Genomic DNA, 70,997 nt, shown 5'->3' with positions numbered 1-70,997 from the left:
CTGATTTCAGAGAGCTGCTGAGGCCAGATGGCATGCGTCAGGGACATCCCAGCATGGAGGCCCCGAGAGGCCATGATGTAAAGCCATGGAAGTGAAGCCTGGTTGCTATGGAACTCCCAAGATGTTGGAGATGCCAGAGCAATGATGTCTCTGCCAGGGAAAGCTGCACACAGAGGGGGGAGGATCAGAGCGAGAGATGTGTGTCTCAGGCAGTGAAGCTGGAAGCATAGAGTCATCTAAGCCTTTTGACATTGTACATGGAGCTGTTGAACTTGGAGTTGGTCCTGCTGGGTTTCAGTCTTGCTTTGGTCCAATATTTCCTCACTACTCCCCCATCCCTCCCCTTTTGAATGATGATGTATATTGTGTGCGTTGTGTGTTGGAAGTATGTAATTTGCTTTTGATTTTACATGGGTTTACAATTAAGACATTGCCTGGAGTCTGAGAAAAGACTTTGGACTTTTAAACCGTGTTGAGACTGTGAAAGACTATGTGGACTTTTGAATTTGACGTAATGCATTTTCCATTATGATATGGTCACAGTTCTAAATGGGGCACGGAGTGGAGTGTGGTAGTTTGAAAAAAGAATCCCTCCCCACGGGCTCAGATGTTTGAATACTTGGTCACCAGTTGATGGCAATGTTTTTGAAGGATTGGGAGGTGTGGCTTTGCTGGAGGAGGTGTTGTGTCTCAGAGGGTAGGTTTTAAGGTTTAAAAGCCACATGCCATTTCCAATTCTCCCTCTCCACTTCCTATTTGCCGCCCAAGGTATGAGCTCACAGCTTCTGTTCCCGCCACTTGTGGCCATGACGGACTCTTAACCTCCCTGGCACCATTAGCCCAAATAAACTCTTCCTTCTATAAGTTGCCTTGGTGATGGCATTTTGTCACAGCAACAGAAAAGTAACTGATACAGGCCCAAAGCTGGGTAATGGTCAGTTATTATAACATTAAAATCCTTATTTTCATTTTACAAGAAGCCTGAATTTTTCTTTTATGCTTAGTCATGAAAATTGTATCCTCGGTCCTGCCAACGAACAAGATGGCTATACCTGTGACCTGGAGTTGCTTCTTGGGACCCCAGGATCGGGGACAGATCTAGGAAAGTTGGTGTGGACAGAAAGCTCCACTGTTCCACTCTGTCCTCACACATTAGACACCTATGCTGAACAGACGTCCCAAAGGCAAGTCACGGCTGGTTCAGGGAAGGCTACAGCTAGATAGCTCTCTGGGTCATCAACACGGGGCAGTCTGGGGACAGAGGACGATGAGGGACGAGACTGCGGTTTAGAGATGCAAGAGGGAGGTAAGAAAGATTGCCTCCCAGGAGCTGCAGCCAGGAGAACCTCAAAATCACAATGGAACAAGAAAAGACCCCCACACCAATCTACCCTGTCCCCAAGTCCCTGGAACCATGGCATCATAGCAGCCTGCCTGACCTGAGGCAGTAGATCTAAGAGATGAGGCACTTGGGTTCAGGATCAGTGATCAGAATTCAAGTGGTACCTTGTGACTCAGTAGGTATGTGTGTGAGAGAGAGATTTTGCTTAATTTGGGGGGGGAGGGGTGTTTGGTTTCCTCATTCTCAAGATTAAAATATCACTCATGGTACAGAATGAAAATCAGAGATACTGGAAGTACAGTTCCTTCAGGGCCTGTCATGTGTGCAGGCAGGGTACCAGACACAGATCTCTGGGGAGCCTCCCTTAAGCCTCGGGCTTTATTCTGTGAGGCAGAGACTGAGGCTCAGAGAAAGGACCCTGTTCAAGGTTTCAGGACAGGAGAGAAGCGGGGCTGTGGTGATCCAAAACTCTGGGTGCCACTACCCAGGCCTGGCAAGCCGAATGGTGCTGTCCTGGGGTGGAGGGTTATTCACTCCACTGGAGGAATTTGTCAGTAAATGACATCAAGGTGGTTCTTTCAAGGACTATCATTTAAAGTCCTTTTGGGGGGATTCCATTTTCTGAAAGAAAAAGTATAATTAGAGACCACCGTGTCTCCCTGGAGTCGGCCCCTCATTCCCACCACCCACCACCCAGGGTGAGACAGAATAGAGTGGAGGCTGCCATCATGTCTGGAGTGAAGGATGCTGGGATGCCTGCCAGCAACCCAGTCTCTCCCGCAAACCCTTGAGCCTACTTTCTTCTAATGCTTTTGGCAGTATAATTAACACGCTGAAAGTGCCCAATTTGTTGCGCACGCAACTTGATAAACTTTTACAATCAAAGGTACCCTGTAGTGTGTTCTGTTCGAAGAAGGAGACAGTCCCAGAATTCCAGAAGTCTCTCTTGCTGCATTACCCCATAAAGGCCTAACTTCCAGCACCATTGATCAGTCTTACCTGTTTTAAAATTGTATATAAATAGAATCAAGTTGCATGAGCTTGTGTCTAGCTCTTTGTTTGCTTGTTCCTCGTTATATTACTGATAGAACCACCTAGACGTTCCCAGGTAAACAGCAGCCCTTCACTCGTTTCTGAATAGCATTCCTTTGTGTGAACCCACCACGGGTTACTAATCTGGGTCTGTACATAGTTTCCAATAACTGCCGGGTTTTTAATCCTTTGTGATTTTGAATAGCTAAAGAACAAGATCTCCAAAGGTCTCTTTGAACTGCAGATTACGATTCATCAGAAGCGGACATTTTCAACAAAGGCAAAGACTTCTTTTCTCTTAAGTTAAAGCACTATATTCAATCAATGTAATATCTTTGCCTCAAGTAGAAGTCCTAGAGAGATAGGATCTTAAAAAGTCACTTTGGAGGGGCAGGAGAGATGGCTCAGAGGTTAAGAGTCCTGGCTGCTCTTGCAGAGGACCCAGGTTTGATTCCAAGCACCTATTTGGTGGCTCAAAATCATCTGCTAAGTCCAGTTCCAGGGAATCTGGTACCCTCTTTTTTTTTTTTTTTTTTTTTTTTTTTTTTTTTTTTTGGTTTTTCGAGACAGGGTTTTTCCGTGTAGTTTTGGAGCCTGTCCTGGATCTCACTCTGTAGACCAGGCTGGCCTCAAACTCACACAAGTCTGCCTGGCTCTGCCTTCTAAATGCTGAGATTAAAGGTGTGCGCCACTACTGCCTGGCTGGTACCCTCTTCTAACCTCTGTGGGCACCAGGCATGCATGTGGTACACATGGATATACTTAGGCACGTACATGTACATAAAATAAAATACATTTTTTTTAGAAAGTCACTTTGGAGGTAGGGATATAACTCAGTTGAAAGAATGCTTGGCTGGCATGCATGAAGCCTTGGGTTCAATCTCCAGCACTATGTAAATCGGCATGGGGTTACATACCTAGAACTCAGTACAGGGGAAGATGAGGCAGGGAAATCAGATGTTAAACTTCATCATCTGCTACACAGGGAACTCGAGGCCAGTCTAAACCAAAAAAGAAAGAAAGAGAGATAGAAAGGCAAAAATATATAAAAGTTGTGTGTATGGTGTGTGTATTCAATATAAAAGAATAAATATATAATGTGATAATTGTGCCTGTTGGAAGAAGTCACTTTGAACAAATACATGGAGGAACTCTACAGCATCTTTCCTACTCTGTTTGAGCTACTGCAACAAAATGCCATAAACTTGGTAATTTACAAACATAAATTTAAGCTTCACAGTTCTGGATGCTAAGAAGTTCAAGATCCAAACATTGGCTGGGGCCAAACGAGATTAAAGGGGCACACACCTTTAATCTCAGCACTCTGGAAGGCACAGGCCGGTGGATCTCTGTGAGTTGGAGAACAGGGATCTACTTAGCCAATTTCAGGCCAGTCTGTCTATAATAATAATAAATTAATTTTTAAAAAACATTGTTGAAGCCGGGCGGTGATGGCGCACGCCTTTAATCCCCCCGCACTTGGGAGGCAGAGGCAGGCAGATCTCTGTGAGTTCGAGGCCATCCTGGGCTACCAAGTGAGTTCCAGGAAAGGCACAAAGATACATAGAGAAACCCTGTCTCGAAAAAACAAAAAAAAAAACAAAAAAAAAAAAAAAACGTTGTTGGGTTTGATGTGTGATATGAGCTCTTCTGGTTCATAAGAAATGCCTTTTTTCTACACTCTTCCACAATAACAGGGCACAGTGGCTCACTGAAGTCCTTTCTTATTGGGGTACTTACCCCTTCCTGGGGGTTCTACCTCTATAATGAATGAGTTTCCAAATGCCACCTTTTCACACTGGGAAAATGGGGGACACAGAGATTCAGATCCAGCAGGTCCCCCCCACCAATCTTCCTTGGAACCTGTCACAATTGCAAGCATAGGTCCTCCGTGTCCTGCTAACAAATCGTTATGAGAGGAAGGTGGGACGCAAGGGCACAGTACAGGAGAGGTCTCGTCAAACCTTCCTCGTCCTAAAGAGGGAGGAAAACAGTTTCTTCTAACAAAGGCTTGTCATTTGGAGACACAAACGTAAGTGACTTAAATGGTTGAAAAGCGTTTTCTTCTGTTTCGCAGTCTCAAGAGGAGGAGGGCGGGTGAATGACATGCATAACCATGGTAAATTAGTAATTTCCCTTACCCTGAATTTCTCAGTTACCATAATGAAAGCACTTATGTTACAGAAAATGCCTGAGGCCTCATTTGACCCCAAAGTATCACCGGAGCTGTAATTGCCGCCCATTCTTCCTCTTCCTTCTCTTCTTTTTTCAGGCTAACCCTTCCATGCTGGGGCTGACACCTTTCAATGGCTCTAAAGACTCATTGAGAACACTGAACACGATGCTCACAGATTTCACTGGGACCACATGTGGGAAAAGCTCTCCTTGTGGAATTCTTGCAAGGAGGAGGAAGACGGTGGGTATCACCAGCTACGTTATCTCTGCCCAGGCCACTTCTCTGAGCTGTTTCCTCATCATTAAAATGAGGACAATAATGACCATCTCCTGGGACTTTATATTAATTAAATGTGTTGATATGTGTGAAACGCTCTTTAGCTAGGGGACCAGTCCATAGCGGACACCCACTCTACAGTACTTTAGTGGATATGGACAGCAGTAGCAGAGCGGGGAGGGAGATTCTGTCGATATTCAGAATATAGTTAAAGTCAATCAAACGTCACCTTATGTCATTGTTCCTACCATCTACTGCGTTTTCAAGATCTCAGTTACAGAAAACCCAGGTTTGATTCCCAGCACCAGCGTGGTGGTTCACAATCACCCATAACTCCAGTTCCAGAGAATCCAATGCCCTCTTCTGACTTAAGTGGCCACTAAGCATACAAGTGGAGCTCAGACATACATACAGGCAAAACACTCAGACATATCTATAAATTAAATTTACTTTAAATTTTTAAAGTAAAATACAATTGGATGGTTGTAGAAAATAACTACGCCAATGCGTTTGTTGCTTAACTTTCTGACCATCTAAACATCACTCAACAGCATCTATGAAGCATCCCAAACAGTCCTTTACTTCAGGCTAGTTGTGCTGAAAGCCAATAAACAAGAAAAGAAGCAATAAAGACCATTGATCACAAGTATGACAAGTTACAACAGGTTCCATGAAGAAAAGTAATCAAGGTGCAACAACAAGGGACCATAATGCAAAGAACTTTTAGATAAAATTGCTGCCAGAGTCTCAGCACGTGGCGTTTTAAGATGAAACAGTAGGATTCTGCCAGGCTAAGAAGGAAGGGACGGTGTCCCCAAAGAAATAGACTAGGGCTGAGCATGGTGGTGTGTGCCTTTAATCCCAGCACTCGGGGGAAAGCCAGGCAGATCTCTGTGAGTTCTAGCCTGGTCTACAAAGCGAGATCCAGGACAACCAGGGCTACATAGAGAAACCCTGTCTCAAAAAACCACCAAGAAGGAAGGGAAAGAGGGAGGGAGGAGAGAGAGAGAGAGAGAGAGAGAGAGAGAGAGAGAGAGAGAAAGAAAGAAAGGAAAAAGAAAGAAAGGAAGGAAGGAAGGAAGGAAGGAAGAAAGAAAGAAGGAAGGAAGGAAAAAGAAAGGAAGAAAGAAGGAAAGAAAGAGGAACTAAGAAATAAAGGGGGCTCGCTTGGTGGCTGGAGCATGCAGAGAGAAGAGGGGCAGAGAGGGAGGAGGGGGAGGGAGAGGTAAAGAAAGGAGGAGGAAGGGGAGAGGAAGAGTAGAACTGAGGAAGAGGAAAAGAGGAGGAAGAACAGGAAGAGGAGAAGAGGGCGGGTCCCTGATCATGACTTGGGTTACACAAACTTTGTATGCCATGATAAGGAGCTTGGATATTCCTTTAACTGTGACTCTGAATAGATTTCTGCCTTTCTTTTCAAGAGGTCTCATGTGTAAAACTCACAAACGCATTTAAAAAGCCGTCCAATTAGGTAATCAAACAAAACTTCATCGGCCACTCGTTGCTCAAATGGCAACTTCCAGCATCGATTTAAAACACTCTTCTCACAAGCTTGCCACAAAAGGGCCTGGGTTGTTGTTGAATTTTCTCTAATCACTATTAATGACATCCAAGCTGATATCACCAGGTGGGGGACGGGGGCAGGGGAGGACAACCAGGTGAAGAGCACATGACCCTTGAATATTTTTTCTACAACCCCCTGTGACCTAGCACCTAGTTCCAGTTTTAAACATCTAGAGCTAACAGTGTTAAAACAGTAGACAGCCTTGTCCACTAGGACGATCTGATCCGCTACACCTTTTCTTTCAATACGATCTAGGCGATCCAATGGCACATTAAAAACTAGGAAACTGAGCGGGTAGAGAGATGGCCCAGTGGCTAAGAGCACCTGCTGCTCTTCCAGAGGACCTGAGTTCCCCAGCATCCACATGAGGTGGCTCACAACTGTCTCTAACTCTAGCTCCTTCCTCCATGCAGATAGACACACTTACACATAATTTAAATAATGAAAATAAATAAATAAAACCCAGGAACGTGGAAAACCAATCTTTCCCATATGTTTGTTATTGCGTAGGGCAATATAGAAATAGAGCTTCCACAACAGCCTCAAAATTATAGGCATTTGTAGGCAGTCAAGACATAGAATTTGCAAAGCATGTACTTTTCTCCCATGTGAAACCTTTCTTGGGGGGGTTGGGGCAGGAGGCTTCTGGAAAGTTTTCTCTACAAAAGGACTACATTGAAAGACCTAACCTTGCCCTATACTTTTGCACATTTTTAGGCTCTACTTACATCTGGGAGTCAAATTTATTCCCCCTACCACAGAATGTTTAAAACACAAGTATGGAGTTGTGTTCACGAACATATATTCAAGTAGCCTGAGTTTGCAACCAACAGAAAAGAAAACCTCAACATTAAAACCTTGCTTAAAAAAAAAAAAATAGTGTCCATATTTTGGTTAAATCCCTTCGATGATGGCTGCCTGTCATCCCATCCCTAGAAAGAGGCTTGCGTAGCCTGTAGATTAAGAGCTAAGAGCAACAGCTAGATAGAGTCTATTCCAGTGGGGGTCTCAACCTCCCTAAAGCTGAGACCCTTTAATACAGCTCTTCGTGTCCTGGTGACTCCCAACCATAATTTTCATTGCTACTTCATAGCTGTAATTTTGCTACTGTTATAACTCATAATGTAAATATCTGATATTCAACCCTATGAAAGGGTCATTCACCCCCAAAGGGGTTGAATCCACAGGTTGAGAATGACTGGTCTATTCCTTTCATGATGGATTGGATATCCTTTGTTTGAGACAAGGCCCTAAACTCACTATATGATCGAGGGTGACCTTGAACTTCTCTTCTCCAGCCTTCATATCCTGAGAGCTGAAATTATAGACCTGAGGCACCACACAGTTTATAATGGTGCTGGGCATCAAACCTAGGGCTTCATGTGCGCTAGTCAGGAGCTCTACCAACTGAACTAACTACCCTCCAGCTCTTGGTCATGCTTCTAACCCTCTTGGCAAGAGACATGGGCTGCAAAAATTCCTAGAAGCAGCTATGGAAGCAGGAGTCTCAACAAATGAAAGTGACATGGGATTGATCCCTCTCTCTCTCTCACTTACTTAAGTTCCCAAAGAAAACAACCCACCAGAATTCAAACGCAAGGACAGACTAGAATGGTAGCCTGGAAACCAGACAGTCTCTGTTCGATACTCAACTTTCTCAATTATCTGGGTGACCTCAGGCAAGTTAACTAACAACTCTATGACTCAGTTCTATCATCTGTGCAGTCTCTGCCATAAAGGAATCTGTATCATTGGTTATTGTGCTGATTAAATGAGAGAGCGCGCGTAAAGGACTTAGAATGTTCTCAGTTACTGCTAAAGTGCTTAAAAAGCGTTCTCTATGATTGAATTCTGCTTGGTAAGCAAAATCTAAACAAATAGCCCTTGAGAAGGAAGACAAGCCCCTCATCCCAGAGCAATGCACCCTTCCTGGCCATCAGGCTATTCCTGCCTTTCACAGCCTGCATCCCCCATCCCCGGGGCCAGGCTGGAGAAGTTTGCCATATAGCCATCTTGCTGCTCGGAACCATTTTCCCTACATGAATCACCTCTTCTTGGCCCGTCTTCCCACAGTGCCTGTAGACATCCCATCTCCCCGGCACCCCCACCCAGTTTGCTGGTGATTCAATTAGAACCACTCTCCAAGCTCAGCGAAGGCACCCAAGGTCAGAAGCAAGGGCACAAATTGAATTACCTTCCCTGTGAGTCACAGCCTATCATTTCATATTTGGGTCAGCAAGCTCCTTCCGGAAGAGCTCCGCACGCAGTCTGGTCGCAGAGATCCTGCCCTTCTGTCTCGTGCTTCTTTAGAGCACATGTAACTTTACTCTGACTTTGATGACTCCGTGTCTCACAACGGGGAACTACATGTCTGCATATGGTTGTTTTTTTTTTTTTCTCCTCTCTTGTCTACTTTGATGTTAGTCTCCTTGCTTAGCTGAAAACCAACTGTTTTCATTCTGACCGTGCTTTGGAAATCTCCTGGCCTGGGCGATGTGACTGATAGCTTCACATTTTCCCTTTCAATTTCCAGAAGTACTCTGTGTTCAATACGTCTAAAACCAAACTCATAATCTTATCCCCCAAACTTCCTCCATGCTAACCTTGTCTGAATGATGGCATCTCCATCGCCATGCATCTGGACAAGTCTGGGACCAAGGAGTTATGCTCAGTACCTCCTCTCCTTGCCTGCCATATGTCCTGTATCTCTAAGATTCGAGCTCCTGAGCATCCCCCGAATCCATCCATTTCTTTCTATCTTTGCTGTCGTGATCTTAGTCCAAGCTACCTTGGTTTCTGACGAGACCAGAACAATGGCCTCCAGGATGGGTCTCCCAGCCACCTTCATAGAATTCTCCCGTCTCTTATTGACTTATTAGGGAATGACACATGGTCTGTCTTCCAGATTTTCTAGTTATGGCTTCTAACCTTGTCACACATTGAACCAACAGGCATCTTTATAGAATTCAGAATCCGTGTGTAGAAGTCTTAATTCCCTGGGTTGAAGAGGCATCCCAGAGACTACTCATTAAGTATCCCCAAATGACCCTGGTGCAGCTAGTCTGTGAATTAGCATCTGAAAGTCATTGGTTGTCTCTCAGAAGCACCATCTTTGGCCCATTGTAGAGATTTACAGGCATGTTTCCAACATGAATAAAGCGCTGACCGAACCTCTGCTGTGTGCCAGGCCATTCAGGCACACAGGGGCTATCGTCATGCATAAAGCACACAAAAGTCCTGGTCTTCATGGAGCCGCTGACAGTCTCATGCTAAGAGACAAAGGAAACAAAAATGAGGATGAAATGATGATGGACAGCAATAAGTGCTCCGGAGAAAGGCCAGTTGAAAACTGTAAGCCAGAGCTGTGGACGAGGACAGCTTGACTAGGAAGAGGCAGGAAGACCCGGAAGTAGGAATTAACTGAAGACTCTAAAGGAAAGAGGAGATTGAGTCCTCACAGTGACTCAGAGGGCTTTCCATGGTGAGTTCTAGCAGCAGCAAACAAGCTGCTCTTCTAGAATTTTCCAAAAGAAAAATACGTAGTCTACCGATCCCATGTTCATGCTCTTAGTCCTCAGCTCAACACTAGAGAAGATCTCTCAAGTAAAAGGTGGCATTTCACCATGTTGTGAAATGTCCTTGCTCAAACCCTTCCTTCTGCCCAGGATCCTGCTCTGTGACCCCCTCAGCCTCCGACCCTTAACTCACTCAGCCCTGTTTCTAGCCCCCATAACTGAATGAACATCCACTCTAGGCATGTGAGATGGGGCATTGTGTTTCCTGGTGGCTGTTTTTGTCCCCATCCCTAAGACCAAGCTTCAAAATGTCTATATTAACCTCAGTGCTCAGCAAAGCAATGGCTGGGCCAGAGCAGATTATTTCTTTTAAGTAATTTTATTTATTTATTTAATTTTTTAATGTGTTGGTAGTTGGCCTGTATTTTATGTCTGTGTGAGGGAATCAGATCCACTGGAACTTGAGTTACAGTTGTGAGCTCCATGTGGGCACTGGGAATTGAACCCGGGTCCTTTGGAAGAACAGCCAGTGCTCTTAACCACTGAGCCAACCCTCCAGCCCTGCCAGAGTGGATTTTTTTTACAAGTGTAAATATGAAACCCCAGAGCTTCTGCTGGCCAGTTCTATGGGATGTGACACCCTCATCCCACAATTCTTTAGCAGCTCCTGTGAGATGGTCTGCAGGCCCAGGTAAGTGATCCTAAGCTATGGTAGTATTAATAATAATTTCTATAACAGGCTTTTCTTCTCGCTCCTCTGGGTTCTCCTTCCTCTTCCTCCTTATTTATGTTTTTATTTGCATTTCACAACAAGGGAATAGTGAGGTCCAGGCCTTCAGAGATCTCACATCTCCTCAGGAACCCAAAGGCTCTTCAACAAAGGTCTCCAGAGCAAAGGAAACCAGCTTAGAATCCTCCCAGGGAATTTGGAGGAGGGAGGTGGCTAAGCACGGAACTGAACTGAACAGGGATCCAAAAACCAAGAGGTTTCTAAGAGAGATATGTCTCCTGGGTTGGCCTCAAATGGACTTGGGACCATTTGGTCCTCTGATCTCACAGTCTTTCAAGTCTGCCCTTGGACAGCCACACTGTCCCTTAGCTCCAGGCACACGCCTGTGCTACCAGCTGGAGCTTCATTGAATTGGGTCTCAAGCACCAAAAGGAACCGGGTTTGGTCCCTGTGTGCACAGAATTCCTTCTTACCCATTGTAAGGAGCCCTTCCTTACTTCCCAACCCACCACCTCATCTTCTTCCCATCTGTCCTTCACCCCCAAGAGAACATTCCTTCCTCTGGATTCCCCTACCACCTGAAGATCAAATTTTCAACACAGGGAGGGGCGATTTCTATATATCGCCTTGTGTAGTGGGTGGGGAAGGGTGGACTGGAGAGAAATAAAGGGTCCAGTGAGAGCCCAATCTTTTGACTCTGGGAGCTCTACAGAAACTTGACACCAAGGCCAGGTTCTGCCAGGGCGGGGGGAGTGAGTAAACCATCTTCCCGGAGCAGGAAGTGAGAGAGAGCCAGAGAGAGGGAGCGGAGAAGCGCTCTGTTTTCTTTGGCCTCCTTCAGCCCTGGAGGGAACTGGGAGAGAGGGGAGAGACTGCAACGAGGAGAGATCCGGCATTTGTGTCCTACCCTCCCCCAGGAGACAAGACTGGAGGAGAAAACTGGAGGGGAGGGGGGACAGGGAGATGAGAGGGCCACCCAGGCCAGGCCGGGATTTCCTCCCTCTTGCTCCTTGAGACATGACAGGAGCTGGGAACACAAAGTCCTAAACTCAGAGGCCAGACCAGAGAGAGCACAGAGTGTGACAGAGATGGGATCAGCTGGAGGTGGGAGGCATGGCAGGCTAGGTGTGGGAGGACTGGAATTACCCGAAAATTCAAGCACTCTGGGCGGTGAGTTCCTGATAGTCCCTCGAATCTTGATCTAATGCAAGGGAGGTCTTAATATTGCTCACCAAATAGGTAGGAGGGTCAGCCTGGGAAAGGTGCCAGGCTTAGGCAGGCAAGGGCATCCCTTTGGGAAGCTGGACCGCCCACATGTCCTGAGTCTGTGCTGAGATGTAGTCGGATGTTGCTATTCTTCCTCAAAACCAACTCTCCTGTTGCCTTCCATCCCAAATGTCACCCTTTACAGTCTCAAAACCCCCAAAATGATCTTAACTCACACCCTCCAACAGTTGATTGAATTCTACCCCACACCTTCTTCGGCATTCAAATCCTAAACCTGACTGTGGACTCTCCCTGAGCATCGGCAGTAGCAATTCTATAGAGTGACAGAAGTCAGAGCTTTGGCAAGAAGGGTCAGTTTATGAAAACTACCCCCCCTCCTGGGTAATCCCCAGTTTAAAAAAAAAAAAAAAAAAAAAAAAAAAAAAACCGCTAAAAACCTCATCTCTGGGCCTCTGACCCTGCCTCTTCCAGGACGTTGATCGCTGAGTCTTAACTGGGTGCAGCGGGTATTCTGATCCATAGCAAGGAACAAGCTAGGAAAAAAGGCCTTCTAAACCCTCAAGGTGCCAGAACCTTCCAGAACAGGAACAAAAACCTAAACAGTGGTTTCTCTCATTATACATATCACAGAGGGGGCTTGTTCACCCACCACAAGATCCCAGTCAGGACCATGCCAGTTTCTTCTTCCTGCTCCAGACCTGATGATTTCCCTAGTGTGGTGAGGAAAGCTAACAGAAGGTCTGTATCCCCCATCCCAGAAGGCCTCCATTAAAGGGACCCTGGCTTGTAAAGTTCCACAGGAAGCCACAGGTCTAGGACAGACCGGAAGAAAGGTGTTCCCTTCCTAGAGCCCCTCTGTTTCTCATGGGCCAGGTTCTGTGTTGGGGACTTCATAGCCAGAGTGTCTGTCCAAGCATGAAGGACCACATCAAGAAATGCTCAGCACATCCCACACCTTGGCCATACAACCCTTGGTCCTCCAGATACACGTTGCCATTACCTATAACCTTTCTTTCTTTCTTTCTTTCTTTCTTTCTTTCTTTTTTTTTTTTTTTTTTGTTGTTGTTGTTTTTGAGACAGGGTTTCTCTGTGTAGCTTTGCGCCTTTCCTGGAACTCACTTGGTAGTCCAGGCTGGCCTCGAACTCACAGAGATCCACCTGGCCCTGCCTCCCGAGTGCTGGGATTAAAGGCGTGCGCCACCGCCGCCCGGCTAGCCTTTCTTTCTTAAACCAGCCTAGGAATTCACTCCTAAAACAGCCTGGAGAGACCGCCCTTAACTGCTTGTATCCAATCCCATATTGTCCCTCCTTCCACCTCCCATATCCTTCCCCTCCCCTATCTTGGGTATTCTTCCACCGCTGTCTGCACGTGTCTTATGGAGCCCTATGCTCCGTGTCAGGGACAACAAGCCGTGTACCCAGCTCCTGGGACAGAAAGGCTTGAGTGTCACAGACAGAGTAGCACCAGGGAGGTGTGAGACCCGGCACAACCAGTCCTCAGCTATCTCTGACATGAAACTTTAGAGCCAAGAACCCATGAGAGCAGAGGTGACAGCTTGGTGACATAGAGCCTCCCCGCCCCTGACCCTCCCCTAGAAACTGACAGCTCTGGAGATTAGGGACCCACCATCTACAGATCCCCTCTAGACTCCACAGATGACGATAAAAGTGAGAACGGAATAACCAGCCCTGAGAGGGGGTAGAACAGATGTGGCCATCAGAGCCCCAGATGTGGCTCAGCCACGGCTGCTGCCGGGGATGCTGTGGCTCTAGACAGGAATGTAGACCCAGATGTGGACAGGGATGGAGATGGGGGCCGGAAGAGGGGACAGAACTGCTTCTGGGCTCCAGAAGGGGCGCGGCTCTGAGGAAGAAAGGGGTTGAGTGTTTGGCGACTCAAAAAGCGTTCAGCCTGTTCCTTGGGGGTGGGGGGGGAAAGGTTTGTATAAATAAACACGCCACCCTCCTGCACCTCAAGCCTCATCACTCCATCCCAACACTTCTGCAAATCCTGGTGCTCGGTCTGACCTCTGTCCATCGGTCCTCTTGTTCTTGGGTACCTCCTGCCACTCAGGGGAGGGAGCAGCGGCAGCTGCCTCTGTCTCTGGAACAGGGAGAGAGATGTCACTTTTAACCCAGCAGGTCAGCATCTTTCCTTCACCGCTACCCAGCATTCCAGGCACCGTCGAGATGAAGAAGGGGCCCACGGCCCCGTTCAGGCCACCCTCCACCCCGCCCCCCAGCGCACATAAACACCCCAATGACAAAGCTTCCTGCGCCATTGCTCACAAGGTCCATTTACTTCCCACTTTGTTTTGAATTTTCATCTTGGGAGAAATTTGCAAATGGCTATAACAGCAGAAACTTTCCAGAAGCGGCGGAATGTGTTCAGCGTATTCTCAGCCTTGCAACTTTTAGACATCTCCTTCCCAGAGAGTGTCATCTAAAGAGGCAGAGGAAACAGGAGTGTAAAGGTGGCTGGCACTATCTAGGGTGGAAGAAGTCACCTAGGGCTGTCTGCCCAGCCTCCCCCTCCACCCCCATCCTGTCTGTGAAAATATAGACCGCGGCCCACACTCTACTGTTCCAGGAGGACTGGCTACCTCCACAGAATGTCTCTCCTGGGCAGGAAGTTCTTTAAATATAGCCTGAGGCCCTCCCGTCACCAAATCGGCCATTTCCTCTGGTCAGGCCGCAGGAAGGGGGTACAGAGAAAGACAGCTGTCACTTTTACTGAGAGCCGGAGAGGCAGTTCTGGAGCTATGGAGCCTCAACCTGTACTTGTCTCTTGCCTGCCTCCTGCATACCTACCTCTGTTCTGTGACCCACCCAGCTCTGGGTTGCGAGTCGTCAGAAGTAGTTTTCAGTGTCATCCTGTCCCTTCCACAGGGTCTCTAGGGATCCTGACAGAGTTGACCCTCTACCTCCAGTCTCCTACAAAGAGTCACATATAAACATTCGCAACAGCACCTGTTGGGTGTGCCACATGGCCTTCAGCAAATCTAATTCCACCTTGACACGTACAAAGATGCCACCAGAGTATTCAGCAAGAGGAAACAACCTCTAAGAGGTTTCAAACCTCGCCTTGGGCTGCATGGCTAACGGGCTCCATGGCTAACGGGCTCCATGGCTAACGGGCTCCGTAGCTAACCGGCTCCATGGCTAACGCTGTGTCGGGACCGAGCAGAAGCCTAAGTCCTCCACCTGTGCTTTCTGCTCACGTGACGATGAGGAGGCAGGACAGCTCAACCTAACGTCCCCTGGGTGACAGAGGAGCGCGCACAGCACTCCTCTCTGAGGTGACTTCCCGGCTGACAAACAGGTAGCCTGCACTCACAGCTTTGCACAGCTCCGGCCCAGAGATCTCAGCAGCCAAGAACATTCTCCTCCTCCAGAGGGATAGCTTTTAGAGTCCCATCTGGAATTATAGATTTATACGGATTCTTCATATCAGCTGGGCTGGGAAATCAAGAAAGACTAAGCCTGACGGCGGTGGTGGTGCAGGTCTTTAATCCCAGCACTCGGGAGGCAGAGGCAGGCAGATCTCTGTCTGAGTTTGAGGCCAGCCTGGTCTACAGAGCAAGTTCCAGGACAGCTAGGATGTTACACAGAGAAACCCTGTCTCGAAAAAAAAAAAAAAAAAAATCAAGCAAGATGCTCAGGAAGAGAGGTGACCATGGCCAGTTTGACATGAATGTGGAACTCTGGCAACAGGAGAGAGAAGAACAGAACCAAGGCTTATAGAAGTGGGCTGACCACCACGTCATGCAGAGGAGATGGGGAACCCAGAATGGACACACACACTATGTGGGGTTCGGCTGGCTGGCTGCTGCTCTCCCATCTCAGAGTCCAGAATCTGGATCCCTGAGGGGCCTGCACAGCCCTCTTCCTGCGGTCTGCTCCACATTCCTCACATTCTTTACGCTCAATTAAGGAGAAATTATCACCGGAGCGAGCAAGGCCACCTCAGCACAGCCATGCCCCACACCGCCAGGATCACGTGGAGAAACAGCCTCCCTCGGTAGAACCAGGCAAGACCTTAGACCGGAAGGTTCAGCCGGGAGAAGAAAAGCAAACAGCGAGGGCAGAGTGTCTCTCTGCCCTCCACAAGACCAAGGGCAGAAAAGAAGAAGAGGGTGAGGGAGAGAATGGGATCTGAAGAGACAAGGGTCAGAACTAAGGGAGGGCGGAAGACTTCTAACCATGCCATCATCGCTTCGCTACAGTCACCGCCCACCATCACACGTCCCCCGAGACCTCCTAACATGCTGACAGTGTTACTCACCAAGGGACATGGAATGATGTCTGTGGTCTCCAAATCATACTGCCAGACTGGAGTCTGCAAAGGGATGCTCTTTGTGGCTTAAGGAGAACATGCACGTTCTTTCTTCTTCCTTGGCCTGGTCTGCCAAGCAAATGCCTCTGAAGTCCAAGATGGCCTTCCCCTTCCAGATGCCTTCCCTGACAGCCCACGGGCCTAGGGGTCTCTTTCTCTGATCTCCTTCATCTGCCACATAAAATTAGTACAGTTCTTAGCATGCGATTTTGTTCTTCTGCAGCTCTTCAGACTGAATGGGAACTAAATGATCGTTCTTACTCATTGAGACTCTTCTATGTTCCAGGCACCTTGCTAGCATCATAACAAGAACTCCTTTTAATCCAGAGACCACTGGAATTCTTATCCCCAGTTTACCCATGAGCAAGTTGAGACTCAGAAAGATTAAGCAACTGGGTCCACAATGACCCTGCTAATAAATCAATGAATCAATGGGGTCTTTTTTTTTTTTTCCAGGGGAAGTTGGTTTTTTGAGACAGGGTTTCCCTGTGTAGCTTTGTGAAATTCAATCTGTAGACCAGGCTGGTCTCAAACTCACAGAGATCCACCTGGCTCTGCCTCCCCAGTGCTGGGATTAAAGGTGTGCGCCACCACCGCCGGGCTTGAAGTGGAGTCTTAACACATGATGTTCAGCTATCAAAAGTTGTGCTGTTAACCTGACACTAAGATGCTTAATGATGGAGTTTGCCTATATTTAACTGTGCTTCCCACTACATGACAAATTAAATAAATAAATAAATAAATAGATAGATAGATAGATAGATAAATAAATAAATAAATAAAGGTGCTCAGTGTAAGATGGGTAGATAGATGGACAGACAGACAGACAGATGGACAAATGGAAGTTTGATATAGGCTTCATAGATTCAATCACAGAAGTGAGAAAAAAAACAAACCTGTTTTCCCATCTCCATTGTAATCAATAGGTTAAACTTGTAAGATGATTTGTTAGCCCAAGGACCCAATTCTGTGACTTTGTTGGGTCTCAGATCATGACTACACTTAGGATAGTGTGTGGCTTTTGGAGCTTCAAGCTGTGTTCATACGAGGGCTTCGGCTTGGGGCCACTGATGTGGTTTGGGTATGCAATGCCACCCCTCACACACAGGCACAAAGGTTCCTGCGTTAAGGGCTGGTTGCCAGGTGATATAGGCTTTTAGAAGGTTGGGTCGTGAAGGCTCGAATCTCATCAATGGGCTAAGCCATTGATGGAGTCATTGTTAGAACTCTGCCCTCACTCTAGCCGCGTGACCGCACACGCGCGGTTCAGGAGTTAAGCAAAGGGTCTTGCATCTTATGCCATCAGTGTGCGCTGGCGATCACGTACTCACGGTGTGGTCACACAATCTGCGCATGCGTGGCGTGGCTCCATAAGCCCATCTGCGCCTTAAAGAGCCGTGACGCAGACCCCACCCTCTCTCTCTCTCTGTTCTGCTCTGTCTCCCACCATCTTTCCCTCTCACTGCACGTGCTCCTTCCCCAGGCCTGGTTCTTCTCCCCCGCCCCTCTTCCTCCTAATAAAGCTCTAAAACTAATACTGGGTTCTGCCGTGACCATGACCTTTCCACAGGGTAACCAGCGCCACTTACCATTCATTTCAGTCATAATTTGATGGCAAACTATTGGGAAGTGGAGCCTAGTTAGAGGAAGTAGGGTTACTGGGGATATGTCCTATAAATTCTCTCTCTCTCTCTCTCTCTCTCTCTCTCTCTCTCTCTCTTTCTCTCTGTGTGTGTGTGTGTGTGTGTGTGTGTGTGTGTGTGTCTGTCTGTCTGTCTGTCTGTCTGTCTTCCTCTTCCTTTTCTGCCTCCCTCCCCTCTTCTCTCTGTTCCTAGCCACTCTGAGGTGAGCAGCCTCCCCTAGGCGCATTTCTGTCACCATGACAGCTCAGGGTGCCGTGCCTCAGGTCCAAAGCCATGGAGTCACCTGACCATGGCCTGAAAGCTCACACAATGATGAGCCGAAACGGGCCTTCCTGGCTGTAAGTCGCTTTGTTCAGGTGTTCCGTCCCAACAGACAGTGATGATTATTAGCACACCCGCTTGGAGACTGCAGTTTGCGGCCAGAAGCGTGAGCCAGTTGGTTAGCGGTGTGGCCTGCGTTGGTGTGATCAGCCTGCAGCCAGGAGGAAGAGAACACATGCCTGGCAAGCTGACTTCTGGTTTCCAACTACAGTCCTTCAGTCCTAGGCCTTTAGGGGTGAGGGGTGGTGGGTAACAGCAACTGGGGGAGTTGGGGCCCGAGTGCCTGGGAGTGGGAGCGAGGCTTGGAACACACTAAGTGTGTATGTACCGCGTGTGCTGTGTGACCCCCACATCCACGAGAGAGCAGGCTATGGCACATGTGTGTGCTGTGTGTGCTGGGGCCACAGGGGCAGGGTAGGGTGTGGGAGAGACAAGCACACACCTGTAATAACATTGGCCTCAGACGCTCAGAGAGAAGAAATCCCCCAACTGTTTTATCAGAGCCCGAGTTACCAAATTACGTTGTTGTTTTAAATTTGAGCTCCTCTGCCTGCAGATGGGGGATCTCAGGTTCACGAGTTTAATGCTTGGCTGGGCCTGGAGCCCTGCTTCTCAGCCCAACTGGGTTCCCAGACTCCGGGCCTGAGGAACAAAAATCTTCTCTCCCAGGGCTTTGAAGTGGAAACACTAACTGCTCCCTTTAATTAGAAAGAAACCCCCTATTGTTCCTACTTTATTACTGATGGATGGGGACATAGCAGGGGGGAGATTCTCAAGAGCACAATTTGGTAGGGGGAGGGTAGAGAGGGACCAAGAAATCTTGAATACAGACTCTCCTAGGCCGGTTCCACGTTCGTTCCCAAACCAGAACTCCTGATCCTCCTTCTCAATGATTCTGCTGGCCCTCGGGCCTCTGATGAGGCATGGACAGGGAGGTGGGAGGTGAGAGCTGATACTAAATCAGTCCTGTTGACACAAGCAATAAGAATATGAACAGATCATCCCATGAGACAAAGTCCTAAGACAGGTCTGAGGGTGGGAACCGGGGACGAGCTGGGTCGTACAGTCTGGAGAGTTGGCAGACACACACAAGAAGGTGCTCCCAGGCCCTGTGGGTAAGTGACCCACGCAGATGTCAGAATGGGCCGAGCTTTCCTGAGCACACTTAAGACCCAAATCCGGCTGTAGAGGGAAATCTAGGCAGTGGACCTGTAAGAAAGGCAGAAGGAAAGAACGGAGGACCAGAGAGGCTCTGGGACGCTTCCAGCACGCAGAGAATGTGGCCCTGATGAAATCGGTAAGGGGAGAGCAGTTTAGGAAGCGTCAGTTCTACCCCTACCCCCACCCCGGGAGCTAGCAGCCCCGTGCAGGAGAGCACAGAGGGAGGGAAGGGTGAAACCAGAGAGAAACGCTGGGATGCTCATACAGAAGCCCGGATAATGATGGTTTAGATGGAGGTGGTGGTGGTGACGGTGAGACCAGGAAGCGAAGGTGAGTCCGGGCTAGACTTCAAAGGAAGAAACAAGCCATGCTGACAGCACAGATACCAGGGGATAAAAGAATGACAAGCGGCAGACACCTCCAGGATCTCCAGTCCGGGAGACGAGAGGGTGGGTGAGCGCACGCGCGTGGGGGTGGGGGAGGGCAGAGGCTGCCTTGGGGGGGCGCGTGTAAAGGAATTATATGAAACCCTCCCAAATCCTCCTTCTCCTTTCCAACGACCGAAGATGTTCTGGACTGAGTCCTGGGGGAAGGAAGGTGGTTCCTGAGGTGTGCACCCGGCAATGAAAGGCAGCCTCTGCCCTCTTTCATGCACTTCAAAGTGGCTCGCACCTGTGCTTCATTTGATCCTCAAAAGAACCGCAGCAGGTGTCTGTACCCCCATTTTGTAGATGAAAAAACTGAGACTCGGAAAGGCCAAATCATTTGCCCCAAGTCACAGGAGCACTTTAGGGCACAGCTGGGAACAGACACCTTCTGAGTTCCTGCTCAGACGTCTCCCCACTGACTGTGGGCAGCTCGGGTGAGGGGAAGGGAGGGGCCGGGGCCACACATGTCCTGAGTCATGGGGGGGGCGGGGGCCGGCGGGCGGGGGTGTCCAAGAAGTCCAGGGCTCAGGGGAAAGACCCACTGGGATTTGAACCATACTCTCAGCCTTCCCCTCACATTCACACGGGCCGTCTACGGCAGGAGCTCAGGGTTGGAATCTAAGTCTACTCAGACATCACAGATGGTTTGCACCAGTGTGCTACCTTGATGGGGTAATGGGGGACCCTGAAGACAGTCCCACGCCAGCTCCATCCATCCAGGCAGGGAGCTGCATCTTCCAAGAGAACTTCCCGGTCTGGGGTCTCACACCCCTCCTTCCCCTCCCCCCAAGCCCAGCAGACCCATAAGGAAATCCTGTCCCAGAGAACACCTGTTCCTTCCCCCACCAGAAGAACTACCCACAGGTTGCCAGAAACCTCTGGTCTCAGGTTCTGGTTTGACGAACTCTGACCATGACCTTTACTGAGGTCAAACACAGTTCCTAGAGAAATGGGATAACCATGGGTGATGAGCTAGAATGAGATCTGTGGACAGACAGCTAAGTGAGGCAGATGGACCTAAATACAAACAAATGAAGACCAGGAAAGGGAACGTCTCACCTATTTCCTGGCAGAATGGGTGGGTGCCTTGTGGGGTGTGGTTATTTTTGCTGTTTGGTTTGGGTTTTGGTTTTGAGACAGTCTCACACAGTAGCCCAGGCTGGCCTAAAACAACTCACCAAAATCCTCCCACTTCAGCCTCTAGGGTAGTAAGATTGCAGACACCATAAGCCACCACACCCAGCTTGTCCCAGCGTTCACGATTTCACCCCTTCAATGTGACAACCATCACTGTGGCATTTCTTCTCATGAGACACATAACCTAGGCTGAAAAAAAAAAAAAAAAAACATGAAGGCCTAAATTAATCAATGTATAAAGTGACATGGTCCCAAAGATAAAACCAGATCTGTTGCTTAAAGATCCTATAAGAGACAGGCCCCCGGAACAAAGTACCCCTTCCACAGGGAAAGTGAGTAATTGTGTCTCCAACCCTCCAAGCATTCAACGTTTGGTCAGGGATCTGTTTCATGAAAATTTGGCCCTTAACCCACTCACCCACCCCAAGCCCCGCCCCCCCAAGCTTGTTTTAGAGCTTAAAAGTACAATGAAGTTAATTTTTAAAAACCTTTCATTGAGTTCCATGAGGCCCCTATTAATTTTATTGTTTCAATAAAGCATTTATTTAATTGTCTCCAGAAGGGCCCTGTTAAATGCACAGATGTTACCTGAGTCAGAAGGGAGGAAGCTAGGAGCCTTTTTTTCCCCCACCCTTTCCCATTAGCACGTTAGCAGGATTCTGTTATTGGATTAACTGATTGTCACCTTAAAGTCACAGAGTGGAGCATTGAGGGAACGGGACACCGCTCAGTTGACGTCAGAACAACCACAAGTCACAGTTTCAGGGAGCAAGGCTCAGTCAGTAAGGAGGCTGGTTTGGGCTAAGACAAAAGAAGTTTTTGTGGTTGCTTTCCCATTGGTAAGGATATATTTGTTGTTTAGCCTGTAATGTATGACTGACGTCGCTTTCAGAAGACAAGCGCCGTTACTAGATGTAGGCTGCCCAAACCATGGGAGGAGAAGCGTTCAAATTTACTAGCAAAAGATCTCTACCATCACTGCTTGGAGCTTGAAACAGACACCAGAGAACAAGATACAGACCCCAAACCTCATGGTGCTTGCATTCCTGTGAGGGGAGGCTAGAGGCAGACAAGGAAAACTGACGGAGGTAGCCATTTCAGAAAACAGTGTCTTGAGGACATAAAAGCAACACGACATGATAGACAGTGGCCAGAGGAGACCTGTCTGATGAAATGACATTGGAAGCTGGATACAGGAAAGGAGCCCACCCTGCTACCCTGGGAAGGGCTGGGGCCTCAGCAGGGCTCTGTAGGCAAAGGGAAGGAGAGCCAAGCATCCAGAGGCCCTGTTTCCAAGAGGACTGTTTCCAACTGCTAAGAAATAAGAAGGTCTTCTTTCCATCAAGAATCTTTGGGGCTGGAGAGATGCCTCTTGGAGAAAATCTTCATGAGAAACTGCGTTTGAATCCCCAGGACCCACATCGTTTTACCAAGTAGCACTTCTGTTCTACTGCCAGAGGTCCTAACGGGAGATGGAAGGCTGGGCCAGGAGAATCCCTGGAAACTCATCCACTGGCCAGCTAGCTTGAAGTACCCACAGACCCTGTCTCAAACAAGATGGGCGGGGACTGACACCCAACGTTGTCCTCTGACCTTTACACATGCTCCGTGGTACATGCACCTCCACATTCACCTATACAAACACACACACCACCACCACCACACATGAAAAGATTTTTTTTTTTTTAAATGTCAAGACTGGCTGAGTGTGGCAGTACACACTTGTGCTCCCATCACTGGGAGGCAGAGTAAAGCGGATGGCTAATTTTTGGCTATATATCAAGTTCCAGGCGAGTCTGGGCTACCAAGCAAAACCTAATCAGAAGAAAACAAAACAAAAAGAGAATATGTCAGCTAGGCGGTGGTGGTGTATGCCTTTAGTCCCAGCACTCAGGAGGCAGAGGCAGCTAGATCTCTGTGAGTTCAAGGCCAGCCTGGTCTATAGAGCGAGTTCCGGGACAGTCAAGGCTACACAGAGAAACCCTGTTTCAAAAAAACCAAAAGAGGAGAGAGAGCGACTCTGTTAAGAAATGCCACAGGACAGAGACTCCATTATTGAAAGCAGATGATCAAGATGCAGGGCTGAGCAGGGGCAGGTGAACACAGGCGGAACGTCAAGTCCTTAACTTGTTCTTAACTTCCACAGGGAGTCAAAGCCGAAAGAGAAAACGAAGTTTAGTTCCAGCCCTGGGTCATTTGTGGCAGCGTATGGGGAAGAATGAGTTATCGGAGAGTCGAAGAAGAACTCCTAAGATTGGGGAAGCCACCAGCTGGGCTGCCACTCGGAGTCAGGAAGTGCTTGTGCGTACTAGAATCCAAGAGGTAGGTTGCGCCTGACTGTAAGTGCCAGCTAAATTACTCTCCAAATGATGGGGAATCATCAAAGATGTTTTCCAGCAGGAAAATGACGTGTTCGAAGCAGTGTTCCTGGCAGATGAATCCGGTGCCCATGCATGCTTTGAGGTGGGAAGAGCCCCAATCCTGGGAGCATTATGTGAGAGAAGGAAGGGCCCAGCTCTGGAGAATAGCGATAAAGAAAAAAAAAGGGGGGGGAGACAAATCCAATGACAGGTTTTTGTTTTGAGTTTTTCTGGGTGTTGTTGTTGTTGCTGCTGCTGCTGCTGTAACAGCCCAGGACTGGGATTTGAGCTTGGAAACATCAAGAGTCCTGAGGTATCTAACCTCAAGCCTGACTGCAAAACTCAAGGAAAGCCGGTGGGGGAGGGGCTGATGGGTACACAGGGCATCTGCGGGAGCCTTTACCATCCCGGGGTGGGGGGTGGGGGGGGGGGGGGTCACAGTGGTCACCTCTGCAGATGGGGCTGGAGGAGCAGGCAGGACGTCTCTCACATCTTCCTATAGGTAATCTCCTTTAATGGAGGGATTTTGTGTAATTTTTACTTCCTTGTGTGTGTGTGTGTGTGTGTGTGTGTGTGTGTGTGTGTGTGTGCTTTTTCTGAATTTTTCAAATAATTATTTTAATTCCACACAGACTCCCAGAGCCAAGTTAACCCTTTGTCAACTATCCTTTCTGATCAGTTCGTTCCCCCTCATCCTCAGAAAAGGGGAGGGAGGAAAGACGACAAAACCCTCTGGGGTTTCTGAGGGACTCGGCATACAAGTTCAGTCAGCCTGGTTCTCGACCGACCGCAGAACCTCCTCAAGGCGCCCCCGTGCCCTTCATTTTGTCCCCATAGCTACTCACTCCAGAAGGACTCGACTCACCTCTCTCCTCTAAATGCTCCCACAGCATCACAGAGCACCACACACTTACCTTCTGACCAAGATGGCAGCTCCAGGCTTGGACAGGCTGTCCCTGGGATCTTTGTTGCGGAAATCAGCTCAGCCCAGGCAGGCGGTGAGCTACAACACAGGCCCAAAGAGGGAATCCTCAGCAGACTCTCCATAGTGACAGGCCTCCCCACCCAAGCTCGGGCTCTGACTGCTGTCTCAGGCATCTCACCTCGCCTTCTCACCTCAATTCTCTCATCAGGAAAATTGGAGATAATGATAGCGTTTATCTCCTACAGTTGTTAAGTAGATTATATGATAATGGAACGCATTTAATAAGTGTGCTCTATCATTAGTATTAATAAGAACAATAAAATAATAAATCTTTATGGCCAAACCTTGTTACCTGGAGGCAAAAGTGACTTTAATGAACTTCTGCCTAGGCTTCCATGGATGCCTTCCTCTCTGCCTCTCCCTTTGACTAGATTTTTTTCCCCCTAAAAACAAATGAAAAGTTGAGGCAAGTCTCAGAATCTGGGCCAGGGTCCACTGCTGCTTACGAAGGCTGGATAGTTTGACAGATCCCCAAAACCCTCAAGCCTCGTCATCTACAAAATGAACACCCATTCTGACCTCATGGTATGTGTCAGGGAGACGGGGCCTTTCCTGGTTCAGAGCAGGCCCTCCCGACATGCCAGCTCTCCATCAGGATTGCATGCTCTTGCCCATCTTTCTGTCCTTTGCCCTCGACTTCCCACATTCTTCTTTACTCAGGCCCTAATGGTTTGGCATGGATCTTCCCAAGTACACTGTAAACTCCTGAGAGGGGCCACAGAGCCAAGACTCTCTTGACTAGGAGTAGTGCCTTCCTCCTGTGTGCCCCAGGACAAAGAAGGGATCAGATGGGAGAGAACTGTTCATCCTCTGTAAGTTTAGAGCCAGATGCATACTCAGTGCCCACCCCCACGTCCCCCCTACACTCCCCGAGCTGCAGCAAAGAGAATGGATTCATAGAGCTGGGGGGCTGGAGGTGGCAGATGCCTTTAATCCTAGCATTTGAGAGAGAGGGGCAAGCAGATCTCTGTGAGTTCGAGGCTAGTCTGGTCTACAGAGCTAGATGTAGGACAGCCAGGGACTACACAGAGAAACCCTATCTTGAAAAAGAGAGAGAGAGAGAGAGAGAGAGAGAGAGAGAGAGAGAGAGAGAGAGAGGATTCCTTCTCCTTGATCATGGTCTAGAAGAAACATTTCTCTATCTACTCAAGGAGCATTGGTTGGTCAGAGACGATGTGATGTGCTATCTCTAGCCACTACCTGCACACATGCCTCCATACCTGGCTGTTGTAAGCCACAGTCTGTTCATCGCCACTTATGGATGGCCAACTCCCTTGCTCTCTGCTCGCCATTCCATCTGCCCGGGATAGATAAAAGTCCTGCGGCTTGGCTCTTGTTCTTCCTCTTCCCACCCACCCCCCCCCCAATCACCCCCCCCAACCCCCACTACGCCATTCGGTTCAAGGTCCCAGGCCCAACGTCAACCCCTCACAATTTCTCTCAGGTAACGTGTACCTGAGAGAGTCCGGTCACAGCGGGCACAGTCTTGGAAAGCCAGAAGGTGGAGGGAAGGAGAGATCACCACAAAGGCATCCTGAGCAGTGGGTGCAGCTGAGTAGGAAGCGGGCAGCTACCAAGAACAGGCCTAGTCAAGAGCTGGAGGGGAAGCCACCAGCATGGGCCCTGGTGCTGAGGAGACAAATGTTAAGCCGGCCAAGCTGTGGGAGCATCAGGAGCCCTTGGCACATTTTTGGTTCCTGGGTTGAGAGAGGGCCTTGCCCCCTGGCACAGCTGTAAGGCTGAAGGGGCTCAAGTTTCCAGGCAGAGCCCCAGCCAAGGGAGCTAAGCTTTTCTCCAGAAAGCTGCTGTCTCTCCCGAGCACAGCTCTCTCCATCTTTGTCTTGACTACCCCTCTCGAGATTCCTTCGGGCTTTTATCGGCCTGTGTTTCCGAATCTTTCCCTATCTCCAGTCAGTCTTTCTCATTTCTCCCACCCCTAGCTCCCATAATTTCTTGGGGATTCTGACTTGGCCTTCCCTTAGGTCCTGTATGTCAGAAACCCGACCTCCATCATCTGTTTTTGTTTTTGTTTTTTGTTTTTTGAAAGGTCAGCTTCACTTCCTACCTGAGGGAGGTGGAGGAATGGGCTGGCTAGCTGTGTCCACCCCCACTCACGCACACCCCCATCCTTTTGAAAGCAGCTCCCCCCTTCCTGAGTGCCTGGCTCCAAGGAGGACAGAGCTGAGGCTGAAGCCTGCTCTTGGTCACTGTGGCATCAGAAGGCTGGATCCAGGCCTTCTGTGAACTCGTCATGTGTGGAGAAGGGCCTTTCTGATGAGCTGCTTGCCAGTCTGCTGGTTCTGGGAAAAGTGAATGCTCCAAAGTCGAAGGGAGCCTGGGCGGCTAAGCAATTTCTCTGGTGGAAACCAGGGGGCAAAGGCGTCAAAATCAGCTCTGCCTTGAAGAATCACAGCCAACCACGTTGTCTAACACCTCAAAATATGTTCATTCGCTATCATTAATACTAGATTGCACACACTGGGGAATCTCAACCGTGGTTGGATCTCTGACATCAAATCTAGAGTTCTTTACACACTTTTCCTAGACCTGAGCAAAGGACTCTGGACATTTTCTTAAAGGAAATAAAGCCACGGGAGTCCAAGAATACACCCTCTAGAGCCCATGCAGCCTGGTGACAGAAGTGTCTCCAGCTCACTACTTTCTGGAAAAGCATGAAGAAACAGCTGGGGAAGAGAAGGGGCTCATGGGTAGAGGCAGAGGGTGGCCAAGAGGCAGCACCTGCTTCAGGCTGGGGGATGTGGCTTTCTCCGAGGGGATGGAAAGGTAGGGAGCCGGGCTGTATGGAGAGCTGGTAGAAGCTCACGGAAGCCTGAACTACCAGTTCAGTTCAGTTCCTTGTTTCAGCATCAGGAAAAGCAACACTCCATCAGAGGGGTCAGGGACCTGGGCTGGAAGGAAAAGGGTAGTACCATACAGGCACCCCACGAGGGTCTGATGGTAGGAAGAAAGGAAGGAGCTAGGAGACACTTCCCGGAAAGGAGCCTTGTAGAGTCTAGGCCAGCTGCCTCCTTCCCAAGCACTGGTATCCTGGTTAGTCCATTGAATTGGAGTGGGAAGAAGGGAAGAGGGGGGAAAAAAAAAACATAGTGAGTCTAAAGCACGGAGCCTTGTTAAGCTATTTGCTGGTCCAAAAGCTCCTGGTAGGGGAAAAACCCGTAGAGGCTGCTGTCTGAAGCTGTGTTGAGAAACATTATCGTCTCCGAGCTGGACACTGGCCTGTGAGGCCCAGGCTGTGGTGTGGGCCCTGACTGGCCTTTCTTTGCATGGCTGGGCAAACACAGATGAGGGAACAGGGGCTTCCCATAGTGTTCCTGCTTTCCAGTTCTTTGAAATAACTCCTCTCCCTGGGTGGCACATTCTCTCTCTCTCTCTCTCTCTCTCTCTCTCTCTCTCTCTCTCTCTCTCTCTCTCTCTCTCAAAAGCAAACAATCAAAATTTGGTTAAGAACTGTCAGTTCCAAAGGTTCGATCTCTTTCTTTTAGGAGCCAAATCCTATTTCCATCTGTGATCGTGTGTGTCTGTGTGTCCCAGTAAGGGCTGAGGGAAGCCATAAATGTAAGGCCACACAGTTGAAGGGTCTTTGTTTCAGTATGCGAGGCTCCTGTTTTCGTGGCTTCTGGGTGTGCACCATATGTACATTTGTGCCTATTTCTCTGGTCCTTGTTGTGCACTGAACTTTCAAACCATAACAGAAACACCAAAGCTTGGCAGAGATATCACAGGAATAATTATCTAATTTTGGAACATGTTATTATAATACCTACATGATGTGTAATGAAGTTAACAATGTTCACGTTATATTCACTAACTCTGAGCCCTACACTCAAAATGCCAATCCCTTCCCCGTCCAGGCTTCTCCAAGACATGAACATGCAGAGGATCCAAAGAAAGTTTTGCAAGGAATATGACACACACACACACACACACACACACACACACACACACACACCATGACTTTCTCAAAGATGGCCATGTTTGGCTAGGTAGCCAGGTTGTGAAATTGCTGGAAGGCAGACAGACCTATCTTGGGATGGTAGCTGGTCCTCACACTTCTTGAGGAGACACTTGTGGGACTGGTAAGGGAATGTCAGTTGGGGTCACCCAGGAAGATAGGGGAATTCTGATCCACCTGGCTCCCAGTCTTCCCTGGGGTGGGGGGCTGGTCGCGATTGAGGCTGAGTGTAAGGGGACTGTTTACTGTTTGCTACCGTTCCGTGTTGACTTTAGCCAGTAGCTCTGTTTACAAACCCAGGTTGGTTTTCTCAGCACAGTTAATTAGACCAAAGACATCTGGTGTGAGGGCTGGGGAGGGCATCTGCTCAGAGCCCCCCCCCCCCAACACACACACACACACACTCCCGGCTGCTATGGGCCAGAGCGGGGCGGAGCAGCTTAAACAGGAACAGACCGATAGACCGGACTCCATCAGACCCAAATCTCTCAGGGGGAATCATGGCTTCCTTCAACCTGCCTTTCCCATGACGAGTACGTCAGCGTGGCCCCCACTTTCTGAGTCTTGGGGGCCACAAAGTCGAAGCCAGAAGGCCTACCTCAATAGAATCACAGGCTAAGCATAAGAAATTTCCCCCTCTCCCTTTCCACGCTCAAAAGAACCAGTCAAAAATTTCTATTCCCTTTCTTAATCGCAGAGATCCTCCCTGCCTGCCTTCAATAGGAATGTGAGACCTCTTAAGGGAAAAACCTCCTCTCCCTAGAAAGCTCCTCTGAAAGATGGTTCTAGATTCCTCCCCCACCCCTAAGCTTTACCCCCACCCCGGAGTCCTCCGCCTATCCATGACACTGCCGGAAGAGAGAGATTTTCCTGTCCAGAGGCAAGCTGGAGGAAGCCCGAGGAGGTGAGAGGACCTCGGTGGACAGTTTCAGGGCCCTGGGGAAGTGGAGAGCTGCGAGGGGGAGGGGGCAGCGGCTTATCTCGCAGGAGGGGGGAGCTCACTCCAAACAGCTAATGCACTGGCGTGTGAAAGCCCCTCAATTAGCACTAATGATGCAATCAGGGAGAGAGGAGGAGGGGCCAGAAGTTCTGATGGAGTCAGCACCAACTTAGACACAGGGCGCACACACTCCCTTCCTGGGGCACAGCAGCCCCTTCCAGACACGCGGGTACATGCACACACGCCACAGACAGACGCGCGTGGACACCGAGGCCCTCGCTGTATACGGTTCCAAATTCCCTACTGGCGGGTCAGAGATCGGGGGGGATCTCCGGGATGGGGGTGGAGCTCGTCTGTCTAGAGGTGGGGGATTCGGGGACAAGGCACATCAGCAAGTCCCCGTAGAAGGCAGCTGAACAGAACATCTCTGAAACCTCACGATTAACTCTGAGACCACAGTCCCCACCCCTCGCGCTCTCGCAGGTGCCGGGCCGCCTCCCCAGACCGCCGCCCTTCGCCACACCCAGAACCCGGGCTGTCCCAGAGCAGCCTCACCCGCAGAAGGCGGGACCCCTGCGCCCAACCCCGCGCCCAGCCCCAAAGCCCCGATCCCCCCCCATCCCCAGGAGGCAGCCGTGCACCCCGATGACCCCCCGCACCCAGGCTAGGTTGGCTCGTCCCTCGGAGCCCGTTACCCGCCGGCCTCGCCCCTCCAACTCCCCCGCACCCTGCCCGGCCAGCTCAGCTCGAGGCCTCCCGGTCCCGTTATCCCGCCTCGCCTCGGGCTTGGAACCCCTGCGCGCCGCTCGCCGCCCCCGCTCCCCGCCCCCTCTCCCCTGCTCCCCCGCTCCCCCGGGTCGGAGCTCGGGACGGGGGGGCCGCGCGCTGGGCAGGGCCGGAGCCGCCTCCGCGCCGCTTCCCAGGCCCGGCTGGCCGCGGGAGGAGGTCCCGCTGTCAGTCAGCGGGGAAGGCCGGCCCGGGCGGCCAGAGGGGGCGGCGCCGAGGACGGGCTCGGCCGGGCGCTGGGAGGCGCTGGCGGAGGGGCGGGCGCGCGCGGTGGGGTGGGGTGGTGGTGGGGGGGTGGCTCCGGGCCTTATAAGCGGCGGGGGCAGGGCGGGAGGGAGGCAAGTGTCAGGCCGATGTGCCGCCCGCCGGGGGCCGGGGTCGGGGCTGCCCGGGCCATGCGCGCGGGCTGGGCAGGGGGCCGGCGCGGCGCGAAGCGGAGTCGCCTCGGAGCCTGAGCCGCCCGGGGCCGGGGCCGGGGCCGGGGAACGGCGCGCGGCCGGCCGAGGGGGAGGGGAGCGATGCGGCGCCGGCGGGCGGCCGTGGCCGCGGGTTTCTGCGCCTCCTTCCTGCTGGGCTCCGTTCTCAACGTGCTCTTCGCACCGGGCTCGGAGCCTCCGCGGCCAGGCCAGTCCCCGGGAACCTCGGCAGCCCCGGGCCCGGGCCGTCGCGGGGGCCGTGGAGAGCTGGCCCGGCAGATCCGGGCGCGCTACGAGGAGGTGCAGCGCTATTCCCGCGGGGGTCCCGGGCCGGGAGCCGGCCGGCCGGAGCGGAGGCGCCTGATGGACCTGGCTCCGGGAGGGCCGGGCCTGCAGCGTCCCCGGCCCCCGCGGGCCCGGTCCCCGCCCGACGGCGCTCCGGGCTGGCCCCCTGCTCCCGGCCCGGGTTCCCCCGGCCCGGGCCCGCGCCTGGGCTGCGCCGCGCTCCGCAACGTGTCTGGCGCGCAGTACGTGGGCTCAGGCTACACTAAGGCTGTGTACCGGGTCCGCCTGCCCGGCGGCGCCGCGGTGGCGCTCAAAGCAGTGGACTTCAGCGGCCACGATCTGGGCAGCTGCGTGCGCGAGTTCGGGGCGCGAAGGGGTTGCTATCGCCTGGCGGCCCACAAGCTGCTCAAGGAGATGGTGCTGCTGGAGCGGCTGAGGCACCCCAACGTGCTGCAGGTACGAGAGCGGGGTTCTGGGATGAGGGGGGATGGCTTGTCACTCTGGAAGTCTCCTTGGTCTCATAGAGTAAGTCAAGAGGCGTCAAAAAACTGTGTCCCGGTTGCAGCTAGGTGCAGAACCCAGATCAGAGCATTACTGAGCAACAAACATCTTGCCTGCCTCTCACCCTTTGGGTAAAACACTCTACCAAACTTAACACACATCCCTTAAAGACAGAGACAGGGGCAAGAAGGGTCCCCAACTGGTGGTAGGGCACTTATAACCACATCAGACCCTGCTGCTGGCTAAAACTGGCGGTTGAACACCAGAGTATTATCTCCAGTCATAGTGACCTCAAGTCCAACTTGCACCATTCAGCTTCAGTCAGCTCCCAGCTGCAGTAATAGGATCCCCCATATTGGTAGAGCCTGAACCCCACTTCTTTCAAAGTCCAGTGAGGTGTCTGGCTTCGGAGATGGTGTTAAACCATGCTCGATGGGGTTGGGAAGGGCTGAAAAGAGACCATGTGTCTGACTTGATTCTCAGAGAGTCAGTCACTTGCTCATCCCTCAGTCTGCTCACAGGTCATTGGAAGGGATAAAGGAGGCCAGAAAATAACACAGCCTTGCCCAGAAATGACCATGGGCTTCTCTGGGACTTCAGCTGGATCCAGCTGAAGCTCAGGGGAAGCCTCGGGGTCTTAGGCCAGAAGACTCAAAGTCTGCCAGTCTGAATGCCACAGTCCTAAATGTGCTTAGCCAAGTGACTAGAAGATTCAAAAGACCAGATGCATACCTTCCTAGTAAGAGACTCTGCATCCCTGTTCACTGGGAACACAGTCAGGAAGGATGAGTCCCCCCTACCTCCCAACCACCCCGGTCCCTCCAAGACTTAGAACCATCCTTCACAGTGCCAGTACCATCCAAACACATCCCATTTCCCCTCTCTGAGGGCTCTGCCTTGACTCTACCTGGGATAAGACAGACTACGCCCTCTGCGTATGTCTGGGCTGCCTGAAAAAAGACCCCTGGCTACTCTTGGCCAAGGGACATAGGTGTGTGCAGACTCCCAGGCTGTGAATCCTGCCCACACCACCCACCCCACACCCCCTCCGATTCACCTTTCTGCACTCAAAGAACTGACCAGAAACCCAGCAGTCCATCCTTTCTTTCCTCAGTCGTGCAAAGAAGGGGGCCCCAGGCCTGGAGAGATCTGTGGGCCACATAGAATAGAAGAGGCCAGAGCGCTACTTGTATTCCTGGTGGCTCCAAGTCTCCCTAGGACATGTCCCCCTGCCAATCCTGACCAGATACCTGTGACACGCTCTATCAAGGTTCTAGGCCCTGCCCTGGTCCCAGGCAGCTACCCGGGGTGTGTGTTTATGTCTGGCTGTAAGGCTGACTCTGACTGGCGCTTGAGGGAGAGAGCAGCTGGTTACGTGGCCATTTCTAACTGGGAGGATCTTGTTTTCTTTTCCTCTTCTGGGTTCTTGGGAACTTTCTGGAAACCCTGTGGTGCCAGCCAGATTCTGAAGAGATGGAGAGGCCTCGAGGAACTTAGCAGGACCTTCAGTGTTCATTAATTGTTCAAGGCCCTTTCTGGGGGGGGGTAGATTTGGCATTCAGGGGGCTTTCCTATGCCTTAGGGATTCCTACCTCACTGGCCTCACCAAGCATTTCAGCAAGTCTCCAGCTAGATGCCCACCCGACCCACAAACAGGCCCTTCTCTGTCATGTCCCCTCCAGGAATGAGGGCACCAGAGAAAGAAAGACAAGACATTACAAAGGAACACATTTCACCCACACCCTCAACAGCATGGCATCTCTTGGAATTGGTTGTGATTTCCCCCAATCTGAGGTTGGAGCTAGAACCTCTAGAACAGAAGTAATGGGGATCCTAGGGGAAAGCGGAAGTCCCTATGGTGTCTTAGGGACTGCTTTGGGGGTGAGCTCCCCCCTTACTCTCTGACCCCCAGGCATGTCCTTCTGGCTTCTTCTTCACTTACGCCGCGTCTGTAGCCAACACAGCCTGTCGTGGGTCTTCCTGCTCAAGAGGCCCCCAGAGCTACGTGCCAGGAACTAAAAATCACGTCGTGTTAATACCTCCTAATCATTTAAAATTTCAAAACCGTTTGACTGTTTGCTGAGCTAGGGAGGAGCTGTTGGTCTTTCTAAAGTATGCCAGGCTCCTGACACCCCTCGCTCCTCTCCGGACAGCCTGAAGTTAGGCTGGGGCCTCTACTAGTGAACGCAGGACAGCATCAGAGGTCCACTGTGCTCTTCCCAGCACAGACTCTGGTCACCAGGGGACTGCCTGGGGATCTTTCAGTCTTTTGGACCCTCTTTATCCTCCACATACACGCTCCTCTTAGGACAGATGCCTCTGTAGCCCAGGGTCAAAGGGCACAAGAGTCCTCCCTCTCTCTATCCCATCATCCTGGGACCTCAGGCCTTAGATGGGCCCCCTGGGCCTGCCTGGACCACAGATTCTGACCATACTAGAGTGTATTTCTCTTCCCAAAAGAACAAAAGATGTAACTGTAGTGCTCAGCCTCACGCTTCCTAGTGTGTGTGTGTGTGGGGGGGGCTAATGGTGTCTTTTTATTTTTTCCTGAGGAGTGTTGATTAATACCTCGTTAACGGTGCATTTAACGACCTCTGGGTGTTTAATAACCTTCAGAAGTTTCCCACAAAGGCTCAGACTGGAGCAAGAAAATGAGAACCAGGTCCCAGGGTTGCTCTCTTTACCTTCCCCAAAGCCCATCCTGAGTCCGGGGCCTCCCTGGGCTGATTAGGGGTATGGAAGGAGAGAGGGAAAGGGGGTACCTAGGAGAGCCAGGCCCCTCACTCACAAGCCAGGTAACCTGGTAGACCAACACCGAGTCTCGCCTCTCCGGTGGGACAGGATTGGGACTCCTGTGACAAGAGTGGGTGTTTAGGGCCAGCAGGGCAGCTGGGGAGGGCGAGGGTGCTGACGTGAGCAGCTGCTGCCTCCTGGCATGTTTAGACCACGGGCTCCCTGTCCTCCATCTCAACCCTCCACCACAGAGATCTTCGCTTTCCCTTGTCTGGCGTGGACAACTCCGCCTTTGTGCTCATGCTCCGTCGGGTGCTACTGGCCGTTCGGAGCCCGGTGTAAGCCAGACTCGGCAGTGTGTTGGGAGAAACATGGAGAAGCAGGGGTCTCCCTACAAGAATGCTGGTGTGGATGTTAATGGGAAGGATTTTCCCCTGTGCTTTTCCCTGGCCAGCTGGGGGGCAGGGGTGGTGGGCAGTAACCAGGAGCCGTCCCCTGGGTGAGAGGAGAAGTATGCAGCAACTTAGGATCATACACTCGCAAGCAGACCTTCCCTGTGTGTCTCCCGTTTATGTCACTTACCCAGATGTGCCTCTGTGCTTTGGAAAGTTGAGATGGTAGAGAAAGCTACACAGATTGGCATCGGGGAGGGCATCAGATCATCATTTGCTGGCCCGTGGACTAGCAGAGGAACCAGATTGTGGAACTGGGGTGACATCCGGTGGAATCCTGGCTTCTGCGTTTATTAGCCTTATGGCCCATTTAAGCAACGTGACCACCCTCTCTTGAGTCAATTTCCCCACCCAAGATCAGACATCATGATAGTAGCCACGCGCCACTAGGGTGATTGTGAGACTTGAAAGGCTGGTGAGATGGATCAGTAAAAGCGGGTGCCACCAAGCCTGGGGGCCTAAGCTCACTCCCTAGAACCCGCGGTGGAAGAGGAGAATTGACTCCTGAAACTTACCCTCTGACCTAGACACACACACCATACATGCCCATGATAATAGTAAGTTAAGTTTTAAAAATAAGAACCAGATTATGCACATAGTATGTTTAGCACACTGCCTGGTAACATGGTGGCCAAGCCTGCCCATCTCCCTGAGTAACAAGAGGTGAGGGACTGATGAGCGGCCAAACCAGAAGAAACTGTGGCCTTGGGAACAGAGGCCAGACTTCCCAGGAAACACCATTCTCCACTGGCTTGAGCTAAAGCAAAGACAGAGGGATGGCCTCAAGGGCGGAGGGTGGGGCATCTGATGGTTCGATCTTTCTCTGTCCCTCCCTGCCTCTACCCTGTGACCTAATGACCTGCCCTGGGTTTCCCCCAGCTCTATGGCTATTGCTACCAGGACAGTGAGGACATCCCGGACACACTGACCACCATCACAGAGCTGGGCGCCCCTGTGGAAATGATCCAGCTGTTGCAGACGTCCTGGGAGGACCGATTCCGAGTAAGTCTGGGCCCTTTGTGGGAATGATTCTTCGAAGGCAGCCTTCCAGAGCGGCCTAGACTTCTCAGCCAGGGAGGGAGGAAGGAGCACACGCTGACTGGCTTTCTCAGCCATGGGCCAAAGGGTAAGGGGGAGGGGGAGACCGGGACAGAGAATCCTGCTGTTCACAGTTCTTGCTCCATGCCATGTGCGTGGCTAGTCCAGCCAAGGGTCAGTTGAAGATCAGCGACCTTTCCAAGTCCCTGGCCTCAGCCTTTCTGCCGCCCTGGGACCTGACGATGAGAGAGGCCCATCTCCAAGCTCAATCCAGAGCCCGCGAGTCCAGGAGGCCTGACCCCACCACCAACCTGTGTGTCTGTCTGTCTGTCCTCAGATCTGCCTCAGCCTCGGCCGCCTCCTCCACCACCTAGCCCACTCCCCTCTGGGCTCAGTGACTCTCCTTGACTTCCGCCCCCGGCAGTTCGTGCTCGTGGATGGGGAGCTGAAGGTGACGGACCTGGATGATGCTCGCGTGGAGGAGACACCGTGCACTGGTGTTGCCGACTGCACCCTCGAGTTTCCAGCCAGGAACTTCACCCTGCCCTGCTCGGCCCAGGGCTGGTGTGAGAGTATGAATGAGAAACGGAACCTCTACAATGCCTACAGGTGATGACCCTACGCTTTGGGAGCCCAGCCAAGGAGGGGGCTGACAGGGCAAGAGCCCCAATGGGGGCCAGAAGGCCAACCAGGGAGAATAACCTTGACCAGTGGAAACCACCACGGGGGCGGGGGGCCCAGTCCAGAGAGAGTGTGGCTCTAACGCTAAAAATAGAGAGCTCTAAGGAGAGCTGGGTCAGAGGGGCAGCTGGAAGCTTCTTAAAATAGTGTCACATTCAGGGCCTTGGGCTGCCAGAACTGGCATGTCCCTTCTCCACCCTAGCTCTTGACCTTTACAAAGCTTCCCGTGGCTGAGAAGCCCCAGCTATGGGGTTCCTCCACTGCTGGGGGTCAAACAGAGGACAGTGTGGGCTGGAAGACGAAGGGCGGAGAAAGGGACCTCTGGTCCCAGTTTGGTCCGAAGTTAGCTGCAGTCACAGCTGGGTCCAATCCCGTGTTTCCAGGCTGAGTGGAGTCCCTGGGATAATGTGGACGTGCCTGGTCCCCGTGTGAGGATTCAGGCTCTCGGGCCACATTGACGTCTATACCTAGCGGAAGTGCAAGGGAAGGGCGCATCTCCAAAGGCTGGGCTCCTGAGCCCCTGTCCCCTCTCTGCCACAGATTCTTCTTCACATACCTCCTGCCCCACAGCGCCCCTCCGGCCCTCCGGCCTCTGCTGGATACCATCGTCAACGCCACAGGTAAGCCTCAGGACCCATCTGCCTCCCTTCACCGGTCACCGCCCTGTCAGAAGCAGGGACAAGAATGACCCTGGGCAGTGCCACGTCTAGGACCCATTATTTTCTAAGACAACATTCTGGGGTAAGGGCCCTCCCGAGCCACCGGGCTTTGGGCCCAAGCCCTGGCTGGCTGTGGGAAGGAACAGGGGCCCCGGTGTATCATGATAACTATACTGTACTTCTGCAGGAGAGCTCACCTGGGGGGTGGATGAGACCCTGGCCCAGCTGGAGATGGTGCTGCATCTGTACCGGAGTGGCCAGTACCTGCCAAACTCCACAAGTAGCGGCGCAGGTGAGTGACCGCCTTGGGGACCCGGGGGTGAGTGACATCCATCCACTGGCTACGGCTTACCCCTCCGGAGACTCTTGTCTCCAAAGGCCACTCTCGGGGCTCACTTGGGGGTCACATAGACAGTGGGGCTTTCACTTGGAAGTCCCATCTCTGCCTGAGCTAGAACAGCTAGCATTTTGCCTTTTCTATGGATGCCTTCAAACCCCTCCATGAGCCAGATGCGTGACTCACCCCTGGCACCTCATTTTTCCTCATCCATGAACTGGGTTCAAAATAATTCACCTAACAAAACTCTGATGGGGATTAAAGAGCCTGCGAGGTGTGTAAAAGCAATTAGCGCAGTTCCTATTACGCAGCTGCAACACAGTACACATTTGATTCTCTTTCCTTCCTCTGCTCCTCCTGGGGCTCAGAGGGCAGCCGGAGGAGGGGGCAGCCGACTCCGAAACCAGCCGTAGAAGCCACTTCTCCCAGGGATGGGGAGAATTACAGCTACTGTTACAGGCAGTGGGTCCCCCTACGGAAGCCTTAGGGTTTAGCGGTGGTTGGCAGGGGGGCAAGGGGTGGGCAGCCTCTGTTTTCAAGGAGGCCTGGCCAGCCTTAGGGGTGGGGGAGCCCTTGTTAGCCCTGTAAATAAAGTTTAACGAGGTGAACAATGGCTGGCTCTGTCCCTGAGGACTCCGTTTATGGGGCCATAAATCACAGGCAACCCTGCCTGGACTTTGGTCTAGTCCCTGGCAGGAGAAGGAGGCAGGAGGGTGGGGTGGCCAGAGGCCCAGGGCTTCTGCCTTATCAGTCAGCAACTGGGGTTCCCGGGGCAGTGGGAAGGCCCAGGGAGCCAGAGGCTTACCTCTCAGGCCCTGGCAGAGCCTCCAAGCTAGCTGGCCCCCTGGGGCTCTGTGCCGCAGGGGGACCTCGACCCTTCTTAAACACCTGAACCCTGAAGTGTGGTATTTTGTGTTATTCCACATGCCTCTTCACCTTAAAACTCCTTTAGTGGGGTCCCGGGCCTGTCTTGGAAGCTTAGCTGGCTTCTCCCCGCAGTCAGGACCAAGTAATGTCTGAGGGGCTCTGACCCCCTTGCAACACACGGGTAAGATTGGAATCTAGTCAAGAATCCTTAGGCCCCACCCCAGGCCTTCCCCAAATCAGAATCTGCGTTTTAATAATACTGCATGGGAATATTATGCACCATGATATTTGAGAAGCCCGGTTCTGAATGTCTCAAATGTCCCCTGCCTCAGAACCCAGCATAGACAGCTGGTATCTCTGAGTGTGTGCCTGGCCCACACATGCCCCCCGTTTATCCACGTCCTGAAATCCAAGTCTGTGCCTGGCTGTCGGGCGAGCTGGAGCCGCTCTGGCTACTACCTTCATTGTCAGGCTGGGTGAGCTGGCCTAGACATCAGCTTTCATCCGGCAAACGGGTCTCCCCATCCCTTTCCCACAGAGTGGGCCTCAGCCCTTACCCTAGGCACCCCGTTCTCACTTTCTTCCCCCCCCCTTCCTCCTTTAGAGTACCAACGCATTCCAGACAGTACCATCCCGCAGGAGGACTATCGTTGCTGGCCATCCTACCACCATGGCGGCTGCCTCCTGTCCGTGTTCAACCTGGCTGAGGCCGTCGATGTCTGCGAGAGCCACGCTCAGTGCCGTGCCTTTGTGGTCACCAACCAGACCACCTGGACAGGTGAGCCAGAGGGAAGGGGGTATCTCAGAGGAGCGGCCAGACGTCTCCAAAGGATGCGAAAGGTAGACACACACACACACACACACACACACACACACACACACACACCACCTCAGAAAAGCCAGAGGGGAGGCAGAGATGGTGAGAGAGATGTGCATGTGAGTCCTTCAAGGCAGCGGCTTTATAGAGATCGGAGAAAACTACCCAGACCTGTAACCTCTCATCTCTGCCCCCTAGGTCGGAAGCTGGTCTTTTTTAAGACTGGATGGAGCCAAGTGGTCCCTGATGCCAGCAAGACCACCTATGTGAAGGCCCCTGGTTGACTGGTTGTGGGCTCAGCTGACCAGCTGGTGTCTTTACCCAGCTGGGCTTGCCTGCTTCGGGAGTGACTTGCACTTGAGACGTTGCATATCCCCCTGGGAACCCCTGCAGATATGAAGCAGACCGACTAACGTGACCAGGACAAACGTGCAATATGCAAATATGTTTTTTTAAAAAAAAAATGTGAGTTTGCCAGCTTAGGTCTGAGGCTGTTGCTCCCAGCCTGAGCATCACTGGTTGAGAGCCGACTGCCTCTCTGGAGCTCTGGGCAGCGAGCGGGGCTCAGGCTAGTCTTAACTGGGACAGTTCCATGGGCAGCCCCATCACTGCATTCATGGTTTAGGAATGTAGCCAGGACGCTGCTGCTGCTGCTGCTGCTGCTGCTGCTGCTGCTGCTGCTGCATAAGCCACAGCGGGCAGGAGCCGCATGGGGACAATCAGTCAGAGTGTTCTCTCAGCTCAGCTCCGCATGAGGAGCTGCTGCGGGATGCTCCAAGCTGTTGAGTGAACCAGTACCTGGGGAGGCTGTCTCTGGCCTCTCCCTAGAGGTTGCTCCTAGGCCAGCCCAGGGGTCCTGGGCAGTGGTGCACACGCGTCCATATGAGCCGAGAGACGAGGGTGGAGGAGCAGATTGCATTTGAGCCAGGACCTGGGGTGGGGGTAGAATGGAAGCCTTTCTGCCTCATTTGCTTTCAGTGAAAGCCACCAAGCAGCCAAAACCAGGCCCCTCTCCCTCCTGGAGTTTGCATATCCGGAAGCTTTTGTACTTCTTGTTCATTAAATTGTTTATTTTTGTAAAAAAAAAAAAAAATTAATCGATTAATAAAAACGATGTTTCGGGACAAAGACTCCTCTCAGCCACAAGTTCTCTAGTGGTGTGGGTCTCATGGGGGTTGACACCCTTTGAGGAGCGGAATCTCCGTGGCAAACACGGAAGATGCCGCCGTGGTGTGTTTTCAGGCTCTTCTTCCATGGTCCTATTTCCTGCTTGAACCTCCATGTCAAATCCTGAGCAAAGACACGAGGACGGAGCCCTTTCCCCCCAGGAGGGTCTCATTTGAACACGTTTTTGGCTGTCTGTGCACAAAGCCTTAACCCAAGAGTGTCGTCCTTGTAGTGGGATGCTGGGTATCTTTAATTAACTGCTGGAGAAATAGTCGAGAAAGGAAGAAGGAACCAAATGGCCTACAGGCAGACTAGACTGCTTTGCCTGGTGCACCCTAGATGGACGTCATCACCACCGTGCACCACAAGTTCACCGGCACAAGTTGTCTTTTTTTAGAGCCTTTCTTTAAGCAAGAAATATGTGGAGAGTGGAGAGAAGGAAGGGTCTATTGAACAGCCAGCTTCATTTTTTTTTTTTTTTTTTTATGGATTTAGTAAGAACAGTCTGGCGGGGGTGTATGGATACCCAAAGCAAAAATGATAAACTGGGGTGAGGGGAAATCCAGGTGAGAGTTAGGGAACACATCCTTTTTCTGAGTGTACAGCAAGCTAAGGCATAAAATCTTTGCAGAAAGATTCATCCTGAAGGGACAGTAGACAGTTTCTCCATCAAACTAGTGAGCCTTGCCTCAGAACCCCTTTCTGGGGGCAGAAATGGCCATGCTTAGTCCTGCAAAATTGAGGGGGAAACATTTGCAGCCTGGAGTGAAAAGGCATTGGCGCACCCAGAAAGAGCTGGTCCTGCCCTAAAGCAGCCCCTTTCTTCCCTCCCGAGGGCCACACATACGTAGCCACCTCTCTCTGAGTTCGTGGCTGCACTCTGTTCTTCCCCCAAAAAAAAAACACCAGAACCAGCTCACAACACCTGCTCTCTTCAGAACCTAGACTTGTTCTACTCCATGGAGTAACCATGCTATCCAGGAGCAGTGGGCGGAGAAAACACATTCACCTACTGAAGCCTCTGGTGATGGCAGAGAAGGGAACCCTAAGGGGATGGGGAGTCCAGATCTGTTTCAAAGTCGAGGGCAGAAGCAACGTGAGGGAACGATGTAGCTTGGTGGGTCTCCACGAGGCTCCAGAGCCCCGCCAAGATGGCGCCAGCAACCCTGAGAAATGCCACCTTTGTTCATTGTGTGTATCTGGCGAAAATAATTTCCCTGAGTTTATTGGTCTGCAAAGTTTAGGTTGATAATAGCAGAAGAACTGGAGTGAATGATATTCGGTCCATACACGTCCTAGCCAGTGTCAGCCGTTAGCGTCTTAGTCGTAGTAGCAACCACTTGTCATTATGTCGCAGTCAGCTGAGCACTCAACGTTTGCCCTTGTAGATTTGGTCACAAAGAACACCCAGGGCTGCTACAGGGAGCAAGGCATGGCAGACTGTTCGCACCCCCTGCCTGGGATGCCCCCAACTCCCAAGTAAGACGGCCTTTGACTAGGGGAGGTGAGGCCCGCTCCCGGGCCAGTGCCCTGGGAGTTGAGTGTGTGGCAGACAGCAAAAGCTTAGAAGAGGATTAACGTGAAAGTAGAAAATGGGATTAGGAGGCTTCGGGATAATGTGCCCACCCGCCCCCTGTCCGACAATGGCTTCTGGCTTTCATTCCGTGGCCAGAACATGTAAAACATGGTTGCCCCCTGCTCCCGGATCAAGAGGCAGAGAGCTGACTGGGAGGAGACTCACATTGTTCTCGGCTGCCCTCACATGTACTTTTCATCTAATCCTCACGGCGACCCCGGGATGGGTGTTTGTCCTGAGAGCTGAAGAGCCAGGATCTTGCCTGTTTTCTGCACCCAGAAATCTGTGACCTCCTTTTCTTGGCATAGCAGTCTTGGAAGGCGGGGGTCACCCACAGGATTGGTGATCCACTCACACATGCCGCTCCACAGATCAAGGACCCCAGACTGCACCCACCATACCTGTGAGGGGATGCTCCATAGATGGAGAGCCAGGACTAATCACTGACATCAGCACACACCAAGAATGAGGATCTCCCCAAAGGGTCTGTCCCTGTCCCAGACCATTTGGGGTCTGCTGCACAGAAACCTCAACTCCTAGTCACCTCTCTGTGGCTAATGTTCCTCTCACATGGACAAACTGCCTATCAGTCTAACTATATGAGGAAGACAGACCAAGATCCTTCCACAAAATCCCTCCCAAGCACTCTAGATCCACCTGCCTGCCCTCCCCTGGCCTCACTCCATTTCGTTATATCTTTCTCAAAGTGTGGCGGCAAGACATCCAGGCGCCCAACAGGAAATAGCACAGGGAATGTAAGATACAGAGGGTGACAAGGGTCTGGCATAGGGGAATTTCAAGAGCAGGGCGGCAACCTGGGCTGTCTTGAATCATGGGAAGGGAATGGGAGCCATCCACCAGAACCTGGAAAACCCCCAAAGGAGTCATGTGCAAAGGCACCACAGGAAAGGAAGTGACCAATGGGAACAGTTGCACAAGGTGACGTCACACCGAGCAGCGCTCTCATAATATAGTCCCTTCCTTCCTTCGCCCAAGTCTCCTGTCAAGAGGACAAAACTGAGTCACAGCCAGAGGGCCGAGGAAGTTGGTGTGGGTGCATTGTTGCTAAAGGGGGATTGCTAGGCAGACTAGGAGCCCCCCCCACCCCCACCCTTCACCCTGGAGGACCGGCTTCCCTTGAGGAGGTTTGAAAGAAAAATTCCCTCTCTGGTTCCATCTGTATTGAGATCCTTCCAGCTAAAAGAGCTCTTAGTCTCTGATGAAACTAGGCCCTTGGAAGAAAATTCTTAGATAATACAATGGATTGTGGACTTCCAGTCGTAACCAGATATACAGGCAATCAATGCTATTAAAATTCAGGCTGTCCTGGAACTCTTTCTATAGACCAGGCTAGCCTCAAACTCACAGAGATCCACCTACCTCTGCCTCTGAGTGCTGGGATTAAGGGCATGCGCCACCACCGCCCGGCAATGCTATTAAAATTCTATGGGAGGCTGGGTAGTGGTGGCGCACACCTTTAATTGCAGTACTCAGGAGGCTGAGGCAGGCAGATCTCTGTGAATTCGAGGCCAGCCTGGCCTATTGAGTGAGTTCCAGGACAGCCACGGCTGTTACATAGAGAAACCTTGTCTCGAAAATTCAAATTAAAAAAAAAAGAAAGAAAAGAAAAGGAAAAAGGAAAAACAAACAAAAATTTCTCTGGGAGGCATCTAGGGAGATGCCTCAGAGGGTGGGCTCTTGTGTCGCACATACATGAGGACCGGAGTTTGGATCCTCAGCATCACATAAGCCAGAGATCTGTAACCCCAACATTGCACGGGCAAAACCAAGCGGATGTCCAAAGTTTGCTGGCCAGGCAGTCTAGATGAATCAGTACATCCCAGGTTCAGTGAAGATACCCTGTCCCTAAAGCAAATCAAAGAGACCTAGAAGACGCCCAACACCAACCTCTCTCCTTCGGGTACACAAACACACGCATGTGTGTATATCACACACATAGGCCACATGAACACACCCAAATAATCCCATTAGGGGAAGGGTGTTATAAAAAAAAGCAATGATGAGGATAATAATGAAGAAAGCTGAAAACCTTGGGACCGTAGTAACCCATTGTGGCTTCTTGAGCTGTCACTGAGGGTTTTGAATTTGTCGCCTCAGGCCAGGGTGATGGCTCCTAAGGCAAAGAAAGGCACCTGTTGCCAAGCCAGACGACCTGAGTTCAATCTTTGAGACCCATGTGGTAGAAGGAGAGGACCAGATCCCCACCAGGCACCCTCAGATCTCCACACATGTAACGCGGTGCGTGCTGCCCCCAGGCTCTACATTATAAATAGATAAATAAAATGTAACATAAAATTAAATAGGATTTTCTATTTTTAAAAACGAACAGTCTTGCTATTAGTGTCCACCGTGGCATTTTCGTTCTTCACACAGTTCATCACAGAAACAAAGTACACAGCCTCCGTCATACTTGCCTGCCTTTGCCCTGTGGAGTGGCTTCAGCCCCTCACGAGCCTCCTACATCTTCAGCATCTTCCTTATTGAGATTCCCCTTCTTAGAAGAGCTCTTAGTCGTCCGTCAGCAGATGCCAGCCACCACGTTAGATGCACCTCCCCCTTTAGTGAGTGTATCTTGTCAGTGGAGATGCCACCAAAGCAGATACGTCCCCCCTCCCCCCCACACACACAAAGTCATTGATTAGACATGGCTGTGTGGCAAGGAGATTGATCAATGGTCACATCTCAAGTCACTGAGGGCCTGTTCACCTGGACCACCAGAAACAGCCGTTCCCCAGCAACCGCCCCGCGGCTGACATTTCTCCACACCCAAAGAAACACTTACTTATCCCCACTCTTTAGTTCTTATCTCAGAGCCATTTCCCTATTTGTCACCAGACATTCTCCCCATCCCCATGGCGACAGCGCTGTGGACAGGCTTTCGGTGCAGGGGCTTTCCGAGGATTCTGGAAAGTGTAAATAGATTGCGTCTACCGCTTCCCCCTTATCCGCACTCTCATTTGACCCTTCAAAGAGCTCTGGTAGATTATGGAAGCGTGGTTGCTCGTTAGCACAGGCAGGCTGCCTTGCCACAGGAGGTGGGGTTTACTCAAGTGCTCTCTAATCCTGCCCTTAGAGATCCCGAGGACTTGCCCGGCTTTCGAGCTGATGGGCCGTTTCCCAGACACACCTCTGGTGACCTCTGGCTCTTCACAAAGGAGTCAAACTCAAGAACAGCATCTCATTTTGTCCTGCCTCATCGTGAAATAGGTCTCCTTATTTATTGGCCACCGGGAGTTGGTGGGTGTAAGAAAGGCAAATAAAAATAAAATCTGCCATGTGCTTTGCTTTCCATGGCCTGGAGAAGTCACTGAATTCATGTGAATTTGTGCAGGAGGCTGCCCGAGGTTACCTGTATCTCATTTCATTTTATGACATACCGCTTTGTTTACACAATTCTCTGGGTTGTATATAGGATATAAATTGACCTCAAATGATCTGGTCTAGTCTAGTCTCTTTTTTTTCTCTACCATCCATAAAAAATTTAAAGGCGGCTATTTCTCTAAGAAATGACTATTGTACTTAGAGTTCAGAGATGTAGTAATTGAAAAAGACAGTTTGCCTTGGATCCTGGTCTCCCGTATCTTCTTGTACCAGCCTTGATGCTACGAGGCGTCTTCTGACTCCATTGTTGAACTGTGCAGCATCGTGAAGTTATTAAGAGACAATGAGTTTCTTCTTTAAAATGAAGACGTCTCCTGAGCACATTTAGTACTGCTTTACTTGGGTATCAGGACATTGCTATTCCTCGAATGGACTTCCCATGCTGAAATTATATATATGTATGTATGTATGTATGTAAATAACCCACGATCCTGTCACGTATTCTGAAATGGACTTTTTTCCCAATAACCTCTCCAACAGTTTGCTGAGATGAGATCGCCACAGGGCACATTTCAGGTCAGAAACTTCCGGGTTGACTCCATAAGTCTTTATGAAGTCCATTAGTGCTGCTTATGAAAGTACAGGCTGAGCCAGGCCATGGTGCTCGGGAGGCAGAGGCAGGGGGAATCTCTGAGTTCAAAGCCAGCCTGATCTACAAAGCAAGTTCCAGGACAGGGAAACCCTGTCTCAAAAAACCAAAAACAGGAAGAAGAAGAAGAAGAAGAAAAAAGAAAGGAAGGAAGGAAAAGAGAGAGGGAGGGAGGGAGGGAGGGAGGGAGGGAGGGAGGGAGGGAGGGAGGGAGGGAGGGAGGGAGGGAGGGAGGAGATAATACTGAGAGAGAAATTCAGACTTTAGGAAGAGTCGAATGTTGGGCTAGGGATGTGGCTCATTTTGTAGAGTCTTCGCCTAGCCTGCATGAGGCTGAATTCAGCCCTCAGCACAGCCTAAACTGTGTGGTGCTGCACACCTGCCTTCCCGGCACTTGGGAGGTGGAGCGGGGGATCAGGAGTTAAGGGTCCTCTTCACCTATATAGTGGGTTTGAGGCAGGTCTGGGCTATGTGAGACCCTGACTCATAAAAACAAAGACACAAAAATATCCAAATGCACGTAGATGATCCTGGCAATATTATTTAGAATCACAAAAACTTGAGGATTCTACAGTAATATGAGAAAATAAATAATTATAGTGATAAATGAAGAAAACAGGAAGTACACCTAGGCTTTTCCAATGATGTAAAGAAAGACTATGAAAAAGAATGGAAGGAAATACACAGGACCAAGTGCTTCTTTGTAAAAATATTTTTCTTTATGTTCAAATTTTTCATGCATGCTGTATTTTTATTTTTTGTTTATTATTTATGTTAACACATAATGAGTTTCACTGTGGTATTTCATACTTACATGTTACTATACTTTGCAATATTGTTTGATTAATAAAAAAGCCTTGTTTGTTTTTTTTGTTTGTTTGTTTTAGTACTGGATATTTTTGTAGTGCTAGGCCTCATGCGTGCTGGTCACACACTCCACTACTGAGCTGTGTGCCAAGCCTCCCCCCCCCAAAAAAATGGTTTTATTTAGATAATAGTTTCACTATATCGAAGGAATGGTTTGATCTTTGTACCAAAAGTGAGACCAAAATCTCTCATTCTGTTATATGACCTTTCTTGAAGTTGAAATTTTGGAAATCCAGCCCCGCTAATTATTTAGTACATAAGAAATCATTTAATGGCTTAATAGAGGAATTGAAATCACTCACACATAACCACCAGAGCCAGCAGGCACTGAGCAGTGCTTATCAGGACCACCTGACCAGTGCAGAACTGAGCTGCACAGACATGTGAGAAGAATCAGAGTGTGTGTGTGTGTGTGTGTGTGTGTGTGTGTGTGTGTGTGTGTGTATGTATGTGTGCTGTGTGTGAATGCATATGTGTGTGTGCTGTGTGTGAATGCATATATACGTGTGTTGTGGGTATGCATATGTGTGTGTATGTGAGTATATGTACGTGTGTGTTATGTATATGTGTGTTGTGTGTATGTGTGTGTATGTGAGTGGGGAGGTGTGCATGTGTGTTGTGTGTATGTGTGTGTTGTATATATGTGTGTGAGTGTGAATGTATGTGAGTTCATATGTGTATGTGTGTGCGTTGTGTGTGTGTTCTTTCTTTTCTTTTTAATTATGTGTGTGTGGGTCATGGGGTATATACACAGAAGTGCAGATGACTGAGGAGACCAGAGATGTCAGATCCCCCTAGAGCTGCAGCTATAAACAGAGCCCAAGTGTGAGGGGTGGGATCCAAACTCAGGTCCTCTGGAAAAGTAGTACACACTCTTAACGCGGAACAACATTTCTAGCCCCTTTTCGTGGTTTCCAATCTGTGTGCTTTGAGCCAATAATTGAACTTTAAAATTAAAATAAGAAAAAGACATCTGTGGGTCAAACAAGGCATGTCTACAAGTTGCATTCAGCCGGCTCCGTTCAGTTTGTGACCGGCCGGCACAAAAACCATCTCAGGAGTTCCTGCCAGCTGCTTTCTCTCCAGGTACCAGTCAAGCAGCCCCCTCTCCCCCACAACCCCATGTTTCTTGGCTCTTCCTTCTGCTGCCAGCCCTGCCGTGATGCCACCTGCTTGATGAGGGTGAGGAAGCATACGAGTCCTCAGACTCAGAAAGGCTCGCGAATCTCTCCAAGACTGGAAGCATTTCTCCTGCCAGAATGTGAAAGCTGGCGACGTTTTTGGTATTAATTTGTTTCTCCGTCTGTCGCTTACATTAAGTATGGCTGTGAGGAATGGATTTGATGCTGTTCAAATATGCCCAATTTCATCCACAAGCTCCTTCACAGTTGTCAGATGGTGCCAGCCAGTCCCAGGCTCTGTTTCCAGCTTGTCAGTCAGACTTCAGCAGTCAATGTATTTATCACTGTTTACTCCGGCACCACACAAGACCAGCTTCAGAGGACCAGTGTCCAAATGTGGCTCTCCTGAGTAGGAGTGCGGCTCAATGGCAGAATGCTTGCCTAGCATGCCCAGGGTCCTGGGATCCTGGCTACTTCTGAGCTGAGTCTGCTTTCGATCTCAGATCTAGACGAACTCTCTACCTCTGCCAAATGACGACCCTGCAATGACCCAAGAGGCTTTGCCACACGGATTTCCCACTGTTCTCGGATCCTTGGGTATTTGACCCTAGACTTGCAGTGAGGTGTAGTTGACGTCCCAGGACTAACCATCCTTCTTGGCCCCTGACCCATCAGCTGGCCCCGTTAAGTCAGTGTACTGTCCCCGCTGTCCTGAATCATGGCAAATTACATCAGCAGGATATTTTAGGATCTTGGGCATTAATCAATTAGCTAATCACCAATCAATAAACAAATGAGTTGAGACTCCCCCAGTAGTCACTTTGGCTTCTACACAGCAGACCACCCCTTCCTGCTCCATCCAGGACCCACTGTGGTCACAAATGCCTCCTATTAGTTCTTAGTTTATTTTGGGCACTGCAGATGCTGCCAGATGTTTACTTTTAACGTGAGGAGAATTACACTACTCTTGTGGTTGGGGATAGAAGGGGGAGCCCAGGACTGTGGGGCTGAAAAGCCCCTCCACAGCTCAGCCCCTGGGGCTCCTGCCCCCTCCCCTGCAGATGGGGCCCAGCCCCCCCCCCCATATTGCCAAGTCAGCAAATCCACACTCTTCCAAGCATGGAGGGTCTTCTTGCCGAGCCCAGCCGCAGCACACATGGCCCACCATGTGGGGCACATGTGTGTAACCGAGGTCACGCCTGGGCTCTCCGAGCCCACACAGCCCTGGGATGGAGGTTCACCGTACTGCCCCTTCCTCACACTGCCTTTTGCAACACCTCCCTTTTTGACAAGATGAAAAGGGGGGAAAAAAGACTTGGAATAATTTGGACTATCTGTGAAAGCCGCTTCTGATACTTAGAGCCACAGCAGATCAAGACTGACCTCAGAACCTGGCAGAGCCTTACCCACTCACAGCCATGTCTCTGTCTCCTGACCCTGTCATGGCTTCCAGGACTTTCTGCTGAGGGGGAGCTAAGGCTAACGGCAGAAGCCAGTGTAAACACAGACCTTACGTCTGGATTCAAAGCCTTCCAAAGCGTGGCTGGCAACTACCTACAATCCAAACCTTTGGAGGGAGAGTTCTGCATCCTGCAGCACCTTGGACCGCCTTGTCTCTGCTGGGATCGCTCAAGGAATGCCCTACATATCTCCACTCATCAGTGTTCTGGTCCATCCCCCTCATCATCGTGAAATCTAATCACCCCAGAACACCTTCTCCCTTCCCTTTTTCCTTCTTGGTGCCAGGAATCAGAACCCAAAGAGGGAAGCTCCTAACTAGAACATGATCCCAATCACCTGCAGAGGCAAGAGGAGTAGCAACAGCTTCCCCAGAAGTCCAGCCCAGCCAGATTTGGGGGCAGAGGTATGAGTACTGACAGGGGACTTACAAGTAATTGGCTACAGCCCACATGCTGGATTCCTCTAAGAATGCCTAGAAGCTACATAATCGCCAATCTCCACGCCGAAGCCATCCATCCCAAACTCAGCAGTGACTGAGAACCTGTAGGAGAAAGGAGAACTCCCTTGACATCCCTTGCACAAACTTGTTTCCCCAGGAATAAATGAGGAGCAGGCATCACTACATCCAGATTCAATATGGACGAGTGAGCCCATCTGTAGCCTCCCGCATCCACCATCCTGTGTCATCGTCCTCCTCCTAGTCAGCACACCACAGTACGGAACCATTCGCTTGGGAAAGAAGTCACTCAACCCAGCGCTCACCCTTCTCTTCTCCCCATGTCTCCTCTGAGAGCAGCATCAAGGTGGTCCGCATTACCAGATCGTCCATCCTCTCCTCCACGACTTCCGTCATCCTCCAGGCGCCCTTCCCTGTCTCTCCTTTCCCTTCAAAAAGTCTCTAGTGATGTAGCTGTACTTAAACACCCATCCTGTTTTACAACATTGTTTAACAATGTTACCACCAAGTGACTACTCCTGAGTAACTTCCCGGACCTGAGAGAATACAGAGTTCAGAAGAAGCAGGTGCATCTGAAAAGGACCAGCAGATGTGTGGTTCCAGTCTCCTTCCTAATGACGACCGAGGGTAACTTATTTCTGCCTTTGTCTCTAAAGCAGGCTGGAAGGGTCTAAAAGCCTTAACCATGGTCTTCCCCTCTAGCTAGCTGATCTGGGGCCATGAATAGGTCATTGGAAACAATAGAGCATGTTGGGGCTGGGGATTTAGCTCAGTGGTAGAGCACTTGCCTAGCAAGTGCAAGGCCCTGGGTTCGGTCCTCAGCTCAAAATAAAAATAATAAATAATAAGCAAACAAATAAATGAATGAATAAATAAAAACAACAGAGCATGTTGCTGGGGCATTTGGTCTAGTGGTCATGAGCTTGAAACCAAGCTCCCTAGGCCCAAATCCCACCTCCGTAACTTCCGTAACTTGAGCTTTGGGAGACCTTATGTAGATTCATTCAGATGGGTTAGACTCCTGTTGTTGCATCTGCAGGAAAGGAGATGTCATAGTATATGCCCTGTGGCGAGGGCAGGGGGTCATAAAGTACAGAGCAAGCTCACAAATCACTGTGCCTGCCACATTGTAAGTCCTTTGTAAACACTGCCATTATCATTCTGGGTGTCCAGACCTGGTCCTCCCCTAATGGTCCTAAGGGGTGAATCCAGGCTCTCTGTGCTCTGTATGTAGCCAGATGTGGCCCCAGCAATCGCAGCAGCTGAGGCAGGCTGGGAGAGCTGGGAACCCGACAAGACCACCCATCGGGCTTGGGAAGGTGCTGGCAAGACGGCCTCAGCTGCAGCTGCTGGGCAGCCGTCCAGGGTGACAGGCACAAGGCAGTGTACAAGGGTGTGGAAACAGACAACAGGTGGTAGCTCAGCCACAGTGTGAGGCTGGGGAGGGGTGTGGCCGAGCATCTAGCATTTGGTAGCAGGGTGTCCCTGACGGCAGGTGGAACACAGCCCTGGGCAACTCCAGAGGGGTCTTCTGAAATCTGGGCAGTCGGGCGGCGGCGGCGGCGGGAGCGTCTGTCTTCAGATCACAGAATGCAGTGAAGGAAAGCCTAGAGCTAGGGACGGGGGCACAAGGCAGGGAGCTGGCAAACAGGGTCTCGAGCCTAGAGAGACTGGACAGGAGCAGGAGCAGGACACAGCCGTGAGCGGAGGCATCATCAGAATGTACGCATCCAGCCAGAGGAGGGGAGCAGGATGCCACTGGCTGGGAGCACGGCCGTGAGGCGCTTAGTCCTACCGCAGTCACCAGGGCAAGCCTGACGCTGTCCTGTCTCCATGATGAGGGTGCGGGAGAAAGGAACTAGGGCTTTAACATCTCTCTCTCTCTCTCTCTCTCTCTCTCTCTCTCTCTCTCTCTCTCTCTCTCTGTCTCTCTACACACACACACACACACACACACACACACACACACCCTGGTTTTCTGTTTCTTGCCCCTTTGCACACTTTCTTTGCACTACTTACTGATGAAAAAAAACAAAATAAGTTATTTGAACTTTTCTAAAAATGCGAGTTGAAGTCCACCACGGCCTAAGCAGCCCTTCAGATTGTGACCCAGTGAGTGGCATGTGACACATGCTCTCTGCCCCAGCGGAGGCCGGAGGCCGGGCTCTAGACTCCCCGTTGAGAAGGAGGGTGAGGCCTCCCCACAGCCTCCGATGTGGGTTCATTTCCCCCAGGGCCTCTTCTTAGACCCAACTAACCATCCGCAAACAGCATGCCGCTATAGAAGACTGTCTTAAGGACCAAATGCTTACGGAAATCAGCCTTACGTTTATCCACGCTAGATCTATATCCCCAGAGTGGAAATTAACTCACATTCATCTGTATAGGTAGATAAGCCCCACGTTATTATATTGATATTAGCCTCTAAGTCACACAGGAGTGTACACACACACACACACACACACACACACACACACACACACACACTTATATTGGCTCCCAAACCGTGCACTTTCACTTAACCACTGGCCTTTGCGGGAGCACGGACAGTCCATAAGGTAACAGGAAACAAGCTCACCAGCACACCTTCACCCCAGCCTCTGGGCACATCTGCCACACTGCGCCAACTCCCTCATCGCTGGATGGGCCCTCAGTTCCCTCCCCAGCAGGATGCTCTAACTAGCTAGTGACTTTGGTGGGAGCAGCCAAGGTGCCACCTCAGCTTGCTTTCCCGGTCACAGCAGGGAGTCTTAAACCTTTCCCAGGGCCTGGAGACAAGGCTTCGTGGGTAAGAATTTTGCAGTTCCTATCACCCACATCAGGCAGCCTGTAACTCCAGCTCTAGGGGGATGGAACGCCCCCTTCTTCCTTTAATGGGCACTTGCATACCTTCATGCAGACACACATGCTACATATAATTAAACATAATAAACTAAGCTGGGTGTGGTGGTGCACGCCTTTAAGGAGGCAGAGGCAGGCAGATCTCTGTGAGTCCAAGGCCAGCCTGATCTACATACATAGTGAGGTTTAGGACAGCCAGAGCTACATAGTGAGACCCTGTGTCAAAAAATTAATTAATTAATTAATTAATTAATAAACTAAATTGTCTTGAAAGTTTTCCCCCTTACAACCCCTTTCCACTTTAGAAACTTTTACTCTGGGAGCTGGAGAGATGGATGGCCCAGCAGGTAAGGGCACACACTGCTCTTGCAGGGGACCTGGGTTCAGGTCGCAGTAGCTATATCAGGCATCTCACAGCTGCCTATAGCTCCCAGCTCCAGGGGATCCAGCTCTGGTCTCCACGGGTACCTGCTCTCGTGTGCACATAACAACCCTCCCACACACACATACACAGACATAATTTAGAAAGTAATTGTTAGGGTCGAGAGATGGCTCAGAGGTTAAGAGCACAGCTTGTTCTTCCAAAGGTCCTGAGTTCAATTCCCAGCAACCACATGGTCACTCACAACCATCTGTAATGAGATCTGGTGCCCTCTTCTGGCCTGCAGGGCTATGTGCAGACAGAACATTGTATACATAATAAATAAATCTTAAAGGAAAAAAAAAAAGAATATTTAAGGCAGTGGTGGCTCACGCCTTTGGTCCCAGCACTCGGGAGGCAGAGGCAGGCAGATCTCTGTGAGTTCGAAGCCAGCCTGCTCTACAAAGCGAGTTCCAGGAAAGGTGCAAAGCTACACAGAGAAACCCTGTCTCGAAAAACCAAAAAAGAAAAAAAAAGGAAAGTAATTGTTGAAAAATAGGAAAAAAAATTTTTACTCTGGATATATAAGTATATGAAGTAGGTATACAAATCAAATGTTCACTGAATTCACTGACAAATCATAAAGAAATTTATTTTAAAGAAATTCTTTGGTATACCTATAATTTTAACATTTATTAAAAATAAAAGCCAATTTGCATACTAATGAAGTGGAATGTTTGTTTATTTTTACATAAAGAGTTAAATTTTGGCTGAATAGTTGATCCTGCAAGACACAGAGTATAATTCAACATTTTTCGGAGTTGACTGGTAGTTTGATTTTATACTTAATTACTTATATCAATGCTGAGAATGCCACTTTGCATATATATATATATATATGCACAGAATGGCAGAAATGTATTTAGGGCCATTTCAGAAATTGTTGAAAATTCTGTCTAATCCCAAGCCAAAGCTCAATGAATAATTATTGTGAAACTCCTGTCAGCAACTCAAATAGCAGTGTTTTAAATCAAACATTATGAAACAATACAACCCAAATATATACTAATTTGATACTTACACGCTGAGGAATGATAGTAGAAAAAATGTAAAAAGTTGCTGTTTTCCTTAATTAAACCATTATGTTTCTAGAAGACTGGAAAACGTGGTGTGTACAGCAAAAACATTAATTCATGACACTCGGGGTTCTTGAATCTGAGCCTGGGTGTTTCAGATAGTGTTCACTGGCTTTGTGTGGTGCGATGCATGCACAGAGTAATATGCCCATGGTGTGTGTTCAAATCTCAAGCTGTCATGGGGCCATGTGACACAGCATGGGGGGACGCCACCAGAGACACCTGGGAATCATCACACCTTTGATTCTGAAGTTTTTGTTTACAGTAAAATATTTTATTACATTTGTGTGCTAGTTTATTTGTGTGTGTATCCTGGATGTGGAGGTCAGAGGGCAACGTGCAGGAGTCAGTTTTCTCCTTCCACTCATGTGGGTTCCAGGAATCAAACTCAGGTCACCAGGTTTGGCAGCAAGTACCTTTGTGGTGATATTTTAATTGTGCTGAAATGTGATTTTATTTGTATGTGAATAAAGTTTGCCTGGAGATCAGAGGTCATTAGCGAGCCAGGAACAGAAGTCAGGCCATGGTAGCCCATGCCCTTAATCCAATCACATGGCAGGCAGAGTCTCTGTGTGATCAAGGACACAGCCAAGCTTGGTGACACACACCTTTAATCCCAGTACCAACCATAGAGACCTGGAGGTCTGTATAGACAGGCAGTGACAAGGAAGTCATGTGGCTGGGCTTAGAGCCAATGAGAAGGCAGAACAGGAAAGCAATAAAACACAAGTCACACAGGAAGAAGCTCTCTCTCTCTCTCTCTCTCTCTCTCTCTCTCTCTCTCTCTCTCTCTCTCTCTCTAAGCTACTACTTACTGGTGGTACGCAAAAGCTAGTCATGGCACTCTGATCTCTTTGGCTTTTAACTCTGTATTTCTTATTTAATAAGACCGTTTAGAAATTTGTCTACAACTTTCCTTACTCCTTGAGTCATTTTGTTGCCTCCTTGCTATTATTGTTATTATCATCACCATCACCATCACAATCATCATCACCATCATCATCACCATCACCACCATCATAATCACCATCATTATCACCATCATCACAATCATCACCACCATCACCATCATCACACTCATCATCATCACCATCATCACCATCATCACCATCATCATCACCGTCATCATCACCATCACCATCATCATCATCACCATCATCACAATCATCATCATCATCATCATCACCATCATCACCATCATCACCATCATCACAATCATCATCACCATCACCACCATCATAATCACCATCATTATCACCATCATCACAATCATCACCACCATCATCATCATCACACTCATCATCATCATCATCACCATCATCACCATCATCACCATCATCACCATCATCACAATCATCATCACCATCACCACCACCGTCATCACCGTTATATGTTAACCAATTTTTGCTGCTTGTGTTCGGAACCCTTTAACTGTTTCCCAGCTCTTTTGTGACCATCACATCCGATCACTTGATCCCTCATGGGTCAGTGTAAGAAGCTGTGTGCTAGCGTATGCTTACTGGTGGAAAGAAAATGGGCCTGCCAGGCACGGTGATGTACTCCTTTAACCCCAGCGTTCAGGAGGCAGAGAGGCAGAGGTAGGTGGACCTCTGTGAGTTCAAGGCCAGCCTGGTCTACATAGAAAGGTATTCTGATATTAAGGGTGTGCACCCGGCGAAAGGCTTTCTTTGGTAAGTTGTTATAGCGCTTTATCACAACAATAATACGAGATCCCTGAAGAGCAGTCCAAGAAGGTCAAACAAGCAACTGACAAGCACTAGTGAAGAGTGACAGCCCACACTAAGCCTTGGATGCGTGGTTTGAAAGTGTCTCTTTTCTAGAGAAATCTAGAACTAGTCCCCCGTGGAGAGCATCCTCCTTAGTTCTCTTAGAGGTCTCATTCCGTAAGATTGGCTTATAGGCAAGTCCATTGAGCATTTTCTTGATTGATGGTGGCTGTGAGATAGCCCAGCCCACTGTGGGTGGTGCTAACCTTTGGGCAGGTGGTCCTGTGTCTAAGAAAGCAGGCTGAGCAAGCCCTGGGGAGCAGGCCAATAAGCAACAGTCCACCATGGTCTCTGCTTCAGTTCCTGCCTTCAGGTTCCTGCTTGCGTTCTTGCCCTGACTCGCTTCGGTGGTAGAGTGTGACCAGAGAGTTCTAAAATAAACCCTTTCCTCCCCAAGTTGCTTTTGGTCATGATGTTTATCACAGCAATAGAGAAGTAACTAAGACAATCACATAGGATGCTACCCCCTGAAGGAAACAGAGCCTCACCTATGAACAAGACGTGTGCTTCCCAGAAGCCATCTGTCTTTGTTAGAGGTTGGACCGGATCTGCTCTAGGAGGCTCTTGGAGCTATTTCCTACTTTGTTAGAAGACATTCCCCATACCTTGGGGAATTACCAAGTATCTGGCTATAGACTAGGAGGGAGGCATTATTATCCAGGACACCAGTGCTCTCAGTACACTCCTTCAGAAAACCAGACAGCTGCCTCTTCCTCCTCCTCTCCCTCTTCCTTGTTCTCCTAGTCCTCTGCTTCTTCCCCAAACCCAGACCCATTTGACCCAGGCTTTTTCAAGTGGCTCGCGGGACTTGACCTTGAGCTGGCACCCTACAGGTTCCAAAACTCATCATTCCGCCCCATGAGCCAGTCCTGACATAGGACGCCCCTCCCTTCAACACAGGGAGGGGGAAAGGGAGGGAGGAAGGGAGGGAGGGGGGGAGGGAGAGAGGGAGGGGGGAAGGGAGGGAGGGAGGGAGGGAGGGAGGGGGGAAGGGAGGGGGGAGAAGTGAGTTGGCAACCGAGCGTTGTCCTAAGACGCACAGGACCATCCTAAGTGTGGGACCCCATGCAGCTGTACAGACGACCTACTGACGGACTCTGCCATGGACCCAGGTAATGTATATGTTAATTTGTCTCAAAAAATGGCCACCAGTAATTCCTTATCTCCTTGTGCCTACATGGCATTCCCACAGTAAAAGACAAAGCTTCGTTCCCTTCATGTGCTAGAAATGATGATCTTATACCTCCAAGGTTATCATCCCACAAGAAGCCTTACACATTCTGCCTAGACCTCGTGGAATGCTTGCTGTTAATACATTTCTTCCAAGAACACAGCCCCGCACACCGTGAAAAACCTTGGGGGGAAAAAACTTGGATAAGTGAACAGCCCTGGAGGAGCCCCAGATGGACAGCCAGCATCAACTTCCAGTCCTGTGAGTGAGCCACAGTGATCGGCTAGCCCCTTGGAGCCCTCCTGTCCCTGCAGCCCATCCGACAGGCGACTGCAACCCGATAAAGGACCCCAAGTGAAAACCACCCAACCGAGGCAGTCCACCCACAGAAGCATAAAGAAAAAAATAAGTTGCCTTGAGTCTCAGACTTTTGTGAGAGTTTCCTGTACAACAACAGCTTACTGGGACGTGCTCCAAGAAATGACATTCACTTAGAATGTGTTGTGAATGCCCCGGGATACACACTATGGGACTGCTGGTGGAGCACACAGTAGGAGTTCAGGGGGGCTGGCGGCTGGACTGACAGTACTGGCACCAGACATGTGGGCTCCCTGACCCAGGCCAGGCCCTCTCTCCCTCTCTCCCACTCTCTCTCTCTCCCTCTCTCTCTCCCTCTCTCTCTGACAGATGCTCTTTGTGATTAAATATTTGCCATCTGGTTTCAACCTGACATCTCCCTAGCTAATGAGGATGCGGATACTGCTGTCTCCAGAGATTCATGACCACTTCCTCTCACCCGTTCCTGCTCTTCCTATCTCAGGAAATGAAAAGCAATTTTCCCCCCAGGGCCTGTTTACCCACAGCAACCTAGCAGGGTTCCAAACCTAATCTCACAGCCAGTTCCAATATCTGTCTTCACTGCAGTAATAAGACAGATACGGCACCTGCCCACGGAGTCCCGTCTTCTGCGCTTGTGTTGATCTTACGTTTCTGCAGGATCTTTAAACATCTGATTAAATTTCATGCTTCAAATGGAAAGTTCTGAAGATGAAAGATTATCAGACTTTCATCAGCCCTCCTCTCTGTTTGGCAGTTCTTCACATCCCCGGAGTCTCCCCTCACCCCCTACCTCCCAAAAGTCCTTGTGTGTCCTGTGAATTCCTTTCCCAGTCGCTGGCCCCACTCACCTCTCCCGCCTACAGCCCACCCCGACACACATGCCACGGGCAGCCCCAAGAAGAAGAACTCCCGTGGGCAGACAGCAGGAGGCTGGCAAGAGCTGGGAACACGTGGGACTCCAGATATGTTTCGGTGAAGGAAAATGGGCCTAAGGGCTTGGGATGTAGCTCAGTTGATAAAATACTCGCCTAACATGCATGAAGCTCTGTGTTCAATTCCCGACACCACATAAAACCAGGCATGGTAGCACATGCCTGTAATCGCAACACTTGGGGGGCATCTAGTAGAAACAGAAAAATTCAAGGTCGTCTTCAGTTATAGGGCAAGGGCAAGGCCAGCCTGGGCTACTTGAGATCTCACTACAAGAAAAGGCAGGAGGAGAAGGAAGGAAGGAAGGAAGGAAGGAAGGAAGGAAGGAAGGAAGGAAGGAAGGAAGGAACTAGCGAGATGGTTCAATGGTTGAGTCCTTTTTGAACAACCATGAGGACTGCAATTTGGATCTAAGCACCTATATAACAAGCTGAGCAGGCCTCACATGGCTGAAACTCCAGGTCCAAGAGGGCCAGAGAGTAAGGATCACTGGGGCTTGTTAGCTTTCAGCTTAGATGAGAAAACATGAGTCTTCAGTCTTAGGGAGAGACCTTGCCTCAAAGGAATAAACAGAGGAGACAGAGGAAGATACCCAACAGCCTCTGAAAGCATGCTCAGGCACATGGGCATTTACATACACAACACATTCACACGCTAAATAATAAATAATTAGATAGATAGATACATAATAAATAATTAGATAGATAGATAGATAGATAGATAGATAGATAGATAGATAGATAGACAGATAGATAATAGCTGAGGTCCCAGACTAACATTCCTTCCCAAGATGCTACTGACTTGGTCCCATCCAGAAAATGCACCCACACACACACACAAACCCCAATTTACGTCTCACTGGCCAAACAGTGGCCAGAGACAGAGTCCACTTGGCAGTTCCTAAGCTGCATGTCTCACCAACTGTGTGCTGTATTCCTTGAGAAAGCAAGGGGATCCAAGGGACCTGTGCCATGATTAGTCTGCACAGGCTGGCTCTTACGTTCATCTCTTTGAACACGCATGCTGTTTCCAAGATCCTGGTTGTTAGAAAGATCCCCAAGTCGTTCTCATTTGGCACGTTATTTGTAAGTTGCATGCATAGTTACCAGCGGACAGTGGTCTCATGGCCCACAATAGAAAGGGGGGGTGTTTGTTTGTTTGTTTGTTTGTTTGTTTGTTGTTTTTTGTTTTGTTTTGTTTTTGATATCCGGACTGACTTTTTCCTCCCAGGGGTTCCCATCTGCCTTCCCAGTCCCCACCCCTCCCCCAATTCCTATTCAGGCAGCCAGAATCTTTTGGATGCTCTCTGCCTCAAGGGAGAGATGTGATGGGAAGAAAGAGAAGACAGACTTTGATGTCTGGACAGGATGAAACTATTTCCGAAAAACGTTTTGAGGAGGAGTAGGGCTTCTCTCGACTCATCCTCTCTACCCCTAAAAATAAACAATGAAGAATTCCCAGAGATGACCCTGGGAAGAAAGAGAAGAGAACGTGGGAGCAGAGAGGCGGGTGGGTCCAGGCACAGCCCTGGATGTGAGGGGCTCACACAGAGGGTATGGAGAGCATGCTGACCAGGGGCCTCTGTGAAGGCCATACCTGGCACCTAGAACCCTGGGCTCCATTTGTCCACCCCACCCCCACACCCCACCCACTGTCTTCCTTGTTGTTCATCAGAACCTCCTTTTTTCACAAAAGCATCTTGAGCCAAATTGTCCTCTCCTCATCCACGTTAACCCCACCCCACCCCACCCCATAGTGTCTCAAGATACCTAAGACCTCATTAAAAGGAAGTTAGACTCTCCACCCCACAGCACCATCACCAACTCCCATGCACCCCCTGAAAAAGTAGATCCAAGCCCCACAAAGACCACCAGCTGAGCAAGGGGTGGACTTCTCTCAGTTACAACACAGACCTAGCTCTAGCTGGGAGGAAAGCATCCACTTAGGGTTTCCCTCTTCTGTTAGCTTACTGTTCACATTCCTCCTGATCACCCTGAAAACCTAGCCTTGGAGCCGGGCAGTGATGGCGCACACCTTTAATCCCAGCACTCAGGAGGCAGAGGCAGGCGGATCTCTGTGAGTTCGAGGCCAGCCTGGGCTACAGAGCGAGATCCAGGACAGGCCAGGGCTGTTACACAGAGAAACCCTGTAAAAAAAAAAAAAAAAAAAAAAAAAAACCTAGCCTTGGACTTGGCCTCTTCACCTATCTTCTCCTTGGTTAGAGTGGCAGGTCCATCCTCTCTCCTTGGTACACATCTGCAGCCTTTTCTTCTACTGGTCTGCATGTTGCACGGCTCTATAATGAGTACTGATGAGTCTGTATCTGTGACTGGACTGGAGCACCTTGGGAGCACCCATCCCATTTTCACGTGCCTCACCACAATCGTAACAATCCCTAAACTCGAGCTGGTGTTGCTAAATTCAGTGGTGCATCCTCTTTCTCAACTAAAACTAGAATTCCTCACCTAACCCTGTTGCAGGGCCAGGGGCACGGCCATAAACAGTGACGTGCCAGAGGGGGCAGGTTTGGTAAATCACCGTCAGTTCCCACCTGCTCCTGACCTTGACTTCATTTCCCCTGAGCCATGGCTCTGACCCCTGTCACCTCGGCCTTCTCACTCCCACCACCCCCTCCCCCACTCCCCACCCCTCACCCCTGCTCTGCTGGAGTTCCCCCACCAGGAGCCCCTCTTCGTCATTTTTAAGAAGACTTTAAGCCGATCTCATCCAAACTCCCTCAAATTCCCATTGTTCTGCCTTAAAATCTTTCTGAAATGGCTGGGTGAAGGTGGAAATGGGGAACTTTTCACACTTCCTGTGTCGGGTCAATAAAACCTTAATAGTCAGGCTGGTGACAAGGTCCGGCAGTTAAAAAGCACTTGCCCCCCAGCCTGATGACCTGAGTTCAGTTCCTGGAATTCGAATGGTAGAGGGAGAGAACAGACTCCCATGAGTTGTATGTAGTCTGACCTCCATATGTGCACTGTGACAGGCACACGCACACACACACACACACACACACACACACAAATGCAAAAGATAAAATTTTAATAAAGTACAATCTGGAAATGGCACCAAATTTTTAAGTATGTCTAACTTCTGACCTGGTCACTCGACTTCTAAAGGTCCATTCTGAACAAAAAGGTAAGTGTACAGAGAGGTGAGTACACTACAAAGATGTCCTCTGTCGTGTTTACGAGCTACATCCTTCCAGTCTGGACTTTGGACCATTTTTGCTTTCTGGACATCAGCCATCTTTCAGTTTCTCTCTCTTCTCTTTGATGTTCTGAAAGTCCCCAAATCCTCATCCTGAAGTCCCCTTCCCAGGGTCTCATGCCCCTTCTCATTTTCCCACCTCATTTAGACCTTCCACAAGTCACCTGGAGACTCTCGGGAGACGCTTGCCGAGAGAACACGCTTTGAAGAGCGTAGGAAGCAGGACTTGAGGAGGAAGGAGCAGCGCCCCGAGATGGCTTCCCGCCCTCCAGCTCAGCTTAGCTGCAGGGAACTATAGATTGCTCTCTCTCTCTCTCTCTCTCTCTCTCTCTCTCTCTCTCTCTCTCTCTCTGTGTGTGTGTGTGTGTGTGTGTGTGTGTGTGTGTGTGTGTGTGTGAGAGAGAGAGAGAGAGAGAGAGACAGAGACAGAGACAGAGAGAGATAAAGACAGAGATAGACAGAATGGGAAGATAATTTTAAATGCATTTAAAAAAAAAAAAAAACAGAAACAGAGCTAGGGAGATAAAATGTTTGTTGGACAAATTCAAGGGCCAGAGTTTGGATTCCCAAAACCCATGTCAAATACCGGGTGCGCATGATGGTCTGCCAGGAATTCTAGCACTCAGAAGGCGGAGACATGGGATTCCCTGAACACCCTGGCTAACCTGACTAGTCCTTATGGATACGCTCTGGAGTTGGCTGCAACTCTGACGCGAAGAACCCGGTGGAGAGTGACTGAGGAAGTCTCTCAGGGTTAGCCTCGGGCCTCCATAGGTACATGCGCACAAATGCCCTGCACATACGTGTGTGCCTGCATATGTGCAAACATGAATGTACACATCACACGTGAAAGAAAGGAAGGTAATCAATTGAGGAAGGCATCTAATACCAACCTCTGGATTCCAAGCCCATGTGCATACCCATGTGAACTATTAACTACTAACATGCAGTATGTGTTTGGTATGAACTATTAACATATGAACTATTAACTACTACTATGCAGTATGTGTGCAGTATGAACTATTAACCATATGAACTATTAACATATTAACTATTAACTACTAACATGCAGTATGTGTGTGGTATGAAATATTAACCATATGATCTATTCACTGTACCATGTATGTTCAGGTACACATGTACACATAGACATGCTTATCAAATAAAAATATATTTTAAAGTGTAAAATAGAAACAAATAAGATTGTGTTTTACTGGAGGGCTTCTCTCCAGGTTCCACCAAGCCCCGCAGTCTCACAATCCACGTATAAAATAATCACTCAGACGCTTTTATTACTTATAAACTGTATGGCCGTGGCAGACTTCTTGCTAACTGTTCTTATAGCTTAAATTAACTCATTTCTATAAATCTATACCTTGCCACGTGGCTGGTGGCTTACCGGCGTCTTTACATGCTGCTTATCCTGGCGGTGGCTGGCAGTGTCTCTCTGCCTCAGCCTTCCGCTTCTCAGAATTCTCCCCTCTCCTTGTCCCACCTACTTCCTGCCTGGTCACTGGCCAACCAGTGTTTTATTTATTGACCAATGAGAGCAATTTGACATACAGATCATCCCACAGCAATTGTGTGTTTCTACCTGAAAGTAACAGTCATGTGGTAAGATACCCCTTCCCTTATAACACCTGTGGAACCCCCAGGCTTTAATTTCCTACCCTTCAGTTTCAGTTCCATGAGCAATCCCACCAGAGAGCTTTCTCTCTCTGCACATTTTTATTTTTTACAAGTTGCTCTTTACACATGTTTAAATGTGTTTTTTTCTATAATACCAAACCATACAAATTTTTTTTAAAAAGCTACTCTCTCTTTCTCTCTCTCTCTCTCTCTCTCTGTCTCTCTCTCTCTCTCTGTCTCTCTCTCTCTCTCTCTCTCCCTTCACCCAAGCATCAATCCTTCTTCCTAGAGTTGGAGACTGTCTGTGTGCCAGCGTGTAGGACTGAGCATGTGTGGGTCATCCTCTGCCCTGGCCATCTTCCTAGCCACTTCACCACAGCATCTTAGAGAGTGTTCCATACACTCATCTCGAGCTTGATGCTCCATATCCGTACACAAGCCCCTGTTGGAGGATGCGTAGCTTCTTCCTAGACATTTGTCATCCAAACATACTATAATAAATGTCCACATTTCCCATTACCTGAGTGTTAGAAAAATGCCCGAAATGGAGTTTCTATGTCAAAGCAAACGTGTGTGTAAAATGTTGGTAGATACTGACAGATTGCCCTCCAAAACAGTCTAATTAACGTTTCCACCAATAAAATGTGAGTGTGGTTTTACCTGAGCAAAAACATCATCCGCCAAGTGTTTAATAAAGTATGGTGTTTTACTACAATTTTAATTTGGATTTCTTTTAGAATACGTGAAGCTGAGCAAGCTGTGCTTGAAAGGACAAATCGGTCCCCAAATGCCTGACTCCAAATCCCAGCCCAGCTGCTCGTTAGCTGTGCTGACTAGTCTCACGTCAACTGTACACAAGCTTGAGTCACTGGGGAGAGGAAACCTCAACAGAGAAAACGTCTCCATTCCATTTGCCTGTGAGCATGCCTGTGGTGCATTTTCTTGGTTGATGAGCGATGTGGGGTGATGCCACCCCTGGACTGGTGGTCCTAGGTTATATAAGAAACCAGGCTGAGCCAGCCACAAGGGGAAAGACAGGAAGTAGTGTTCCTCTGCGGCCTCTTCTTCAGCAACTGCCTCCAGGTTCCTGTCCTGCTGGAGTTCCTACCCTAACTTCTCTCAGTGATGGACTGTGGTGTGGAACTGTAAACTAAAATAAACCCTTTACCCTGTAGCCCAGGCTGGCCTCGAACTCACAGAGATCCTCCTGGCTCTGCCTCCTGAGTGCTGGGATTAAACGCGTGCGCCACTACTCCCAGCCCTAGCCAGCTTTTCTAACTTAAATTAGCCCATCTATCTTTTGCTCTGGGCTTTTACCTTTCTCTATTCTATATACCTTTCTTTCCTTCTTACTCCATGGCTGGCTGGGTGGCTGGGTGGCTGGCTGACCCCTGGCGTCCTCCTCTCCTTTTCCTCTTCTCCCTCCTCTCCCTCTTCTCTCTTCTATATATTCTCTCTGCCTGCCAGCCCCGCCTATCCTTCCTCCTGCCTCACTATTGGCCATTCATCTCTTTATTAGACCGTCAGGTGTTTTAGGCAGGCACAGTTAACACAGCTTCACAGAGTTAAACAAATGCAACATAAAAAAACGCAACACATCTTTGCATCATTAAACAAATATTCCACAGCATAAATGAATGTAACACATCTTCAACTAATATTCCATAGCAAGCAACTCCTATAAAGATCCTTCCCTGCTCAAGAGGGCTCCATAGCTCCCCATTGCCCACCGAACTAAGTGCACGTTTTACAATACAGGCATCTGACGATGACACCACCTTACCTTGTCAGCGGCTGGATCTCTTCACATCCTCTAACCTCTAGTCTGATTCAACTCCTCAACATTCCCTGAATAGCCCCTTCTCCCTCCCCATTTCATCCTCTGGTCAAACCTTCTGCCCATCTCTACCTATCAGAACCTCCTCACTTTTCAAGATTCACCCCCAAACTCCCTTTCCTGTGACGTCTCCACCCAATCATGGCGATCTCCAAAGCATTTTGATTTTTCTTCTCTTGGGACATACGTCTGAATCTCCTGAAATAACTGTCCGCTGGTGTGTGGCCCTCAGCTTCACCAAGAACTCATTGGGGACGTGACTGTGAGGTGCGTTCTCTCTGCTCTGCACCTGCCTCAACTCCACACTCTTCCGCTGAGGTAAACCCCACACGCAAGTAGTCAGACCAAGGAGCCGCTGTCCATTTGGTGAACCATACAAGCCAGACCCTGGGCTGGGACTATCTATCCTAGCTGGTCTCATGCTGTGCCTGATGGTAAATATGGGTTCCTGTTGTATAGATACCAGTCAAAGCCTACCTCACTCAAAAGAGGACTTGGGTAAATGCTCTCCGGCCCTCAGCTCCCACATCCTAAGTATTCGATCTGTTGTCATACCATCTAACTCCCTTGGATATTAAAAGTCAGCAGCAGCTCTTGTGGTCAGTCACAATCCCATATCATCCCACTTCAAGTCTAGGAGGGAAAAAAAACACCCGTTTTGGCCTGTCGGTGGTGGCACACGCCTTTAATCCCAGCACTCAGGAGGCAGAGGCAGGCAGATCTCTGTGAGTTAGAGGCCAGCCTGGGCTACAGAATGAGTTCCAGGAAAGTTGCCAAAGCTACACTGAGAAACCTTGTCTCAAAAAAAAAAAAAAAAAAAAAAAAAAAAAAAAAAAAAAAAAAAAAAAAAAACCCAAAACTGAAACCGTTTCTTGACCAGCAACCCCATCTACCTTTTTCTGTTTTCATAAGATGAGATGTCCCTCTACCCCCTTGGTCAACAGCTATGACCACAAGAATGTATTACTCTGATTGGTCAGGACCAAGCTCAGAGGGCAGAGCTGAAGATTAGACACATACACAGTGTACAGCCTGGCATAACTCCACAGGAGGAGACCGGCATGCCATTACCAATATAAGCCAGACCAGAAACTCGGGGTCAGCGAGATGGCTCGGCAGGGAAGGCATTGGCTGCCAAGACTAATGGTTCTAGGTTTGATCCCCAGGACTCACGTGGTGGAAGCAAAGAGCCAACTCCCACAAGTTATCCTCTGGCTTACACACCTACACACACAAAATAAATAAATAATAGCACCAACAATAATAACAGAAGCCGTTGTACTGGAATACCACCTATCTACTTCGCAGGACACAGAACATTACTGCTCGCGCCTGGAAGAGAGGGGTGGGTCGGAAGCCCCCACCCCTGAACTGTCTCTCTCCTTTCTGCCATTCTTCCCTGCCCTAGAGGTAGTTCCAGCTTCCAAGCATAACATGGTCTCCCAAGGTTTGTGGCTCAGCCGCAGGACCAGTGTGAACAGATCTTAACCAAACCCCAGACCAGGCAATGGCTGGCGTGGTCCAGCCAGCTCCAAGTTATTAGAACCAGGAGTCCTGGTCCCAAGAGTTGCAGGATTGTTTATCTTTGTTGGGGAAAAACTGTAGCCAGAGCCATAAATCACTGCCCAGCTGGATGGCTTCATTGAAATGTTTGTTTAAACAATGAAATCTCCTGACAGACTGAAAATATAGAATGGATCACCCTGTCCCTTTTAGGCCCAGTCTTACAGGCTAGAGCTAAGGACTTCGAAGGAGAGGGACTCAAAATTGGTTCCCACCCCCAATATCAACCCCAAAGAATGAAGCCACAGCAGAGCTAATCTGAAACAGCAGATAAAATGCAAAAGCCATGTCTATCAATCTTTGAAATACAATCTCCGGAGTGGTTCGCATTGGACGTGCCTTCTGAACGCAAGTAGCGTTTCTTGACTGCCGTGAACAAGGAGGCACCCGAGGGGCAGCTGCCGGAGGAGGAACCCTTCGCGAGGCCCGTCAGGAAGGCTGGCTCTGCCCTAACCAACGACAGAGTGCGGGCAGATAGTTCTCGGTCCCTGAGCCTCAGTCTCCTCACGCGTGTGGTGAGTGAGGGGGTTAGACCGGGTTGCCCTGTTTCTTTCCAGCGCCTGCCTGCTGTGGAAGCTCGCTGCGCGCCTGCACTCACAGAAGAAAAGCTAGATCGACGGGAGGGGCTCAGGGAAGGAGCAGGAGGGAGGGAATCGCGGGATGTGGAACTAGACGGTTCCTTCAGGTCTGTTTCTTCCAGCCTTAGATGTTCTCCCCCAAGAACTTTGCCCCTGCAGAGAGTAAGGGGCGGGGGGGGGGGGCGAAGAAGCCGGCTAAATGATCAGTTGGCAAAACTGTAACGCGGACCTGGTGCCTCCTCCTCCTGGGGGGGGGAGGGGGGGGGGGGGAGGAGGAGGAGGAGGAGGGGGAGGGGGGAGGAGGAGACAATGAGTGGGCACCCAGAGCCCAAGTCAGACTTCAGACCTGGAGCCTGTGCTTATAAGTGTTACCTACTGTCCTGGGAGCTGTTAGAACTGGTGAGGCTGGAGGCAGGCGGATCTCTGTGAGTTCGAGGCCAGCCTGGGCTACCAAGTGAGTCCCAGGAAAGGCGCAAAGCTACACAAGAGAAACCCTGTCTCGAAAAACCAGAAAAAAAAAAAAAAAAAAAAAAAAGAACTGGTGAGGCTGGATGCAAGCAGAAGAGCATCTAGAGGCAAGCTTCCTCCCCCTCCTCCTTCCCCTCCTCTTCCTCCTCCTCCTCCCCCTCCTCCTCCTCTCCCTCCTCCTCCCCTTCCTCCTCTCCCTCCTCTTCCTCCTCACCTCCTTCCTAAAGCAAAGAAGACAACAGAGGTCTGTGCATTTCTAGACGGAAGCTGTGACCCTCGCCCTGCGAGAGCAACCATGGCATGCCTGTGATAGGGACGTGTGGTGTGGGACATTGGGTTTGCCACAGATGTGATACCTGTCAGGTCCAGCGGAGTGGCGTTAGGAAGACAGCTGGGGGAGATCAGGACTCTCGGTTTGATGAGATTTCTCCTAATAGATGTGGCAGTAGATTCCCGGGACTGTGGAGAACGTGGGACAGGGGGCAAAGTCTCTAAGAAAGATTTGCTCGTGGTTACGGAAGGAAGGGACACTTAGTGGAATAGCATCCGTAATTAAGGTCTACAGGGGAGTCTAGGATGGGAATTTATGTGGGGGTAAAATGGAATGTTGGGGGGCTCACTGGATATAAGGTGGGATTATAATTAGGCAAGGTTTGGGTAGGTGTAACGGTGTATGTGAAGCGGAGGAGTTGTCAGGATATGTATGGTAAGGTATGACAGAGCAGTCTTCCCTGAAAGCTCAGGCAAGCCATGTTCTTCCAGTGAATATGGTCTCACAGCACCCAGTCATCTGGAACATCTCGGATGATAGGAGTCCGTTGTTTCGTGGCCATTTACACTGTGTCTGGCTCCCTTTCGAGGCTGCAGGAGCAGTGGAGACCCTGGATGCTTTCTGGCTGCTGCCTTCATCCCTTCCAGCTCCCTGCCCCAGCTCACAGCCCAGGGCTGGCACACAGTAAGCTCTCCCTAACTGCTCATTGAACCCACTGGGCTCAGTCTGGTAAAACATAAAAATGCCCCACTCCAAATCCCCAAATGAGGACCCAGAAACTTCAGGGATCCATCTCTGTGACCTCAAGGGTGCTTTGGTATCCTAGCTGGCAACTTTGTCTGAAGGGAGGTGTCGCCATCTAGTGCCCAAAATGAAAAAATAACCTCTCCCTTGTTGCCTTAACTGCCTAAGGGGCCGGCAATGGACAGCCATCCTTAGCACACAACCCAAGTCTCGGGCATGAAGGGATGGACCCCAGCTTTCTGCACTGACTCTGGAATGCAGCAAATAGGAGCTGGAAGACGGAGATCGCAAAGCCCCGTGCTGGGCCGCCCCGCCCCTTTGCCCCTGCATATGGCTCTCTCCATCCAATCCTCAGGTCCCCGGAAATCATGACCACACTCCGGGACAGACTTGGCTTCAACTCCTCTTGAACTCAACCCTTCCTGCTTAGCAGCCTCCACTCAGGTAAAGCTGGATCCTTGGCTGTACCTCAGTAAAGAGTATTAAAGCCAGCCAGCATGAAGCAGGGTTCATGAGTTTATTACAGGAAGGAATTGTGCACATTTTCGGTTGGTTTTAGAGAGGAGGGCCCTAAGGGGAAGGAAATCACACAGCCCAGGACACAGGTGAGGGCCTTGCAAGAGGGAGGTGACACTGAGGTGTCTTTGCAGTGGATACATGCGATGCTGTGGCCTGCTAAGTGACCCTAATCAGAAGATGTAATTTACAATGAAGTTTAAAAATTAAGCAAGGTTTAAAATGTAAGTAATGTAGTAAAAAGAAGTAAAAATATGTGACCGTCTTTACTTCTTTCTCTTAAAGAATTTTCTTTTGTAAATCAAACGGCAGAGTGGCTTTCTGAGGTGAACTGTTTGGGTTTAAAGATCAGAAATGAGTGTCAGTACAATAAAACTCAAAGCTGCAGACACTCCAGCCCTAAGTGAGCACAAGTAGTTATTTGAAACATCCTTGCTTGAGATGTCTTTAGGAAAACGCACGTGTTATCTCTGTGGGCAATTTTAGCGTTGTCAGTTGTATTGGGCTTTCTTGATCGATCATCGAAAAAGGCAAAGTACATCCTAGGGTAAGGGGACCTCTTTCCCTTCTCATGTCCCCTTAATTTCCCCTGTCCTTCTTGCCTCCTGCCCAGGAGGGAGTCCGGATCCTACATCATGAGAAGTGAGGGGCTGACAGCCTCCGCTGACGTGTGAACAGGAAGGTTATCTGCAGAACCTGGCTTGATGGAGAGAGGTTATTGAAACATTGTTCCGGCCGCAGTTAGCTCGAGTTCCAGAGCAAGGGTCACCTCCTGTGTCCTCCTGGTCACGGCACAGCAGACCCTGAAGTTGGGTCTTCCTTCTTCTGCCATTCCTGAACCCCAGGAGAGACTGGAGGAGAGGTAGGAGGTGGCAGGGCTGTGAAGGAATGGTGTGCATCCTGAGAGCAAGGAGGAAATTAAAAGAGGTTTATTTCAGGGTAACTTACAACCAATAAAGGGGTCAGTTACTGCATCTGGGAGAGCTGGGGTGCAGTCTGGCGTGATTCTCTGGAGAACTCTGATCTGGCCTGCAGTCCAGGATCCAGGATCACAAGGAGCCAAGAGAGCCGGCACGTAGGTATCTCGGGTCTTAAGGGGTCCCTTCTCGGCCACACCCCGGGGGCAGGCCATAGACAGGTGTGACAGTTACCTGCTGCCTCACTAGGGGCAGTGCTTCAAGGTCAAAGCTGGAGCAGCTACCCACTACAGATCTGTTGCTGTATATCCCAGTGCCTGCTGTTTGGAGAATGTGCTAGATCAGGCATAAGAGATGAATAGAGATGGTAAATGAAGGATGAGAAGTCAAGGCAGTTGAATCATATTTAAAAGAGTATGTTGAGGCATACCCAATGGTGAGTGGAGGAAGGAATGGGGCTGAGGAAACAGCAAGGTGGACTGACCTGTGTAACTGGATAGATGGTGGCGGCTTCTCCTGTGTGTGATGCCCTGCACCTGGTGCAGATTTAGGGAAGCGATTTGGGTCTCACTATAGGCTATGCTGAGCTGAGACACCTTGAGGGACTCAGGGAGAGGTGTCAGGGCCACAGAGACAGATCTGCAGTCACAGGAGACCTTGGGTGAGGGCATACCTTCAGGAGTCATCCTGGGTGACAAGGCATATGGGCGATGAGCCTGGATGGGCAGTGAGCATGGATGGGCAGTGAGCATGGATGGGCAATGAGCATGGTCACCAAGGAAGAATGGCAAGAGGAAGGTTGGGGTAGACCCGTGAGAAAGTACATCTAGTCATCAGATGAAGCTATTCTGGATCCTTTGCTCTTTGTTGGGAAGGCTGAAGTCAATAGTCAACAATCAGTTGTGTAGCTTGATCTGCTTAAGGGGCCTCCAGGCAATAGGATCAGGATCCATCCCTAGTGCATGAGCTGTCTGTTTGGCGCCCACTACCTATGGGCTCCACCTCACACAGCCTTGAGGCAAGGGGAGGGGCTTGGACCTGCCTCTACTGAATGTACCAGGCTCTGCTGACTCCCCATGGGAGGCCTTACCTTCTTGTAGGAGGGAATGAGGGGTGGGTTGGGGAAGGGGGTGCAGAAGGCGAAGGAGGGAAGAGGGGGATCTGTGATTGGTACGTAAAATGAATTTTAAGAAAGTCTTAATTAAAAAAAACAAGCCTGTGTGTCACAGCCACGGGGGGGGGGGGGGGGGGGGTACCTGAAGGATACAGGACTCTATAAGATACAGTAAGAAAGATGGACATTTGGAAAGGTTACATCTTAGGTCAGACCTGAAAGAG

At 50.0% G+C, this 70,997-nt stretch overlaps 1 protein-coding gene and 1 long non-coding RNA gene across 2 annotated transcripts; one reads left to right on the top strand and one right to left on the bottom strand.

Moving 5' to 3' along the window:
• Positions 1 to 14,137: 14,137 nt before the first annotated feature.
• On the bottom strand, positions 14,138 to 35,199 carry LOC114709586. The gene is made up of 4 exons (XR_005089732.1): positions 34,447 to 35,199; positions 16,145 to 16,366; positions 14,689 to 14,793; positions 14,138 to 14,302 (listed from the first exon to the last, which is right to left on the bottom strand). It is a non-coding gene; the product is annotated as an uncharacterized LOC114709586 (long non-coding RNA).
• Pkdcc (protein kinase domain containing, cytoplasmic) lies at positions 30,447 to 39,845 on the top strand. The gene is made up of 7 exons (XM_028892456.2): positions 30,447 to 31,086; positions 35,196 to 35,318; positions 35,692 to 35,963; positions 36,576 to 36,655; positions 36,882 to 36,986; positions 38,503 to 38,676; positions 38,914 to 39,845. Exons 1-7 carry the CDS (start codon positions 30,448 to 30,450, stop codon positions 38,997 to 38,999), a joined length of 1,479 nt encoding a protein of 492 aa, XP_028748289.1. The 5' UTR covers position 30,447; the 3' UTR covers positions 39,000 to 39,845.
• The last annotated feature ends 31,152 nt before the right edge of the window (positions 39,846 to 70,997 follow it).

The sequence above is a fragment of the Peromyscus leucopus genome, chromosome 22 (assembly GCF_004664715.2).
Source record: "Peromyscus leucopus breed LL Stock chromosome 22, UCI_PerLeu_2.1, whole genome shotgun sequence".
Lineage (NCBI taxonomy): Eukaryota > Metazoa > Chordata > Mammalia > Rodentia > Cricetidae > Peromyscus > Peromyscus leucopus.
This window is presented reverse-complemented; position numbering and strand designations above follow the sequence as displayed.

Excerpts from the sequence above, each read along its gene's own strand:
- Pkdcc (XM_028892456.2), top strand. The coding sequence starts at position 30,448 with ATGCGGCGCCGGCGGGCGGCCGTGGCCGCGGGTTTCTGCGCCTCCTTC. Across the intron at positions 35,319-35,691 it reads CCTGGGAGGACCGATTCCGA|ATCTGCCTCAGCCTCGGCCG; the intron begins GTAAGTCTGGGC and ends GTCTGTCCTCAG. Across the intron at positions 36,987-38,502 it reads CTCCACAAGTAGCGGCGCAG|AGTACCAACGCATTCCAGAC; the intron begins GTGAGTGACCGC and ends TTCCTCCTTTAG.